The sequence below is a fragment of the Thermobia domestica genome, chromosome 13, assembly GCF_964235325.1.
Source record: "Thermobia domestica chromosome 13, izTheDome1.hap1.1, whole genome shotgun sequence".
Classification (NCBI taxonomy): Eukaryota; Metazoa; Arthropoda; class Insecta; order Zygentoma; family Lepismatidae; genus Thermobia; species Thermobia domestica.
Window position 1 is genome coordinate 198,612,917 of NC_137466.1, and position 72,089 is coordinate 198,685,005.

Consider the following 72,089-nt stretch of genomic DNA (forward strand, 5'->3'; position numbering starts at 1 on the left):
GTTTTACTATTATTCATTTAAAAAAAATAATATTATTTTCCACAACGAAATGCAAACGATGAGTCATGTAATTTTATCACTTACGCTGTCAATAAAAGTGCAAGATTCCCAAAGTTATTGCCATTACGAAGAATTAAATCTTAAAGGAATGCTAGGCAAGGAAAGCTTAAGTCAATACATGTGTGACATTTACTTTAATGCAGGTTGTTTCATTGTTTTATATTTGATTCATTTAATCTTCTTTCGAAAATTGCCGGTACTACAATTGTTTCATTATAATGGTTATAACTTTGTCGTGTGATGCTCCAAGAGTAGATCCATGATTGGGTTGTCCAGTTTGACACATTTAGATACGAAAATTTTAAAAAGAAATCACAGCCCTTCTGACAGGTATGATGAACTCATACTTCTCGTTTTGATGAGGAAATGCCACTGGCCACTACGGAGATTATCATGAGACTTGACCCATCTGTAGATGATTTCTTTGAAAGCCAACGGAAACAACTGACGCCGGAAGTACGTCACGTTTAACAGATCCATTGGTAACAAATGAACAGCGCTTCATGCTGGCAGATAAATGACTTAAAACATGTTAATAGTTGTTTCAGTGCAGTATGAATAGGGTTGCCACCCGTCCGGGTTTTGGAGGAAATGTCCCGCGTCCCAACATGGCTTTGTTGGGACATTCAAATGTCCCGTCTTTCAGATTTATTGATGAAGTTGGTTTACTATTATTATTATTGGGACTTGCTTTCCGCCTTATTATGCACAGCCTTCAAAATAAGAGGAAAATTCACAACAGAGAGAGGCAGTAGCAATGTGCCTTGAAAAAACGAATCTAAGTTCTCTTTGTAATTGGTTAAAAAAAAATTTGAAGACAGCAACAAATAGCCAGAAATATACATTTAAATGAGAACGGCAGCAGCTGCAACAATAAAAACATCACACGGCACTTCTCCAGTAGAAAAATTATATTCAATTATTGGGATAGTTAACTTTTTTTTTTTTTTACTTTTCATGTATTTACATGTGTAACGTACAGGCCCACACAATATTCTACATACTAATCAAATTGGCCCCAAATTTTTATTTTATATTGTGCATTTCATAGGATTTATATGATTTAAATTCTCTCTCCTATTACCAATTATATACGATTTGTTCTTCATTGTAGAGACTTCTTTACTTTTTATTTTTTAAAAAAGAAAAATACTTGATATATCTCCCAAAATAGCTGCACGAAGTGTCCCTACATTTTGTTTTGGAAAGGAGAGAAACCATATGAAGCGCCCCGATATTTGCTTTGAAAAGGTTTCAACCCTAAACATGAAGTTATCGCACTTTGGCATTTTTTTGTTTTGAATTTAAATAAAATTATAGTAGAACTGCCGTCGTATTGCTATTCCAATAAGGATGGTAATATTTGACGATGTTGTATTCTCTTTATTTGTAGACACTAACTTCGATTTCCAGAGATGAAAAAGAACTTCTAAATTAGTTCTAGACACTCAAAAGAAATTTATGAATAATTAGTTTTAACAGAATAACGAACCCAGAACTTCATTGCATATGTATTTGTTTATTGCAAAATATGAAATATACATTGGTCCTGTACATAAGACAAAATTTCAGTTGTTATCTTAATTGCGTACATACAACAAAGAAATACACAGAGCAGATATTGGGGTCAAACTCCTCTTCTGAAATTAAGTTTACACTGAATACAATATCATTCTCTAGTTTAGTACTTTTCATTTAGAAAATACTTCCTTCTTTTTCTTTGGATACAGTCTCGCATACATCATTCAGAATAAAACACACACACCTTACATTATCTTATTCTACTGAAGTAAAGAATTAATGACTAGGTGAAGCACTAATACAAATAAATTACGCTGTATGGTAAATCTACAGTCGCGAACATTTTATTTTCTTGCGTGAAATAACTGAATTGTTACTGGTAAAACGCTGACTGAATGGAAACTATCGATATTAGGTTATACGTGACTTAAAATAGTACACACTAGTAAGTGTTATTACGGCTCTATTAACACACAATGTATTTCAAACATGTTACTAAAAGTTACTTACATCATCATATTTTGTGGAATTGAGAATTAACAATAGATGTAACTATTTCATTAACTGTATCAAGAACATCTTTTGTATTTAGCACAATATGTGATATCCAAAATGAGAAGTACTATATAGTAATATGAAAACAAAGAAAATTTTACCTTCAGAAAAGAACAAATAATAAATCATTAATAAAAGAAATTCATTTCAAATATCGTGTACAACAATACTCCTGAGTCTTTCTGATCACATATATAATAAAGTTTGCTTCATAGTTTTGTACTATCTTTGATTTTATTATTATTATTATTATTATTATTATTATAATCTTCTGTTGCATCAGAACAACGAATGTTTGTTGTCACTCTTGAATAATATAGATAGATCAAGTACTGTTGTTAAGATGTTAAAATGCAACACTGCTCTCTAACATAAAAATCTCACACGTCATGAAGATTTTTTTTCTCCCGCAAATGTATGCCAAGATTTCAAGGAACTATTTAGTGACTTGGAATTTACGCTCATGTGCCTTTTGATTTTTTCTTTCCATATTTGAATCCTCCATCTAATCTCTTATTCCTTACGAATACGTGTACGTATATTATATAATTGCAGTATGAATTTAATTTTCATATTTTTAATTTTCCAAGTAAATTCATTATCTTTACGTAGAAAGACAAGGACTTAAATAGCTGCAATAAACAATTCAGAGTATATTGAAGAATGGTGTGAAGTTCTAAATCAATGGCTACATTGTTTTTCTGATTATAGGCGAGGTACGTCATTATATTTGTTAAATTAATGCAATATGAATGATGACTCACACAACATATTACTCAAGCCTATCAGCAAAATTACTTTTATATGTATTGTGTGGACTATTTATGCAATAGTCTTTTTTTTAATAAGAGGTAAGCAAAATATGATGCCGTTTTTCTTCGATAGTTATTTATATGAATCTGGAGATTTTATTGGATTAAGATCCTCTTTTTTATTATCTGATTGAGTGGAGCTAATCAAACACCAGTCTTCATAAACAATTCTCTTTCCAAAGCCCTCCAGAAATTAATTCTGAACAAAACTAAGCGTAATAACTATAATAAAATTTGAATTTGGGACTGAGAACTTTAAAAAAAATAAAAATAAAAATAAAATAAAAAATCTTACAGAAAATTATAGTAGATAAGACAATCTTACCCTAAATTATTAATTTCCCATATATTCCCGCACCCCTTTAATGAAAACCAACTTTTATAGATACTGAATATCTTTATTGTTCAAGAGTGACCGCAGTCTCCAAAATACGTGTACATTACATTTATTATAAAACAAGGAATTATTATTACATAGATAATATGAAATCTTAAGAAATTCCTGACGTTATGCACATTTTGTTCAATGTGAACACTGAACTATTAATATCAGTCTTGTTATTGTGAGTAACATGGTAACTTACTTTAACATATATTCAGTAATCACATCTTAATAATACCTGGTACCTTGGTTTGTTTACAAGTAGCGCTGTCTCAAATTTAACTACATCCTTTTTGACACCGCTGTAAGTTCCCTTTAACAGAATACAAAATAACACCCAATGAATAATTCAATCAGATATGAAAACTTCTTTTTATAGTAGAATCTTATAGTGACAGTAGCATTTTCAGACATGTTCTCTCCGTACAGTGTTCGTAATCAAAAATTATAAATTAATTAAATCAATTGCAAATGTTTTCACTCAGAATTACAACCATACGTATGAAAATTACGATAATAATATTTCTCATCATAATTAAATAATTCGCTTATTAAATATTCGCATTTTTTTATTTCTTTAAATAAAACGAAGGCACAACAGTTAATTAAAAAAAAAAAAAAAAAAGGATTTAAGATGGAATTTTCATATTTTTGTCTATATAGTTCTTGACTCTAACAAAACTTTTCTCTTCTGGAACAGTAAGGAAGGTAATGGAACTTCACAAAAAATAGAACGTACTTAATGCGAGAATACCTAGAAAGAAGTGGTAGTTCATATTGGTGGAATCGATCAACTAGTTCTCTGTCGGTCGACTTGGAGTTTAGCGTTCCTTTCAGCAACGAGGCTATATGAGACGTGGACCTACAGCTGAACGTGCGATCCGAACTATATTAGTTCCCACCGGGAATCGAACCTGGGTCAATAAGTGGCATTATATTTTACTATAATGAAGTCTATTTTAAGATTTTTTTTTTTAAGGTTTCCATGACCAATATTAGTTTTCTTTCTTTACTATTATTATTATTTTGAAATCGAACATCATTGGTTAACACATTAAGATAACGCAATCACAACAGTAATTCTTCAATATTTAAAAGTAACTTTTTTGTGATAAAACACGGTATATTACCAACATACCTTTTTTTTATTATTTATTTATTTAATCGCTTGCTAAGAATTAATTCGAAAATTTTCCTTACATGCGTACTTCCAGCATGTGATTACATAAAATTTCAAACATTCTCTTATATTTTTCCTTTTCTAACAAACCTCTTATTTCCTAGAAATCGTCCACTGATTAAAAAAAAAAAAAGAAAAAAAATATTATTTATCTACTAGTACAACGTTTACTGTTATATGTGGTACAGATTCACGATAAAGTTATGTAACATCTAACTCCCGGTCTAGAGATGACAAGGTAAGTGTCTTGTAACAATGATATGTTGTATTTGGCACGTGACAATTTTAAAACACTAGTTACTATCTGTTGCAAGTGCACGTATTATGTTTGTAAATTCTTTAATAATGTGAACATCAATAATACGGAAAAAGCCTTTCCTTACATAAGTTTCTACAAACACAGTAATTTATTCCATGTACTAAAAAAAAAAAAAATCTGAAGTTAATCTTTATTAGAAATCTCTTGTCAAATACAATAATCAAAAATTGTAGTAGGAAGTGCATACAATATCATATACCAACATTACACCAAAAAAAGTATGGTATTAAAGTACATATCGTAGTCTGAGATTCAATACTGCGTAAGTAATGTTTCACCAATTTTACAGGAGAGAGAAAAAAAAAAAAACAAACAAACAAACAAACAAACAAACAAAAAACTTGTTTAAGACTAGCTTCAGCCTCAATATACGGGGTATTAGTTTGAGGGAATAACAGAGCCATTTGTAGAGATATAGGTATACTACTTAACCAGATTGTGCGCCATCCTATACTGATTCTAATGGTATCAAAAACTAAAAATCTCCAAAATTGGATATACGTGGTGTTGACTCTCAGATGACGATATGTAAGAGTAGAATAAAGGAAGGAAGATAACGTACATGTAAAATGAAATAGTATACGATCTTACATGATTTTATTGAGGATTGCAGACACAAAAGTAATTAAAACAGTCTGATTAGGTGATCGTTTCTATAAACAAATCAGAAAAATGGAATTAAATAATGCAATCCAATATGGCGTGTAGCCTAAGTGATGATTTGGTATCAGGCGATCGTTTTTACATACTTTGTCCTTTTCCTTTCCTCTCCTTTCACTGGCAATTTTACGGCTTCAGATTTATTTATTTATTTATTTTTTTTTTAACTGTTTTTGAACTTAGTCTTCATGGGCCAAAAATTAGATATTTATCAATGGAATGATTTCTGATTACTTATGAAGTTCTATATAATTTTCTCAAAAATTGAGTCAGCATTTGAGTTCAGTACTTTCACATTCATGGGTGGATTAGTACATGGTATACTAATATTTACTAACAAAACGTGTACATTTTTACGCATTAAAAGATAATGATTTTAAAAACAAGAATAAATTTCAAAAGAATATTGTCTATTTTTCCAGAGAAGTAATTAAGTTATTTATAAAAAAAAAGATATTTTAATTATGAATGATACACATAAATAATTATTTCAGTTACTTTACTATTCTAAAACCTCTCAGATAATAAATAATGACCATAAAAAAGAAAAATCAGATCTAGAAAAAAATGCTGGTTGAGATATTTATTTTCAGTGACCTATTACACCAATCAACAATAAAATTATTACGTTTATTAAATATTACACTAAAATTAGAAGTTTTACACAAGCAGGATAAATTAATAGGAAAATTCAGATTTAAATGAATCTCTTCAACTCCAAAGAAAAGAATATTAATGTATGTTTAATAAGACTGACGTATGAATCGATTGAACACGTGTCTGAGAACACCTTTGACAAAATTCAATATTTCAAAAATATTTTTGAAGTTGGTTTGCAATTTTATCAATAATCATACATTGTACAATTTTTGACAATTCTAACGCTGAAACGCTTAACAAACTTGCACAAAATTATCACGTAAAACTGAGGATAATAATTACATAGGAAAAGATCATTTAAACTATTACCATAACATTTAAGCATGGAAGGAACCAACAAATGTGATACTTTTCACCTGCCAGAAACGGATGGGAAAAAACTTAATACTCAAAATGATCGTACGGAAAGTATAATCTCAATGCATAATATTCTAGTTTTTAATTACAGATAAATCTGAATATGGTATAAATAATAATATACTACGAAAACCTGTTACCTAAATTATTTCTTTTTTGTTGTACTTCTTTTAAATGTTTTGAAATTATATATTTTTCTTACTTTTTTGATCTTAAACTTTAGTTTTGAAAAAAAAAAAAAAAACTATGACTTGTTTGACTAGGAAACTATGACTGACAATACTATTATAATTCAATCACACACAGAGAAGGTTTCTACTCCATTAGGTGGAAATCCTTTGCAAAATATGAACATTAACCAAACAAATTTAACTACAATTACAGTGATAATAAACACAGAAAGAATTTATATATGAAACAAAATATAGCAAAAGACGTATATATAGTAATACAAAATGTATATATCAATCTGCATTCGACGAACACTGGAAGGAAGGGTGATTTTACTTGACTTTGAGAAAACTGAAAACCTAAAAATTAAAATTAAAAAAAAAAAAAAAAAAAAAAAAAAAAAAAAAAAAAACACTTCAACTTAATGACAAACTTACAGTACTTTTATGATAAAAAAAATACATATTGTATTCAGACTCACACTGACTTAATTGAAAAGAATAACATGTCACAGACCAGATCAAATAGTATATAAGCAATAGCTCTGCTTACATACTGTATACATTGGCACCTTCAAAGTTATTGGACATTAATTTATTTGTGCAAAGTAAGACACACGATAATAAAATATTAAAGAATATAAATAAAACATTCGCGTCAAGACATTTTTCTCGATGAAGCCGCAATTTAGGCATCAAACTTACACAATCATAGTACACACTATAAACGAAAAAAAAAAAACAAAAAACTTGATTAGCTGTTCATAACTTACCTCTGAACGATTTTAGACAGGGGTTCAATCGCAAACTACATAAATACTATTTAATTCTACATTTTTTTAAAAATATAATTTTAGAAAAATATTTTCTTATCAGGAATGGACATAATAATAACAATGTATATAGTATTTAATGCGAACATAGTTTGTACGTCAAGTTCAAAAATAATTTCAATCTATGATTATTTTACAAATTTTGTACCCTAGCTTGGAAGTATTATATATGATGTACAAAGATAGAATTAAATGAAAGACAATGAGAAAATGCCTTTAGATTTTAATTCAGCTTGAAGTTACCAGAATAAAAATTACGAAATAAGTGAAATTTGTATTATTTGGAACAAGAGAGTTTATCATCATCGCCATCAACCGAGCGATTCGTTCATTACCTGATGCTGAGTGTGTATGACTCAACAGTGAACAACATTTTATGTCTCATATATTGTATACATTTATTCAGGACACAATACAAGGTAACCTAGAAGTAAGTATACAATCGCAGTTGTTTGTAACATCTTTTCTGCTTTTCTTTTCAAATATCTTGATTCCTTGAATCATGGCTGGTAACTTGAATGAAGAGCAAAGAAAGTGAATACTTCAAATCTATTGGAGAAGTGAAAATCCTGAGCCTGTTCATATTATGAAGAAACAAATTCAACACTCCAACACGCTTAACAATTTATCGCATCAGGGACAAATTTTACAGAACGGTTTCAATGGTTAATGCACTACAATCTGTACCCCGTCAAGAGCGCAATGACAAAAGATACTGAAGTGAATGTTGCACTGATATTTGTCAACAGTCCAAACAAAGTCAACGCGGCGAGCGTGCCGTAGCTTTTCATATCTAAAGCATCGTTACAACGTTTAATGCATAGATTGAACTTGAAGTATCGTCCAAAACTATTACATGGCCTTTTAGAGGACGGTCCTGATCGTCAGTTGCAATTTTGTAACATTTGCTCAACTGAAAATTGTGATTAAAATTTAGGCGCCACTGTATACTTTCTTTTAGGCCACCCTGTATTTTTAGTTACAGGTAACATTCATTCTGCTTAACCTTTCTCCTACGTAGCAGCAGCTGTATGCTGTGGATTAATACACATGCTACAATTACTCTCCTAATAAGGCTGATCTACAGAGGGTAGTGTGAAATAAGAACTTTATGTTTTTAGAAGTCTATTTGCTCTGAATTACAACACTATTTTTCACGATTTATCTCTATAAAAGGAAATCTTCCGTTAAATATTATCACAATTCCTTAACAATGAAGTCACGTATATACCAATCTAAGAACAATAAATTAAACTAATGACAATAATAGTAAAATCACAGCATGGTATCTATTCGTACTATCAGTCAACTTTAGAACAACTACTCTCTTCCTGAGTTTCTTCAGAGGAAAGCTCCTCTTGGTCTGCAATACCATTGGCTTTGAGTGACGTGTCAACACCATTGGGCACCACGATACATTTCTGTTTCTCGTTCATCTCTCTCTGTTCAAACATGGCGTCCAATAAACTCCATAAGCACGTGTCCTTGGGGAAATCGTTGTCCACTAAGTTCACAAGATAATAGCTTGACGCTATACGTTCAATTATTTCACGTGATTCTGATCCCTCTGGGTATAGTTTACCCCATTGTTCATGCCATAATGCGAAAGCTTCGTCCTGGAAAATGTCAAAATACAAGAAAATTTTTCAAGTTTTGTTTGGTAATAAGTGTTATTGTTCATTCTTTTATTTATTTATTTTTTTTTCGAGTTGTAAAAAAAGATTACACTTAATGAATATGAAACTCATTAGCTACATTTATAAATTTAGAACGTCAACAAATGAGATATTTTAGTGAGTAGACAAATTATAAGAATTTGGGATAGAAATTATCCATACTAAATTTAATTATTTTGTAATTCTTAACATGCTAACCGACACTACTGGATGTGCATTACATTAAAAATCTCTTCCCTAGTTTTAAGATATGCTCAACTCATCATTCCAAGACAATATTTAATTTATAACCCCATAAATTAGTACAACACTTAGCTATCAAAAGAATTGTGTGGCCAGGTGGACCAATTTATGTAAAATTCTCATCAAAGAAAACGGTGGACAAGATTTGACTTCGACACAATTTTACCATACAAAATAAGAAGAGTGAAAAATATCGCACAAATTACTAATAGTTATATTTTACTTTTAATGTTCAGGATTCATACAATGACAAATCCCCATAATATGCAATACGAAATCAGTGTAGCAGTGAAACTTATCAGTCACATTAAACGTTGTGAAATTAATTTTTATGGTGGTTGTAGGTAAGAGTTTTTTTCTTTGTTTCTTCCTTATTTGAATATCTTGTTCTTTGTTTATTATTTATTTACATGCAATCTATAGAGCCGAAGTAGAAATGTTGGTAAAGCCGGATGGCACGACTCTTCCATCGTACTCTCGTCTAACTGCAGCCTAGGAGTTTCTTCAGCCTTCTCGTCTAACTGCAATTTAAGGGTTTCTCCAGCCTATCAGATGGGTACTTGGGAGGAGGGAGGGTTGTGCTGAACCAATCACGTCCTCTTAATACCGATGCCACGGACGTATGAAAGTAAGTCTTACTTTCATACCGCCCGTTCATGATATTAACCTGCCCGAATGGAAGGCGTACCTTCATCTTTTTACCATTATACACGAACTATTTGTTGCTTATGAATTTTATTTCTTCTAAAGAAAATTCCATTCATAGAAACTTAATTTTGTGAATTTATTTTTAAATTCTTTAGTCATTTATTAACCCTTGATACTTAACAATAACTAAAACTACAGATACTTATTTACTTTTTTCAATACATAACCTTATTTCATATTAAAATTTTCATCTAGTTATATAATACTCAATATTCTATTTTATTTTATTTTATTTTATTTTCGAGTAAAACGTGCTGTTACTCAGCATGAATCTGTCATTACAGCAACTTCCAAACCTTTAACACATCCTGCGATATACCCTCGCCTTCTCTAGATCGCTTTTCGCTTTGACGACCTAGAAGCAGCCGTGAGTCTACATATTTGCAAAGGTTAAATTGTGTGAGTGGCGCTCCTCTTTCCCTCATGAACAACAATTTATACGTTGTCCGTACCAGCAGAGATGACGTAGCCCTATAAGTTACTGTAGAATTCATGTGAAAGAACCCCCTTTCACACTCACTGGAAGATACTATAATTAAGCCCAAAGTGTGATTTAAAGGGTATAGTATGTCTGGGACCTTATTTTCTTAAAGATCTAAAAAAACAGCAAAATAATTATATTCCATTTAAGCAGATTATTTCTAATTTTGTCTTCACCAAATGTCAGTCCAGGATTTTCTGGCCAAACTTGAAATCTAAAATCTTAGCATATGTCAAACCGATACCATATCTTTCAAGCAGATACTTTCCAGTAGCTTTCTTCAGACCTGTATGACAAAAGCAAGACTAGAGAAATCACAAAAAAAAATCTACTGAAGAAAGATTGCGAAATCTGAGTACTGCTGCGTACCACCAGCAAAAAAAATGGTAATACTAACTAGGTATACAATAATTTCAAATTTGGAGCGAAGCGATTGATCTTGATTGATTACTCTCGTTTTCCGATTATTATTCCTCAATGGTATGCCCAATCGGAACATGCGACCTCTAACGACACTCAACGCGCGCTCTCGAATCACAATGTCAAATTTAGTCCTCAGGCATTTCGGAGGAGTATCCAGTCAAACGAATACCTAAGGCGATTAAAAGAGGTGCTTCGATTTGAAAAATTGTGTTCGCAGAACAAAAGGAAAAAGGTTTCACCCTATCTTTAATGCTGAAAATTTTATTTTCCGTTGTTTACAATGAAAATTCGCGCGCCAAATGCTTTTCCAATGTTAAGTCTATGGGCATCCCGTTTTTCGGCGATTATTCCTAAATGGTATGTCCGACCGGGACATATGATCCCTTACAACACTCAGCGCGCACTCACGAACACAATGTCAAATTTAAGAATGTTTCAGGCATCTCAGTGTAGCAGCCACATAACCGAACGCGTAAACAGAGTAAAGAGAAGCTTCGCTCCAATACATACATTTAGCCAAAATAAATTCCAGATGAATACAACTCAACTAAAATAAAAATTAAACATTAATTCAGCTATTTACAGGATTGTCACTTTTACAACTTCTGTTCTAAGCCTGAGCTCGGTTGGTTCAGAAAATGACTTGAAACAACTAAAATAAGTGTAAATGCTTACCTTCCAAACTTTAAAACTAACTGGGTCCACAACGGTTGGCTGGATTATTTCACGGCCTGGAAATACGCCCCAAGTCACTGCATTTGAAGCATGTTTATGGCTGTTTGTGTAGTTACGTTTCCCCTACAAATAGAAAAAAATAAATAAAACAAAAGCTGATTTAAATAAGGAAAGCAACTTTACACTCCTTACAACACAAAAAAATTCAAAAGGAAAGAAATTTTACATTTCTTACAAAATTAATAAAGATTATATTTCAAGATTTCAAAAGTTAACAAAGAACATCTTGACTAATTAATTCCTTGTGATTAACTATTTTTATGTAGGGCCATTCCATATGAAAAGGTGGCTCATATGTTTTAGCTTTTCTTCAAATTTTGTACAAATGTTGTGGTGCCCAAACATAACACACTTGCAAAATTTTACAGCTCTAGCTCAAAGAGGACTTGTGTAGGAGCTATTCAGAATTTGGCAATTTTGTGCAAGAAACACCTAAGTCCGCCCTCGACTTAAAGTACTGAAACCGCTAGATCTCCGGAGATATTGAAGCTATTTCAAAATGGTTTTTACTAAAACAATCTTAGAATTTGTAGCATTTAAAGCATTGTAGTAATGAACTTCCCAAGTGCGGTTAAGTATATGAATTTCACCATCAAAGAGAAAAAAGAAGAAAAAATAATGTCAAAATTTGGCAATTCTTTCTGAAAATGGCCTACGTAACATCAACCTCAAATTTCCAAAATAAGTAGCTCAGATGTTCCTTTTTAACATATTAAAATTAGGAGGGTGATTGTTGGTATGTTCAAGAAAAACAAATTATAACACAATGTAAGTTGAGGGCAGATTTAGGCACTTTTTGCACAAAACCCCTACATTTCCAATGACTTTCGAGTTTTCCACGCTGAAAATGTTTATAATTGTCAAGACTCAAGTGAATTAATAAATGAATTGTGCCGGAAATTTGAAACTTCAAGTACCATTGCTGAAAGGACTCAGATTCTGTCATTAGTTCCAAATTTATGGACTAATATGAAAACTGTTGAAATATTTCAAACAACCGAGTATCTTGTACGTAAAGCCCTCATGATCAGAAAGGAGCATCAGTTACATACAGTTACATTTTATGCTTTCCAAGTTATTCTTTTGAAGTACGTTAACGATACCCTTCCTGAGATTAAACAAGTTATCTACTTTAGAGATGGATCAGCAGCCCGACATGAAAGCTATAAAGAAAACTTTGTCAACTTATGCCTCCATGAGTAATTTTGGACTCACATTTTCCCCACAAGGCACGACAAAAGTGTTTGCGATGGCATACGTAGGATGCTAAAATGTCTAGCGAGACATGCTAGTTCACAGAAGCCAGTGGATAACCGGATTGTTACTGTTGCCGATTTCTTCGAATTTTATCAAACTATAACCAATGTCAAACTCTTTTGTGTAATCTTATGTGTGACAGAAGACGCTGAAAACGTTCGTCCAATGCTTCAAAAGAGACTGGAAAAGTCATCACGTTGCAAGGGACGAGTGAAAATCATCATTATAAACACATCAGTCAGTCGTATATCTTCTTTAAAGAGAACATTCACTCTAAATACTGGAGCAGAATCGAAAGATATTAACCTTTCTATTACTACTACTACTTGGCGTAACAGCCCGATTTGTGGGCCTGAGCGCCATCTGTTAGCGATTGGTGGAACTACGTCCAACCTAGCGACGATGCGTGGTCAGCGCTTTCTGGACCTAGTGGCCGTCACGTCTTTTATTCACGACGCCTTCCCAGTTTGCCTCACGACCCTGGGTGGACACCTAAAATTGGGGAAGCACCGGCCGGGAATCGAACCCGGGACCACGTGGACATGAATCCAATGCTGTAACCACTAGGCTACAGTGTCCCCTATATTAACCTTTCATGGAGAATTTTATTGCGTGCATTTATGAAAAGAAATGGTGGATTGGAAAAATAGTTGAGAATTCACAGGAACATTCGTGACTAATGTGAATCTCCTCCATCCCCATGGACACAAGAAAATGTTTTTCTAACCCAAAACACCTGATCATGGAAACTGCATCATTAACATTGAAATACCCAGTATTTCAACTGGTACTGGCACAAATTACAGCATTTCTGAGGAAGAAATTCAAGCTATTGAGAAGAGCTTCTCTGAAATTGGTGATAAGAGACCTTAGACTTAATATTTTAAATTGCTTAAAATCAAAGATGTAAATGTTATTTGTGTATTGTATGACGATAGTTCATTATTGTTCAGTGTTTCTTTCGTTAAATCAAACAGCACTATATACGCTGCGTAATAGGCACATATTGTCTTAAAATAACTTTATAAATTACATTTAAGGTAAGAGTTTCCACTTTTGTTTTTCATAAGTATCATCAACCACTGTAAAGGAACATACTTAGCCATGCAAGTCGTATTTCTAGAAAATTAAATAATGAGACCTGACGATTTTTTCCTTCAACATACCCAAAAACATCCTCCTATTTTATATATATATATATATATATATATATATATATATATAAATATGATAAACAGGAATACCAGAGCTACTTATTTAAAAACTTTGAGGTTGATGTTAAGTGGGTCTTTTTATTTAAAAAATGCCCAATTTTGACATTATTTTTTCTTCTTTTTTTTTTTCACTTTGATGGTGAAATTCACTGACACTGAATCCAACATTTCAGGGCACTTCGTCACTGTTGTAAAATTCTGTGACTAAATTAAAGTTGTTTGCAGGAATACTATATCCTTTTTTAGAACCAGGTTTGGTTAAAATACCATGCTCCTTTCTGATCATCTGGGCTTTACGAACGAGATACTCGGTTGTTTGAAATGTTTTAACAGTTTTCATATTATAGACCATGATTTTGGAACTAATGACAGAATCTGAGTCCTTTCAGCAATGGTACTTGAAGTTTCAAATTTCTGGCACAATTCATTTACAGTGGACTCTTTTTAATTCGAAGTCCAAGGGGACACGAAAAAACTTCGAATTATCCAAAATTCGAATTATCCAACAACATGCATTTTCACATATATAACAACAAACAAACCAAAGTACTGTGCATCAAAAACATATTCATATGGTGTAGACTTTACCTTTAAAGCATCTTATTATTTGCGTGATCGAATACCGCAAACTAACAAACGACATTGACTCCACATAATTCAAACTACGTATATAATAGAAAATATATTTACGTACAACACTACAACATACATTGAATAGCCCAAACAATTAAACACCAATAACAATTTGAATATTCTGTTCTCACTTTTAGGAAGTCTTAAACCTCATTTGCTTAAATTTGATTGTTTTTGTACGGTCAATAAATCTTGAATTTCATGTATTGCGTGGAATACGATATTAATAACATTTGGTTGACTTTATCAATAATGCATCTTAAATTTTCAACCAATTCTGAAACAAGATGAGATTGGCACACGTTCTCTATCTTTACTTCTTCCCCAACTCACCTTCATCTTTATCACTACATAGATTTTCTATTTATCTTTTGTATTACTCTTCCCTATGCCTGCATCTGGATAACTGTAAACACGTTAAAACTGTCTTTCTCTGTTTACATCTGTCAAACATTAAAAATTTTCAACTGTATTTAGTTCGAATTATCCAAAACATAGGTTCAAAAGTTCGATTTATCCACGATTTTTTACTATTGTTTTCAATACAGTTTTCAAGGGGAATGGACTTCTGTTCGAATTATCCAATATTTCGAATTATCCAAGTTCGAATTAACGAGACTCCACTGTATTAAATCATCTCAGTCTTGACAATTATAAACATTTTCAGCATGGAAAACTGGAAACAGCCATTGGAAATTTGGGGGTTTTGTGCAAAAAGTGCCTAAATCCGCCCTCAACTTACAGTGTCATAATTTCTTTTTCTTGAATATACCAAAAAACACCCTCCTAATTTTTAAATGTTAAAGAGGAACATCTAACCTACTTATTTTGAAAATTTGATGTTGATGATAGGTGGGCTTTTCTTAAAAAATAATTGCCAAATTTTGACTATTTTTTCTTCTTTTTTCTCTTTGATGGTGAAATTCATATGCTTAACCGCACTTGGGAAGTTCATTGCTACAATGTCTTAAATGCCACAAATTCCAAGATTGTTTTAGTGAAAACCATTTTCAAATAGCTTCAATATCTCCGGAGATCTAGCGGTTTCAGTACTTTAAGTCGAGGGCGGACTTAGGTGTTTTTTGCACAAAATCCCCAAATTTCGAATGGTTCATACTGGAATCCCCTTTGAAGTAGAGCTGTAAAATTTTACAGATGCGTTATTTTTGAGTATCGTAACACATGTACAAATTTTGAGGAAAGCCACATTTCAGCTTCAAATTTGGTGCTTTCATATGGAATGACCCTGTAGTTGATTTCCCATAATTTATAGAAGTTTCATCTCAAAATCATCTATTGGTAAGGATTTTTTGTTTCGGATTCAATTCCCGGTTGAGACTCATGTGGCTCAAATTCCATCTTAAACTATTGTCAATACCTCCAGTACTGCTAATAGAGTGTAACATAGCAAACAAATAAAATACAGATACTTAATCATTTATTTTAAAGTAAATATTATTTCTAACAGTTTTAGGAGAAATTTTTAAATGCTAAACAAAAACCTTGCAAAAGCTGTACATATTACTTACTGAGCTGTTTATGATGTGGTAATTCACAGACGGAAACTTGGGCAAGACCATTCTTAAAGCATCTACATTTTCTTTGCATGTAAAAAATTCTAGGTAGGCCTTTTGATATACATAACCTCCAGGGGAACCCCAACCAAGAACTGGATCTGTACTGGACACACCATTAGCATTTGGCTGAGGAAAGTAAGTGAACGAAGAACAATTAATAGTGATAGCTGCTTCGCAGATAAGACTTTGTAATATTAAAATATACAATGAAATAACATAAAAATAAAAATAAATAAATTAAAAATAACTAATATGTTTCCACAACTTTAAATGTAAATACTACATTCATTATTTTGCTCAACAAGTGAAACATTATCGAATTTACAGGTTCTGACTTGCTGTTGCATAATGCCAGACATCTAGCTTATCTCTTCTTCGATAATATTCTACGTATCGGAACAAAAAATTTAATATGTTTTGGGATGCATAACAAAGTAAGATTCTAAACATATTAGACCTATCTTTGTACCTAGAGGATCCTTGTTTCTAATTTATAATTTGATCAGTGCTGTGATCTTGATCCACTATCACATTTGTCTGTTTCATTGGATACCTGGTCACCTCGCATCAGTTTATATAACTTGATGTTAAATTAATTATTTCGACGGGGAATTCAAAACTGAAAGCCTTGAAGAAAATATTCGGAGCAAAACACGATGAAACGGAAAAATAATATGATCACACAGTGCGGAACTCTTATAGGATGTACTCGTCACCAAAATATAATAAGAGTAATTCGATCTAGATGTTCAAAATGGACGGGGCACATACCTCATATGAGAAATAGGCGCAGGATGCATAGCAATAGCCTCTAGAAGAAAGATCTTTGGGCAAGCTGCGAAATGGAAAGTTAATAATATAAGGCACGATGTGAGGGAAATTAATACAGTAACATCAATCTAACTGGACTGGATTACTCATTATGAGATCCAGTGACGGCTTTTGGTTTCTGTAAGATTGAACCTGCGGATTACTAAGACACACAGTTCCCTAAATTAAACTGTATGTGACACTTGCAAACTCTTTGCGTAATTGAGGGAACGATCACAATTACAAAAACATTCTACGCCCCTATTTCTTCTGGTTTCATATACCACTTAATTTGTATTGTGTCGTATTTTCGAATTTTACGTCCCAAAGATCTTCCTTTGGCTAAGATGAGGATAATAAAAATGAATGGTAAAAGAACATAAAACATTCATACTCTAAGAGGGAATTGAACCCGCGACAGAGACCGGTCTTGAGATCGTCAGCCTAGCCTAATGCCTCAGACCGCTCAGCTAATCAGATGTCAGCCGGCTAATCTTTTAATTTCTGCTACACTAATGACTAGAAACTTCTCCAGAAAATACACTTTTGTGAAACAGGCACAAAGACAGGATAGAAAACTAAAGACTCACACAGTGTAGTTCTTTCGATACAATGTTATAAGCTTCGATTTAAAAATTATAATGTAACACATACCTGTGAATTAATTGTAAGAACACCTTTCTTGTTAATCTCAGCCAACTTAGAAGTAAGGCAAGAAGTCTCCGGCCTTAGCTCTTCATCGTTCCACGCCGTTCTCGTTACCTACAAATTACACATTCACATTTTAGATCTTTGAGTTTAGAGGTCAAAATCAAAATATAGTATCGCTCCAATTTAATGAACTGCTTGAGGATTCCTGCCCCCTTAAATTGGGGTTTTCATTAAATAGGGGTTTGGTATATATATAAAAAAGTTTCACTAAAATATGTATCAGGAGATTTTAATATTTTAACACATTTTGCGATTATATAATATATCTGAAAATTTTGATTTCCACTTTTAAGAATTGATCATTTAAAAAAGACTGCAAAAATAACATATTTAAATAAACACAGAAAACATCTTGCTTTAAACGGATGTTAGATAACAAACCATTTAATCTAACCTACTGGTTTTAGAAATACGTACACTATCAGTCTCTTCACTTTCCAAAGACTGAAAAGTATCGTACTGAAAATTATCAAACATATAAAAAGGAATACTAACAAAATATGCAAAAAAAGGACTGAGCTAATATTAATGTTCTTCAGGTCAGAAGAATAATACTGGTCCTAATGTCAATCGATACGGATGGAAATTTTGACACTAGTTTTTATAGATATTTATCAAAATATCCATATACCAGTGGATTTATCGATTCTAGTAAATATGTAGCATCCTGCGAGTGATGTATATCAATGCTTTCAATTTACTGATGAAGTGATGATGCTTCTTATGCATTATTTTCCGTTAAATGCGGGTGTAAATGCATTTTGTATGTAAAATGCGTCACGTATTTAAATGTGTTCTTTTCCGGGACCAAACTAATCTTTCGTTAAATGCAGGAATTCGCTTAATATGGAAATGCAAAATTTGGGGTTATATTGCAGTTTAATCAAACTGCAAGTCTTCGGCTTCTTTCTTTCTCTTATAAGTAGTGGTTTTTCTCTCACAATTTCAAAATCAACATGAAAAGTGTTAAACTTTTGAACTGATTAGAATTTAACCTCCGTTTTCAGCATCGAGACTATGTGAATAGGATCTATTGCTTAAAGTGGCATCTGAACCGATCCTCGGGTTTTGTATCAGAAGCTTCATAACCCCATCGGGGATTGAGCCCGGGACAACATACATAGAAGCATGCGAGTTATCCATTATACAATTAAAGAGCACCTGAAGATACTATGGTTGTACCGTATGCTAATCTAAAGTTATGGAAAAATGTCTACATATAATGCTTTATTGTAATTAGTGTATTTTTACCTTGACGCCTTTCGGATTTTCTTTCTCTGTAACATAGTAATAGAAGACATCCCATACGTCTTGTTCAGACTTTAGCTCCTCTCCCCACATTTTCATCAGATCTTTTTTCGAGGTCTGATTCTGTAAGAATAATAAAACAGAATGTAATTAACATGAATATTTAAACACTTGAACTTGTAGAACAACAACTAACCATACAGGAACTACACTAACTATATAATTGTACGAACTCAAGAATCTTGCTTACTCCCTGTTTACTATTTCACTCAAAACTAGGAAGGCTTTTTTTCACTGGAAGCATGTATTCTCCCATTGCTCGGAACTGGTCCCTTAATACATCTCGTACTTCCATCAAAGAAGTGTCCGAAAGCCAAATCTGAAACTTCCCTACAAACGGTATCACTTTAAATTCTAAGCATCCGATTAAAGCCATAATACATATTCCACCTTTCCAGTAGGGGAGACTCTTCGAGTCTCATTTATACCCTACCCTCTGTCCAGCTTTCTATGTCTTCTTTGATCACCATCAACAATTTCAAATACTTCTACAGCGCTCAGATTTCCCTTTTAGTTGCCACAGAACAAAATCTAGCATAACAGCATATTCGATCACACTTTTCGCGATACAAGTTCCGTTCTCCAGAAATAGCTTTTGTTTGTTTGTTCATTAGGATTTAGCGTCCCTGCCAGAAGTGAGGACATATGACACATGGATCTACAGCTTAACATGGGATCCGAACCATGAGCTCCCACCGGGAATCGAACCCTAGTCTCCCGCGCCGAAGGTGTGTCACTAACCTTATAGCCATGACGAAACTCTACCAGAAAAAGGTGGGAACATATTTACAGTATTATACGACCGCATCCTTGGTCTTATGCTATACTGTCTGTAAAAATAATTTTACGAATTCAGTTCCCTCGTTCATGTGATCCTATTTTATGAGAAGTAACCAAACCGACCTCTAACAAAATGTCTTCGAACATAAATATGTTTCTGAAGTGGAGGCTCTCATTATCGGCCAAATGTCGGTATGTACACTTATGTCCAAAATTATGGTCGCATGTCTATAAATATGTTGTTCTAGGAATATAATTTAATAACGAATTCGTCCGGTACTTCTTATAATGTTAGTATGTGTATAATCGGAAAAGACATATATGTGGCAAATTTCATGTCAAAAGAGCAGTAAATAAGAACAATAAAACGAAAATAGAACTCTCTTGTCCATTTAGCAATATTCTGTTTTACTCATTCTAATTTTCGTTTTTATAAGTTTTTTCCTATGAAATTTACCACAAATATACATTTCCCGATTATACACATAGTATCAGTATTAAAAGTATCCTGCAAAATCATTATCAAATTATATTCTTACAAGAAGACAGTTATAGATATGCGACAATAATTTTGGACATGAGTGTACATAAAATGTACGAGTTGGGAAAGAGAATTCGAACACAAGCTTTAGGTTAATGTGGCTTGAATGTGATCAAGAATTCTTCTTGATCTAATTCTTAAGTACACTGAAAGATCCACATGACAAACTGTAGCACTGACCTGATTGCACGCTGCAACTAGTGTCTAAATTATTGTAAGCTTGAGTTCTGACAAGGTCGATTGGACGAAATTTTCCTCCTATAGGCTTGTTATTGTGTAGGCTAGCTACAAGTCTACTATAATGGTTAGCGTAGACTAACGTAGACTGAACTGGAAATTACTCAATGACAATATGAGCCAAGTTGGATATTGACTTACGGTCCTTCAGTTTGTAAGATATTAATGACGTGAATTCATTACTTACTCACGTCTCTGCGTTCTCTGATTTCTCTGTCTCTTCTTTTCTGTTTCTGTGCCCTGCCATTTTGAATTTGACAGATAGTTTTATACGAAAATTAATGCTACGATGTGGAACCTGATTCAACAACCTGTTTACTCAATTCTGCACGTGTGAAATGAAGAAAGTGGGAGGAAACTGGAGAGCCCCGACAAAACCCACGAACACGGTGTTTGTCCACCACAAAGCTCACTTGACGCGAGCTGGGATCGAACGAAGGACACATGCACCAGAGGTGAACGCTCTATTACTGAGCCACCGCGGCCTCTTTTACAGGATTTAGTGTTATACAATTTAGATCATGGGAACTAAAGCGTTCCACATACTTACGTAAAGAAGAATTTTTGTTACATAAATGTGTTTTTCTCAGTGACTAAGAAATCATCCATACATATGTTACATAAAATAACATACTACGGATTTTAAACCAAATTTCTAGGCAGAAAAGCATTGTTCCCTTTTCTCACAAAATTAAAATAAAAACTATAATAAACTTATGAATAAGAATTATCAATCTATGACAGTAATAAAACAATTATTGTAGCCGACATATACAATTATGACACAAGAAAACTACGAAAATACGGTAAGTTGAAAAATACGAAAATATTTAAAATAATCTTTTATGGAACCTATTTACTACTTTATTGTCAGATCTACAATTAGCAAATATTTCATTACTACCTCCTTTCTAAATTAAATTTGACTTTACACATTCGACATTCAACTTAAACAATACGATCAGAAAATATTATCAAAAAATTACTAACCGTCAGATAGAACAAATAGTAGTCTTTGAGTTCACCGAACGCAGGTGATTCAGAGCTTCCCCATCGTCCATTTGGAAATTCATCCCAGTGCTGAGTTCTGTAGATGTAGGCTTTCGGTCTGGAAGCCCAAAATATTGGTCGCACATCTTCCGTACATCTTTTGTAGTTAGCAGCTAGTTTCCATGGCAGTGGACGACGAGGTTCTGCAAGCCACAAGCCCAACTTCTTACAGATCTCTGTTGTTGCGTATTCTCTGAAAATAAATAAAAACAGGACACTGAATATAATGCAATGTACTTTTGTCCCCACTTATCCAGTTTTACAATCATGTTTCCCTACAACCTCTTGAAACCAAACGAAAAAGAAGAAGTTGTCATTGATAATATTAACGAAATGTTTCGGTAAACATTATACAGAGGTTGCTTCCGATCTATAGTGATGACATTCAAAATCTGTAGCAGCACCACTAAGCGGAAAGAGAACGATGCTGCCGGTCATGTGGGTTACTTGAACCGATGAGTGTGCATGACAGGCATGGTAATTGAGTATCGTAAGGAATGCCATCGAAATTCAGTGCAAATTGGAAAGGATGCATAATAGCATTTCCGACAAAAACTATGGTTATAATGTCACAAAAAATTGTCCAAGAAACGTGAATTCACTGTCCAAATATGGTATCTTACGGGTGGTGAAAGAGGCAGATAAGACGCAGCGTGGGGTAATCCCTGTAGAGAAGAAACAGGTCAATTTCCGGGCTGCTCTGAGCCGCACACAAGCCACGATTTGGGAAGTCGAGGAAGTCTTGTCACTGGCGAGAATCCTGTCTATACAAACAAGTACTGCGAATCTCTACAAACATAACTCAAAACAGTGCACACCATAATTCAATGCGATTTGGGTTTGGAACAAAGACCCAAGGGGTGTGTCCATAAGCTCTTGTAACATACATTCAGGAACATCGAACAAACTGTCGAAAACTTCATGAGCGGCACCCGTCGGATAAAAAGTGGAAGCTTGTTGTTAGAATGAACGAAGCACATGTTTGTCTTCATGAGTGTCACAAGCCACGTACATTTTTTTTTTTTTTTTTATCAATGTAAAAGTGCAAGGGAGTTTCAAAGATGTTCACTGAATGTAAAGGAAGTTTTGGCATACGTTTCATGATAATTGCTGGATACTCATACAATGGCAAGCTCACCGTACATCGCTCTGCTAAAAATACAAAGTTAAATTTAGAATATTATTAGATTAACATCCTCACACCTGTTTATCGCCATCAAATTCTCAAATCTCTACAGGAGGCACAGAGTCGTATATGCCTGCATCAAGACAAAGCATCCAATCACACTTCTCGTTCAACCCGCCTCTTCCTCCAGCACACGGCAGAAGAAATTGGCATCCGTGCCACTCCGTAACGAGCCTGGTCTCACAAGAAACCCTGCATCATTGAAGGACTCTAGAAAATCTCTGAAGGTGTGGTTACGAATAGACATATCTACTCTTCGTGCCAGTCTCCTACAGTGGAAACTTAGCTGTTGGGCAATTGCCAAGATGCAGGGCTACGTAACAGACCACCTTCGATGGTGGCAACATGACTTTTCTTAAAGTAGGTGCTGTTTGACATTATCATAGATCGAAAACAACCTCTGTACAATGCATTTTGATTTTTATTTATTTATTTTAATATTAGTCTCCAAATCAATGAATTAAACACGAAGTAAGCTATAAACTCATGTCGCACAACCCCTGAGAAAAGTGGTTCACCTGGTACTGTTTTACTATTAAGCTTACGCGGCGCGAGCTAACCCTAGCTAAGGAAGCTATCATAGGACATAGTGTGGCATTAATTTTTCATCTTCACACACATGGAAGAAGGAAAATGAAATCTTTAGTTTCAGTAATAAAATTTTTCCTGGATCATAGATGTATTAGTAGCAGACTGTACAGAATTTCTTTCAAAAGTTAACCTCCTGTAGTTAATACTGAAATCTGACGAATAAAAGGAGTTACACTACAAACTGATATTAGTTTAGCTTGTATAACTGATCTAGGATGATCTAGGATCAATCATCAATTGAATTAAGGATAAGTCAAGTATTTTCGTCACTTCCGCTCTCAATCTAAGTACAAGGTTCGAAAAGCCATAGTTTCGGTTTCAAACAATACGTCTGATACGTAAACAAAGCATAGGCCAGTGTGTGCTTCATTTTGTTTTCTTGTACACATATTTCCTTACCTTCCATATATTTGATTTATTTGCACTTTGAAATCATCTTTCAGAAATTTAAACGAAAATTGCAATTCTCTCTTTCATTATAGTGTGAATCGGTCAATACAAAATATAAACCATTTTAAGTTCCATCTGTAGCATTGGAACACACCGGAATCATCTGATGCTGGAAAGACTGGCGGAAATAAGTCGTGCTTAAGTCATTCACTCTAAAGTTTTATTCGAATACTGAATTTTAATCTGACATGTGACACCTATGAATTTTAAAATAATGGCAACGAGACACAGGGAAAAAGGAAATGAGATCTAGCGTTACTGTATTGTTGAATGGATTTTAATGATAACACCCAGAGTGAAAAAGTGACTCACTGGACGAGGACTCGAACCCGGAATCTCCGGTATAGTATGCGTTAACCACTATGCCACCCAGTCCTCTTCATGGAACGGCCAAACACTCTCTTAATCCTGAACTCTGTGGTCTCCACTCAGACCACATCGCTTGTACCACAGCCTAGCTGCTCTGCTTCGACAATCAACTGTCCACATATTGAGAATACCTTTTGACGATTGTAATTTCATATACTGTATATTAACGAAAGGAGGAAACAACCGATTTAAACTTCTTCTTACACATACCAGATCCTCTGTAGGTGCGAATTTAGCAACACACAGAGTAAAAAATGATGGGCCGGGACTCAAACCCGGGATTTCCGGCAAACCGTGCCGATGCACGCTACCCATTCAGCTTCCCAGTACGGCCAAACACTCTTAATCCCGAACTCTGTGGTCTCCACTCAGATCACATGGCTTGTACCACAGCCTAGCTGCTCTGCTTGGACAATCCAATGTCCACATATTGAAAACACCTTTTGATGATTGTAATTTCATATATATTAATGAAAGGAGTAAACAACCAATTTAAACTTATTTAAGGATTTTCTTGCTGTTCACTGTAAATTAAAGCTATGTCCATGATCGGATCTAGAGATCAGTACACCATTTAGTTGACTTAAAAGTAGGCATGGCTTTTGTTAAGAGAAATGAGTACTTGCGCATACATTATAAAGATACGATATTAAGCAACCCTCCTACATAACGATTTCAAAGAAGAAAAAAAAATAATATTGGTGAAAACTGAATAATAATATTTTTCTTACCTGTTGAGAGTGTAGAAATGGATCCCAGGAGCAGCTCCATGTGAAAACAGTTCCTTAATCATATCTACTGCCTGCACAATCCCGTAATTTCTAATAGCTTCGTCATTGTCCTTCAGAGGCATTAAAATATCTTGAATTTCTTGTGGAACATCAAGCTTTGACAGCTTTACCATATGCCTCATGGAATCATAGCTCTATAAAGAATAAACGACCATAATTATTTTTAACAATTATCGCCTTGTATTTAAAAAAAAAAAAAAAAAAAAAAAGCATACTATAACGAAAGAGATATTTCGGTAGGCCACCAAGAGAAACATGTGAGGACAGCACAAAGATGGATTTTAAGTAGATCGAAAATAACAATACTGATTGGATTGGATTGTCTAGGATAGGCTCCAAAGACGGAGTTTTTTCTGCGGCGATAAACATTTGGGATTCTTATGACTCAGAATTTCTTAGTAATACATTAGTCATGGTCTTTTTAGCGCAAATGAATGCTTCGTCATTAAAATTTTCATATTATGCATATATTGTATAATAAAAGAGTGAGTTTAAAATGATTTTTCCTGATCGTCGGAACTGCATGAAGAGAAAAGCACAGACATAGAGAGAAATACAAAAGAAAGCCAAATTGATGTTTGTTGTTGTGTTTGTATGCCAGCGACAAAAGTTTTTTCCATTTGCTAAAATTTATTTTGGGAATAACGGTGGTATGGCACGAACGTACAAAAAATTACATTCTTTTTAATTTTTTAAAAGTGTACTCAAATTGTCCTTCCATTCTGAAGTTATTTACAAAACTAATTTCATCAAACGGAAAGAACTTTTGTCGCTGACTGTACATTGTATGTGATTGAATAAATTTAAGAAAATTATCCCCACAGAAATCAGAGAAAAGTTATTTGCTTTAGTCGATGTGATATTTATGTGAGACTAAATTATGTTCCGACGAATCAGTTATTGAATGAAGTGCAGTATGCTATTGTATGTATATGTTGATGAATAAAGTAAATCTTGCGAGTGATTTATTCGGAACTAAGTAGTTTCTTATGTTTATCGTATAAACGATTCAATTTATTAGGTACTTCTGAGAAGGCATATATGTGTATCTAACTGCGATTAACAGTATCTTTTGAGATTCTTTTATTACTTTCAAACCCCTAGGAAAAGTTTAGTCGATTTTGAGTCTAACGTCCCTTTCAGCAGCGAGGCCATACGAGACGGGACTTACCGATTAACGTGGAATCCGAACCACATGAGTTCCCTCTGGAATCGAACCCAGGTCTCCCACGCCAAAGACGCGTACGCTAACCGCTTAGCCACGAAGGTGCTTCCCCCTAGGAAAAAATCTGGCTTCCTGATAACGTCACAGTGCCTTAATGTCAGAGAACTATTGATTTACGAGCGCAAGTGAATACGAGGGTATTTGGGGAATTTAATCATTATTACTCTATTTTTCTATATGTAGTAATCTTAACCGTAATTTTGAAAAATGAAATGAAATCTTTGAGTTTTACGTCCCACGGTTATGCCAGCTAGGATAAAGGAGACGGTGATGAGAACTGAATGAAATGGTGGAATGAAGAAAGTAGGAGGAAACGGGAGAACCACGAGGAAACCCACGCACACGGTGTTCGTCCACCACAAAGTTCACTTGGCGGGGGCTGGGATCGAACCCGGAACCCCATGCACCAGAGGTCCATAATTTTGAGCTTTTTTGTGGTTAAGCGGTTAACGTACGCGCCTTTGGCATGGGAGATCCGGACTCGATTCCCGGCAGAAGCCCACATGGTTCGGATTTCACGTGAATCAGTAGGTTCCGTCTCATATAGTTTCGCTGCTGAAAAAGGAGTTAAACTCAAAATAAACTGAATTAACCGTAATTTTCAATATATCTCTTCATTCCAGTCACTAAATTCCAATTTTTCACATTCTTAGCTTTTATCTTAATGAAACTGATTTCACACACACACGCCTTGCTACTGCGCCAATTAGTACTAAAATACAGCTAGTTATTTTCCATCAGTTGTACATCAGACGAATTCAGAATATGTACAATAACTTACGAAGAGTGAGAAGTGATTTGATATGAAAGTTCTTAAAATCATGAAATTACAACTCTCACGTTTACAACAACAACAAACAAACAAACAAAAAAAAGAGAGCTTACAAATGACGAACAAATTCGCTACACAACGTAAGCAAATTCGCTACACACCTTACCTTTTTTGGCATTGGTCGATTATGTCAGACCTGCAAAGCGCTTAATTCCAACACTTTTTAGTTATTTATTTTTCGTGCTGCGCTTTCTGGTTTTTCATCCTTCTCTATATCCTTCCACCTACGTCATCGCAGAATGCACATGACACACAGGATTGAAAGAAAGACGTATTTTTAATTACAAACTAATTTTTTCTCGTTATTAAAGAAACTATGCTCAAATAATGTTCAGTTAAAAGAGCAATCAATTCGACAAAGAAAGCCATTTTCCGTCATCACAATCGTACGATTTTATTTCAAATAGAGAGAACGTGTAACAACTTATATATTGACATCCATACATTAAAATAAAAACTAGAATTATTTAACAGTGCAAAAAAATGTAAAATATAACGCCAATGCGTGTATATTGTATAGGATAAGCTAGAGGTAAACCACAGAAAATAAGAACTCGTCATTTATTCCTGCTCCTCGGCCTAGCGGTTACGTCTAACTCTGCTAGGTAGATGGGTTAAAACCCGCTTTCGGGTAGAACACACACGACACTGATTATACTATTTTATACTACGTACTTAGCACATTACTCTTAAGAACTACAGTTCATTAAACAAAAGTAGCAATTATAAATACTACTATTAGTTTTATTAAATATTAAGAATAATAACAATAACAAAAACACACCTGAATTGGCATAACTCCAGGAATAATAGGAACTGTAATGCCAATATTTCTGCAGTCTTTCACAAAATTGATGAAAGTTTCAGGTTTGAAAAACAGTTGGGTGATGACAAAATCTGCACCTGCATCTACCTGCAAGAAAATAATATTGCAATATATTTGATAAGCAAATAAGAATAATTGTCAAATCTAAGTTGGAGCTTTTTACAGATAACTGGAAATTACACGTATTCACCACTCGGTAGATTTGTACGAAGTTTCTCTCGATATTTACGGGTCAAAGGTTGTCCTCATCGAAAAGAAAAAGTGGTGAACTAAAATATAGGCTATAAGGTAGTGCATAAGATCCAATGAATACGCAACAGTAGTGCACCATTAGAATTTGTACAAATATCCTTCTCCAAGTAACTATGTTTCTACTACATACTCATCCAATGTAGCATTTAGAGGGTTTTGCTACATATATGGGACATCTGTTCTTTTTCTAAATTTGCATTTTTAATTGGTAAAATTGGACTATGGAAGAACTGTTTTCAATTTGATTTGATTTTAAGTTTAGCGTTCCCTTTCAGTAGCGAAGCTATATGAAACGTGGACTATTGATTAACATGGAGTCCGAACCACATGAGCTCCCGCCGGGAATCAAAGCCGGGTCTCCAACGCCAAAGGCACGTACGCTAACAGCTTAGCCACGAGGGAGCTCAGAAGTGTTTTCAGATGAGCTTTCTATCAGTATTCCAATAGGAAAGCGTTGATGGACACAAACTTGAGAGACGCCGGCAAGAACAATGGGTATACGGAGTAAATATTATTAACGTGGTTGAACACTATCCAATAAAAAACAAAGGAAAAGTGAAAAAAATAACAAGAAACCATGGATATGTTATTATAATGTGGCCAAGGAAGAACTTCAAGAAACATTAAAGGGGTTTAAAATAATATTGTATCGATGGTACATAGAGCAGTGAGCTATAGGAAGTCTCATCCACTTGCAAAAATGTTTACATTGGAAGCATAAAAAATGGTGTCTAATTTTACGTTCCACGATTATACCCTGCAGGCTAAGGGAGATAAATGATTAATGAAAGTGAATGACTGAGAAATAATTGATGGGATGAAAATGTGGAAAGAAATGGAACAACTCGAGAAAACCCACGGACACGAAGTCCCCACAAAATCACTTGGCCTGGGATCAAACCAGGGACACTTCCACCAGAAATGAGGGATCTACCACTGAGCCACCGTGCCCCTATATGCATTGGAAATACAAACAGAATATTACGTTGTAAGAGAATACTAGGAACGCTAAAAGTGAAAAGTCATTTCACAAGTCTGTTTAAACACTTTGCAAAAAGAGAAACAAATTACTGAAGTCTGAAATATTAAAATAAAAATAAATCAACAATAACAATAGTAAATAATTAAAATAAGTCCCGATTGTGGTCATATAAACAAGTGATAGGATAATTACCATGGAATTTGGATACTATGATCAATCGGTTAATAATTATGAACTGCTATTTATTGTTAAGCAATTTATCCATAATGTGTATATTACACGCGTAAACATTCTCTAAATATTACTCTTTAAGCACTACAACATACAGGGCTCATAGTGGTCTGGTCTCTTGTAAATAGTTGAAAAGTGACCAAAATCTCATCATGCCCCATTTTTCCTTTGTCAATTTCTCCATCGCCTCTCTCTTTGTTTGTTGTTTTGTTTCATCTTTTCTTCTTTACTTCTTTTTGAGCTTCCTCCTTTCTTAGGTTTTCTAAGTATGCTTTGTAGTTACGGTAAGTAGACTTAGCAGATGTAGGAAGCTTCTGAGTAAATGGAACCAGTTCTGGCCTATTTCCAAATTTCTTCATCTCAAACATTATATTTAACTTAGCATTGAGAGTTCTCGAAGCCATAAATATTCAAATTCATCACCTACTCTTAAGAAGAAATACAAGAAGCATAACACAAGACGAACATGATAAACCACACAAACACACACACCCAACGCTGAGCAGAGCGTTAACTATTACGAGAGAAAACTAAAAGACTATTATGACAGAAGAAAGAATAGACACAGAAGGGTTCTCAACCCCACCTTGAGAGCTTAAGCATCCGCCAACCACCCACTGTGCTTTAGAAAGAATAAAAGCTGACTGTTTCACATGTGGCAGCAAGTACTAAAGAGTAATGACTAATAAGTTTCTGTCTTTTTCCATTTATTTTTATATTTTTCTTAGAAAACTGCCAATGCAAAACATAAATCACACGAAAAAGTCACTTTACCTCCCAAAAAAGTATTCACCTCCCAAAAAAGTAACTTTTAGTGACAAATTTGAAAAAAAAAAGTAACTTTTAGTTAAAAAAGGTGACACTCTGAGCCCTGAACATAGAGAAAAGATCTCGAAATCTTCTTATGGAAAATGAGGTTTAGGTTAAATTCATTACGTTGTTGTTTCCAAGGTCCTAACTTAGGATTTCTCAACCTGGGGTCGAGAGAGGGTTTCATGGGGGTCGTGAAGATAAGCGGAAGAGATAAATATAATTAGAATCTACAGGAAAATATTTTTAAATATTATTTTGAATTTTGTTCTGATAGGCATATTTTTATACACACTGTTAAGAACAACAAAAAATAAATCTTCTAAACATTTTTAACAGAAACAGAGTTGTTTAAAAATAAATTTAAATGAAAGAGGTACGATATGAAACTAATGAAAACTGCATCCAAATTACTAAAGATATACCACATTGACTTGATACCTACTATTCCCTTCCAAGCGCAGCTATCTTCTGAAGGAATTCCACTCTCTTTCGCTATGGCTCTCTCGCTTAGCAACAACTGAACCCTTATTGACTCAATGAGTGGGCGTGAGCTTTAGTTTGCATTTTTGCCACAGCTCAAGACATTTTGGCAGCACTATAGGTTTACAGGTTGTTTAAAAATATATAAGTAAAACAAATGAGAATTTATTATTTTCTCAGCGCTGTGATGTTGAGGTAATCACAGAGCCAAAACACTAATCCGCAATAGCTGTGTTGCACTTGTTGATAAATCAACAATGGATAAATTACTGTGTCCGAAATAAACGTGATTGCTTTTGTTAAGGATCCTTTGTTGTTCTTTGCAAAATTATACACCTATGTGTATGAGTCTTTTCCAGCAAGTTGGCCACAATGAAGGTATATTTTTGGTGTGGGATTTTTATTTGTTTCCTAAAGTTTGAATGTAAACAAGCTGTTTTAATAGTTTTTGATGATACCGAACACATACACAACAATATAAGGTAACTTAAAGTGGCGACCTCTTGAAAATTAAAATACTCAATAACTTTTTAAACAACTGTTCAAGTTTTTAAATCAAAATTAGAAATCACTTTATTTTTTTTATTATATGACCCAAAATTAAGGGAGTTATGAAGTTTAAAATTTTTGAAACGGTCTCCGTTTTGAAACAGTATGACGGATCGGATTCGATATTTGCAATATGAATGAACTGACCAAGTTTGGTTTTAATTCATTCGCTTTTAGGGAACTTTCTGAATCCACTATATACAAGAAATGAATTCTACTGTTATAGAAATAGATGGATATCGTGAGATCTCCGCAATAGTTATATTAAAAATCCCACACTGGCTTATTACAAACCAGAAAATATAAGGAGGTCGCTGGAAAGAGGATGTGATAAAATGGGGGTCGTGATACGAATTAGGTTGAGAACCACTGTCCTACCTGATAGTCCCAATAGGCACAAAGCCTATCGTTTCGTTTCTAGCTATGGGCTGACAAACTGTGATACTGGGCGTACTCAAAAATGGCATAAGTCACAGAGTTTGACAACCCGTAACTCAAACAACAATACGTTTCTGAGCTTTGACCTCTTCTAATCAGGGTTTAGACATATATTAATTATGTTAATATGTTATGTTAACTACATGTTAACTATAACATTATATGTTAACTATAACATATATTAATTTTAACGAATTTGATCTTCAAAAATATCGGAAGGCGTATCAAATTAAGAACATCAACGGACACGTAGAACTCCACTGAAGATTGGCGAGTTTGTTGCTATCGAATAAACTTAGTTCAACGATGAAATATAGCTAGATGGTACTATTTACGGTCACGCTTATGACAAATTACCCTATACACACTTTCCTCATATATTCACTATATTTTCTCATTTCACTGCTTGAATGAAATATTCCGTCAATTATTCCTCAATTCTTACGAGGGTGATTCAGAAAGTAATGCCTTTAAGGTGATACCTTTATTTGTGTTTGACAGATAACACCGATACAAGTATCACTGAAAAGCTTGCAATATCAGCAACAAATGGTAGCATCATGTTTCAACATAGTCCCCATTACGGGCAACACACTTGCGCCAACGCGAAACAAGGTTTTTCATGCTGTCGAAAAAGAATTGTGGTGGCTGCTGGCCAAACCATTGCCGAACTGCTTCTTCCATAGCGTTGGCCCTGAAGGTGATCCTTAAGTTGGGGAAGAACCAAAAGTCGCTGGGTGCTAGATCCGGACTATAGGCAGGATGAGGCAATGTCAACAAATACTATGACAGCAGATGGGACAACTTTGAATTTTTTGGAGGAGGAGAGGATCCATCGACTGAGATTCGTTTCCGGGTCGTAATGGTGTATCTACAACTCGTCGCCGGCGATGAATGTTTCTGGGCATACAACCTTCCGCAGTCAGAAATTCAATGACAGTCCGCTGTTTCAACTGGACGTTACCTCTGGATGCCACGGATTACTCCATTACTCTGGACAGAGACGAGATAGGGAGGGAAACAAGTAACATTCTATATCTTAAACATCAGTGTATTAATGATAAACAGTTCAGAATGTCTGCAGTACTATTGGTCAAGTAGTGGCTTTGGAGGCATTACTTTCTGAATTACCCTAGTATTAAAACACAGTTTCTATGTTTTTCTACTTCCTTTCTTTCTTCTTTCTCAAACTCTTAACATAGGCCTAACCTAAACAACTTATAAAACTTCCATATTACAACCTAATTTAAACGAACTGCTAACAACTAAGGCTATTACTATTATTCAAACCATTATCGGCCCTATTATCATTTTTTATATTTCAAATATATCATCACAACGAACTAAAATTCATTTTCTGTAAAGTAACTGCGAGCTTCTTCGTTAAGATAAAATGAAGAGTAAAGGAGAGAATAAGTTTATAGATTTTTCTCCTAGCAATGAAGCATCAACTGTTAAGTTTTATTTTACCTTTTCTTTTAAGAAGAACAAATCCTCTTCATACGACGAAGCTTCTGGATGACCAGTAGGGTATCCAGCCACACATACTGTGAAATAGGAACCAAAATTTTCTCTAATCAGCCGAACTAGATCAACTGCATGCTTCAATTCATGGTCATCCACGCTTCCTTCCATATCAAGAGGAATATCTGAAATTATGACGAGATTTTCTCATCAGCAAGCGTCTCTTCAAAAGTATACAACATATATATTCCACGAAGGCCAATAAAATAAATAACTAATAAAATCAAACTACAGAAATTAATGTAAGTATTTCACTTGACTTCAGAAGATGAAGATATATGGATACTCGATATCGACAATACACAAAGTGACTTATAGTATTTAATTAATATATGTTGCTAATTTTCCATGCATCTACACTAAATCATGGGAATAAATCTTTAACAACACTTTAATCTGGCATTGTAGAAGTGCTATTGGAAGCAAAATACACGCCACTGTACATCTGACATTTTTAAAAATCTACAACAAAAGATATTATATGATAATTTCTTTTTAACATAATTATTATTTATTTCCAACTTTAGAAAATATAGGGACACGGTGGCTCAGTGGTAAAGCGTTCACCTCTGGTACGTGGGGTAACTGGTTCGATCCCAGCTCCCGCCAAGTGGGCTTTGTAGTGGACAAATACCGTGTTTGTGGGTTTTCTCGGAGTTCTCCCGTTTCTTCCTACTTGATTCATTCCATCGTTGCCTTCATTTCTCATCATCAGAGTCTTTAGCCTAGCCAGCATAATCGTGGGACGTAAAACTGAAATGTTTTAAATTTAGAAAATGTTTTAAAAAAACAAACTATTTTCATAATATTTCATAGTACTTCCTGTGCAATAAGGCGCTGCTCCCCAAATTTTAATATTGGTTTTTGTTTAAGCAACATTATATATATATATATATATATATACCCAACTGGGAGTTCTTGCATGTTGCACAGCTGCCTCAATATGCTGATATTATATCGCTGCTATAAATGGTCTTCCATGCAGGAATTTGCTCGCTACTAATTAAAGTAGCTTCCTAGTAGTTTAAAGATGCTGAGTTAACATCAACAATTATAGTCCCTCAACTGAGAATCAAACCCTATTTTACTATATGAGTTAGTAAGACTTACAGATAACAGCTAACTAACTTTCATTGACCTTTGGATAAAATACACGTATTTTGATAGAACAACGCACAGTATTCAATTTTATCTTAAAAGTATCTTTCTAGTTTGAGCTATAGGAAGAAATTTATTATAACTAATCTTATTTGTTAACGAAGTTCTACACACAGCTGCTGTAGGCAATTTTATGCTAATCCCTTAACAATGGAAGTTGAAACAGATTCTGAAAAAAAAAAAAAAAAAAAAAAATCAGCTAAGACTTTCTTCTGAATTTTTTCGAGAAGAATTACCCAAAAAATAAAACGAAGAAAACGAGTAACAAAACTAGAGAAGGAAGAGAAGAAATAGACTTCTGAAATGGAACGACGAAGTAGAAGAATCTCCAAACAGTGAAGGTACAATTGGCACAAAAATTAAATAAATAAATCAAAGTGCCGTTGACTTTAATATGGTCACCTGAAGCAAGAATTGCTGATCTATAATGTCTCAAAACAATAAGTTATATTAGTAACACAGCATATAGAAAAGTGTAAATATACATAACACCACTCACCTCCACGCAATGCAAGTATGTTCCTTATTCCTAGTTCTTTGGCACGATGAAGATGTCGAAGGGCCTCTTCCCTCGTTAGATTACAACAAGCGATGTGTAACATGGTTTCCAAACCACAATAATTCAAGGCTGCGCTAGCTATCATCATAGAGGACGTTTCTGTATCTCCACCTGGATTGCCAGCAGCATGCCATGTCACATCACAAAAGAGAGGACCACCCAGGCGCATGCGATCAAATCTGCAGTAATGAATATACAATAGAACAGCTATTTTCTAGAGACAAACTACAATTTTATTAAAGGAATACTTTTATTTTCTTTTGTCTTCAAACACTACTTTTACTGTAAATTTTAATAGACGTGTCAAATAATTTCATAACTCCCACTTTCGATCTAAGTGCAAGGATCTAGAACTCTCACATTCTGTCCCAAACAATAAGTCTGCTACGTAAAGAAAGCAGAGGTTGGTGTGTATTTCACTGTATTTTTAAGTAAATAAGTTTCCCTTCCTTACTTATCTTCGACTTATTTGCTCTTTAAAGCATCCTCGTTCATAAACTTAAAAACTGCAATTCTCTCTTTCATTATAATATTTATAACTAAGTAAATACAAAGCATAATTATTGTACGTTCCATATGCAGCTCATGACTTGGAAAAGCAGCGGAAAGAAATGAACGACGAATATGTCATGCTAAGCCTGGCAGCTCCTAATTTTTTTTTGTACCCGTTTGTCTTGAGTTTCTCTTGCATTTCTGATTTTCACTTATTCATGTACAAACAACGGATCAGCTTTTTTCAAAAATAATATTTTGACCTTTTACCACTTGTTAATACCTTACCCTTAATTCACTCAGTGATACAGGCAATATACTGAACGAAATTAATTTTAAAAAAAGACGAAAAAGAAAAAGAAAAGGATATTTTAGCTAACAGTTTAAGGTTTCTAGCCTTTTCCCTAAAGACTTTCAATCGTTCTGTCTTAAACAAAATTGTAGCTTGATAGAAACTTCTAACTGAATATTAGGTCATACGTAACTTTGGTAAATTGTTATATATAATATTTAAATCACTTGCTAAAATCTTTAATTACAATATTAATAAATAATAACTGTAACTGTGCAAAATCAAATGTTCTAAACCAATTGTTCCGGTTTTTTTTTTTTTTTTTTTTTTTTTTTTTTTTTTTTTTTTTTTTTTTGGACATGACACATTTTACTGAATGCCTACGATACCGCGACAATCTTGTTCGATTTTTATTAATTACAATAGAAATTATAATAGCGTGAGTCTATGCAGTACTGAATATCGTTGCTGTCGCTGGAGGCGTTGACTGGTTGCATCTGTTTCAAAAATGATTATAAACTAATTATTAAATGCTTCGTGATTTTTAAATTCTAAAATTTCGCGACACTCTATGGGACTGGGCTACACATCGGTTGGGAACCACTGCTCTATACCACACCTCTTCAATGAACCATCAGAAACACCACAGACAGACTTCATGAGATTTCGAATCCGTTTGTTTTTTGATTCTTGTACACGTATTCTTTATTTTAAAAACAACTTAATAATATTGATATGTATGCCATATTAGCCTCAAGTTTATGAAGCTAAATTCCATAGCATCGTAGCTCACGATGGGTTATGGGCAGCCAGATTAAACACATTCCATTGGGTGATGCGTGATCACTGCATCGACTTGCAAGGTCACTGGCACACCGAAGGAGGGAGAGTTGTAACCCCTCACATTGGTTTTATCGAAAATATTAAAATAGGAAGAATTACAGTTTTCTTAAATTTCGGAACTGAAATAATCTCTGTGTGTAAAGGAGGATTAATTTATATATTTGACGATACATCACTTCCAAATGTTCAGAAGTATGAATCATGTCTGGGTACACTAAACGCTTATTCAAAAAAGGAAGGAGACGAAAGTGTTTTTTTTTTTTTTTTTTTTTTTTTTTTTTTTTTTTTTTTTTTACAATTAAAATTTAAACCCTAGTCATATGTTATTTCTAGCGATTTTAGTATTCATCTAATCGTGGAAAGATAATCGATGCTGGAAGAAAATAAATAAACGATTGCTTGAAGCACTGGACCATAATTGTATTGGACGGGAGACCACTCGACTGTAATACACATATTTCCAAGGCTTCCCAGAGGGGTAGCAGGATTTTACAATACAAATACTACTACTTTTATGTAAAGAAGGGAAACTACAATCAAACTGACGCTTTCCAGTGAAATGGACAAATAACGGACAGAAGGAATATCCATATATTGTATTTGGAATCTATGCATGAAGGAAAACGGGAGAGAGAGGTTTATGTAAAGAGGGCAGTGTCAGACATGTACTCTACGAAACACAATAACATAATGATAATTATTTTACTGGAGACATATTCCCTCCCATCAAATACTTCTAGCTACAACTATGTGCAAGGCCATTATTTATGAACTTCCACACTGGAATTTACTATTTCTTAATTCATGTAATCCTTCAATCGTCTCATTTCGTATTTATTATTACGTTAATGTAAAAATAAGAGACATGTGCCAATTCAGACTATCACAATTATTTCATTCTAAAACAATATTATAAAATCAAATACACGCCAGAAACTAAAGTACCCCACGTCTCTAAATGTTCATCACTGAGTGATTGAAACATTTGTTAACTGTAGTTATAGGATACATATTTGAATAACTTATAAAGAATACTCTGAAGATAAGCAAACACTAAAGTATTTTTTTTTTCAATTGCTCCTTACTTCCATTTGCTACTTCCTATATTTTAACATTATGCCCACAACCAAAGCTTTTTTTTTTCTTTCTTTTCTTTTATGAAATTGATCAATTACATTTAAGAGGAAGCATAGAAATCATTTATTCGGGAAGCAAAAAATTCTCCAAACTTTTTCATTTCCTTTTGGTATCTTTTCCAATGCACTGCTAGACTGGTAACATGTGGAACACCGTTGAAGACATTGAAAAAGATGCCAGAAAGGAATGAAACAGTTTAAGAAATTGTTGCTCCCCGCATACGTTTTTTTTTTTTTTTTTTTTAAATCTCTGTGTAATTACAATAGATTTTACATCTTTCCTATTATGACCTAATTTAAGTATTTAGAAGTTTTAGATACAAAACATAACAAATATAAGCATTGTCCCATCACTAGGTAAACCTAACATGAAGTATTGTATGTTCTTTCTTTCTTAAAATTTATTCCATAACGAATAACAGAAATATATGGAATAACTCATACATGTCAAAATCTTGAGAGGGAAAAAAAAAAAGACTTATTTACTCAGGCAGAGTTTCTCAAACTTTTTTCAAGTGAGGAGCACTTTTATTAGTCCGGATGTTCTACGGTCTACCATTGTCTTGTCCCGTAAATTTATTAGGATCACGCAAGTTGAATTTCGACGCTACTTTAAAGCTACCTCGTATCTCAAAAACAAAACACAGCTTTACATAAGAACAAGAAGTTTGAAATTAGTTGAAAGTCAGGGACTTCTCTGACGGAGAAGTCAATTACGATAACAAATTGACTTCTCTATCAGAAAAGTCGTTGACTAATATCCAACTTTTTCAATTTTTGTTTCTTCTCCTGTAAATTTTTATTTTTTTTATTTTTTCAGATATGAGGTAGCTCCAAAGTAGCGTCGATTTATAATATTGTGATGTTAGTCCGTCCGTCCGAACGTCCGTTACTAGACACGGTAACTTTTGAACGAAAGAGTTTTTCTTTTTTTTTTTTTGCAATACACAGCTAGACCGATTATCTCGGCCGAGTCCGTTAATGGAGACAATCCATTAACATGTTAACGGATAACGATGATTTACGTCCATTCTTTACTCCATACAATAACTCTTAAACAAAAGTTTTTCTTTTTACTAGATAGCTCTTGAATAAAAACAAATTCAAGAATATTTTTGGGGAGTAAATAGCTAGACTGATTATCACAGTCGAATTCGTTTATGAAGACAATTTGTTAATATCTTACCGATAACGGCGACTAACATCCGTCCGTTACTCCACAATATAACTTAAACAAGAGTAAATTTTTGAATTGTTTTTTTTTTCAATAGAGTGAAAGTCTCGGTCGAGTTCGTTAATTGAGTCAATCCATTAACATCTTAACGGATAACGGCGACTTACGTACGTTCGTTGCTTCTCACGGTAACTCGTGAACAAAGTATTTTTTTTTCAATAGCTAGAGTAAATGTGTTGGTCGAGTTCGTTAATTGAGTCAATCCGTTAACATTTTTAACCAATAACGGTGACTTACGTCCGTTCGTTAGCTCTCAAGGTAACTCTTGATCAAAAATGAATTTTTGAATTCTGTTTATTGCAATACAGTCAATCCGTTAGCATCTTCACGGGAAACGGTGGCTATCTACCTCCCATTTTCTAGAACTGAAACAAAGATAATTGTAGAATGCTAGTTGCACATGGTGCAGTTAGATGACAGAATATTGTTCAGTGGTTGACATATTACCGGACGAAATTGAAATTTCTAGGTGTGATCCTCTTTACTGTTTTATAGAAAATTTATTATTATTATTATTATTATTATTTATAAAACATTAGCTACTGCCAGTATACTTATAGTTTCATGATAGTATTAATTAAAATTTCCTTAATTTTTTTTATTGACAGTAATAGCGAATTTACACATTAAAAAAAAAATACTTGAAAGCTAAGAAGAATATTTTATAATTACACCAATATAAGCTATTCCAATTTGTGTGATTTTTACCTTATTAAACTGTATAATATACACCGTGTTTCGAATAGAATCATCCGATTTCAACAAATCACAATTATGCGGCTTATAAATCCGTTTTGAATCAACAATAAACCGTCAAAAAGAATGCATTCTTAAGTTTCACACAGTTCCAGTAGGTTGTAGCAACGCGCTTCCTTCACCGGTGACCTCAATGTTTGTCAGGATGGTGATTGTACAGCAGAAATCATTTTGGGTTCTACGCTTGGCGAGAAGTTTGTCGACAATACCATGGTGTTATAGCTCCTACTACTTAGAGCATTAGGCGATGGTATAAACAATTCCAAGACAAGGGTTGTTTGGTAAAGGAAAATCCAGTGGTCCTTTTCGCGTGCCAGAAGATAATGAGGGGTGCATCCGGTAGAGTTTCGCACATAGTCCATTGCCGTGCATCCCAAGGAGACCATATTAGGATTATGATTATAAGGGACCATATGACCACTTATGATTTGATATGTAAGAAAAAAAATCTTCATGACTATCTTTGTAACATAAAATTTATCTGAAGTGTCTATATTCTATACTATGAATACTATTTACATTTTTAATTGGATGATCATTTCTGAAACACCCTGTATTTCTATTTGAGATTCTCAACTATAATGTGTGATGCGCAAGTCACTTGAATTTTATTTTAATGTCATTCTATACACATGTTCGATGTAAGAGAACTACAAGGGTAGACAAGGACCGTAGTTTGCGAAACACTAATCTATACTAACGAGCTTCCTTGTGATTAAATGGCTTACAATTCTCGCCTTTAGTGCGGAAAGCACGCGCTTGATCTCCGACGGGAGTATATATGTGATTTGGATGTTGACGTCATGTGCATACAAAAATCTACACTAGCATTGCAATCCCTTATATTGTGTACGTATACATAATACTAACTGCGCATTTCATAAAAGCAAATGTCCACCTTGCCAAAAGATTCACTGCTCCAGTCTTTGTCCTTGGTGGAAAGAACTCCAAAGAAAAAAATATATCTTTCGAAGCAATGCGATCCTGAATTTTGTCCGTTAGCGAACGATACTGCGCGAAACAGTTTGGGGAACAACATCGTTCATTGCTTGGTGTGTTTTGTCCACTGCTATCACTATGGTGGTTCGTCTCCAAACCATTTTCAACCATTATTTCGGTCCGAGATATATTTTTACTATTCTCCACCACCATGGTTATTTATTTCAGAAGCACCTGAAAAACAAAAAGAAAAAAACAAAATGTAAAATAAAACATATTGTCTTATTACAAACACATCATTTTCACTTATAGTACTATTCGTATCCTTAATTACAATTAAATACAATTAAATAATCAAACTCCCTTAAACCTTAACACTCAAAAGTCACAGATTGATTAAAAACAACGTTAAAACATATATTATTTTACTAACAACAACTCTGTAAATGAGGTGTTTCGGAAACAAATTTTAAAGTCAGCTAGTTAAGTAAACAGATGAGATCTTACCACAAACAAAGACCAAAAGAGTTCTAAAAAATAACTGAAAAAGACTTTTCCTTGTTCTTATTAACTGCCCCTATACAGAAGTACAACTGAATTAAGAGGATTCGGATCGAAAGGGGAGAGGGGAAATTCAAAGTTGAATTTAGCCAACAAATAAGATAGAAACAAAAGAACATTAGTTCTTTCTACAATATTTAAGAGAACTAGACATAAGGGATGGGGAACTTTGCCAACTACTACGAACAGTTCGGGAAGTTAATGTGATAACAGACTTGGAACGAAGTTCAACATAGAAGTTCAAAATGCAGTGAAAAAAGAAAGAAAAAAGAGGGCAAAATAAATCTGCCCCTTTCCCCGCCACATGCAAAGAACTGAGATTAAAAATGGTTTCTAAAACAACCACATTAGTAGTTAAGTATAAAAATAAATGTTGAACAGTAATATTTCTCAGGAGTAAATACTCCCAAGACAATAACGTTATTTCAGCTATTGTCTTAAAACGAACATATGAAAGCGTGAAGATAAGATAAGCGAACACTAAAATAAAAGGTCTTTTAATCTCTTCCTGTTCTCATTTATTACTCCCTATATTTTAAGATTACTCTCACTATCAAAGATCTTTTCTTCTTTTCCTTTTTCACTAATGAAATTGATCAATTACATTCAAAACGAAACGTAGATATCAATCTGAACAACTGCTGACGTTAAAACTACCTCAAACTCATCCCACACAAAAATTGCTAATATTAAGAAAACAAAATCTGCAATGATTCTTTACAATAATTCTACTCTTTCCTTTAATAATATCATCAGAAAACTACTCACTTCTGAGCAGGGTTGGCAATAACCATAGTTTTTATTGAAAAAAAATTGGGGGGTGTTGAACCTTTTTTTTGGGGGGGGGGTTTAAGCCAGGTTTTTTTTGGTTTAAATAATTTGCTCTATGTATTTATATCACATATTGACAGAAATAAGTTTACTTCGCCTTGGTGTTATTATGCAACAATCGGGTTATGCTGAAAGAGGTCACATAAGCTTAAAGCAGAATCCAAACCGCTTCTCGGCTTACATCCGAGAGAAATTGTCCTCCATTTGAACTCGAAAAAGGGACTAGTTGGCCACAAATGCAATACATATGTATGTCATTTCCATGTATTTTATCAATAGTAAACATTATTAAAAGGAAACAATATTTAGAATTTGTTTTTGATTGTAGTTGAATAACATAATAACAAATTATAAAATATCACAAAAGAAACTTCATAAACTTATTTTTTTAAAAAAAAGTTGTTTTTGTAGTATAATCTCTTTGAGTAATGAATGGGGAATTTAGGTCTGAATATAATACGAATAATATACGCGATAGAAACGTGATAACCCACAAATGTGTGTTCATTACGATTTTACGAACACTTACACTCTTACGAACATTTTTTTGTTTTTTGGTTTAAACCATTTTTTTTAATAGCTGGTTTAAACTACCTTGGCTTAAACCAGCCAACCCTGTTTCTGAATAATTACGTAAACATTTGAGAGTTAAAAAATTTTCTTACGACGAAGAAACCATTCAAATGTAATCACTAAAACCCAAGAACTTTTAATTAAAAAAAGAAAAAAAATCACAACTTTCGATTTGTATTCATGAGTATTATTCTTTCAAAATAATAACATTAATTTTTTAATTCTTTCTTAATTATATGAAACAATTACTAACACGAAACAAGACAAATAAGGGTCAACTATGTAATATATATTAAAGTACAGAGCACGTGTATTGTACGTGAAACTAGTTAGAATTGTTTACCAAATAGTAAGATTTATCTAGTTTGTTTCTTGCAAAACAATTCAATTCAATACAATAAATTTACTTCTCTGTATCTTAAAACAATAATATATTTTATAAAATAGGCAGAATACTAAAATCGTTAGTAAACATGTAAAAACAATAACAACAGTAATCAACTGAAGTGGATTTTGAGTTTTCATTTGTGGTTTATTTTACTTTATACCCATGTAGAATATTAGAACGAACTTTAAAATAATTAATTTTTCTTATTAACTTCTACAAGCTCTATACTAATTGTTCTATGTACTTTATTATTATACTCATTAAACAATTCTTGTAATATATCTATTCATTTATAACTTTCATGAGTACTAAATTTTTTCCACATGTTTTGTGAGTTTTGTTAAAACGTCCTACGATATGTTGTTTTACGAAGAGCTGCTCAAAATTGAAAAATTCGCAAAATATCATCTCTCTATGGCTTATGGTTCCCGAGATATGGCTCCTTAAATCTCCCGAAACCCAAACTTTTTTGGCCAATATCTGGGAAACGGTGGCCAGTTGGCCAGTGGACACAGGTTTTCATTTGGTACCAAAATGTTCACCATTCTCTTAAGTATTGATCAACACCAATATGATCTCTCTATGACATACGGTTCCCGAGATATGGCTCCTTAAATCTCCCGAAATCGGAACTTTTTTGGCCAACATTTCGGGAACGGTAAGAGTGATGCGAAAAATTCCATCACTTCCTTTAGATGGTTTTTAAAGCTCTATCGAATGGAGGACTCAAAATTGAAAAATTCGCAAATAACAGGCTCTCCCTCACACACACAGACAGAGAATTCAGTAACGTACTTTTTAAGTTTGTTGAAACAAACTATCTCAATTGATTAATGTTTATCTCCGAACAAACTTCAAAGTATATGCCATGGCATTAGTTCCTTAACGTTGTAACTATGTGACAGTATGATACGAGAATACAAGTAAATAACTTAAGAGTTATTGCTGAAATAATTTATCCTTTGATAAGTTGTGTCTGAATTTTTATATAATTTTTAGTGAAAACTCAGTGGTTTCTATTTTCGTTCTTACAACAACACTTATTCTATTGATAAAACAGACCTGTTACAGTATTCATAATTAACACAATAATACACTTATATTTATACACTGTATATGATAAATAATATACACAAAATATTTACTTTACTTTAAAAACAGAAAGAAGAAAAAATCACAACACTAACCTATGTCTGTAGAAAAGATTTAATGCCACTTCGCAGAAGATACCCTAGTTTCCCTACTCACTAGAAAAGTAGTTTTACATTAAAAAAGACCACCAAGCAGAACTTTCTCACCCACCCACGGAATTTGGAATGATTTCAAACAACACTGATAGCCTATGACCTTGACACAAATTAAGACCAGCGCCAGACTAGTTTAATGAGTTTATGTATCATATCATGATGGGTGTAAGTCAAATACAACAGTAAAGTCAATGAGAAAAAAAGTGATGAATCACTGGATATTAATGACTTCTTTATGGAGAGAAATTTAATTTTCCTGAAAAAAAAAAACTGGAAACAACCAAGGAATTAAAAGCCTATTGTTCGGACAGTAAATTAATCATCAACTTTTACATTTGGTATTTACACTTTCCATGAAATACAGGGTGAGTCAAAAGTCCTTGGACACCTGCGTCAGTTTGAAAATCGACGGGAAAAGTAAAAAGTGATGATGTGAACAGAAGTTTGATTAGGGGCCGCATCTTTTGGAGTGTATGTCATTCATGGCCGCCATCTTGAAATCCGCCATTTTGGATTCAAGTCATTTTTTTAATGGGAAGGGGGGTGTATGACACATCAAATAACACTAGCTTGAGCTCAGGAATTTAGTGGTGTAATCTGTTTTTTTTTTTTCTATCTTGTACAGTTTAGAAGTTATTAATGTTCAAAGGTGGGAAATTACCTTGATACTGACCCAGTTCTCTCTTTGTTCTAGGTGATCTAAAATGGGTCTGACACGTGAACAGAAGATCGAAATCATCCTTATATCAGGGGAACGCAGCTACCGAACAATAGCAACTGACTACAACAGACGGCACACAGACAGAGAACCGGTATCGCAAAGCACGGTGGCTCACGTAATCACCAAGTTCCGGGAAACGGGCTCTATTCAAGATAGGGCACGTAGTGGGAGACCAAAAACTGACACCAATGAGGAAACTGCAACGGCGGTTGTTGCGTCGTTTGTAAAAAGTCCTAAACGAAGTACCCGTCGTGTGTTCCTAGCATGTGCAATAAGCCAATCCTCCGTTATCCGGATATTGCACGCCAATCAGTGGCATCCTTACAAGCTGCACATACAACAAACTGAACGACGATGACCCTGATCGCCGGTTGGAGTCGTGCATGTGGGCATGTGGGCTACTGAACAACACGAACTGGATCCTGCGTTTGCCAAGGGCATACTGTTCAGCGACGAGGCGTATTTCACTTTGAACGGGGAGGTTAATCAACATAATTGTCGGTATTGGTGTGACACAAATCCGAACTGGGTTGACCCGAGTTGAGAACATAGTCCAGCGAAGGTGATGGTGTGGTCTGGCATGTGGAACACCCGCATCATTGGGCCATTTTTCATTTATAACACCTTAACTGCACCACAGTATCTGATGCTGCTGCAGGACCTTGTGTTCCCTGCCACACTGAAAGCTGACGGCATTTTCCCATCTTATTTTCAGCACGATGGAGCCCCTCCACACTATGGACTTGGTGTCCGTGAATGGTTGGATGAACAACTGCCAGGGAAGTGGATTGATCGCCGAGGTCCCGTGGAGTGGCGGCCCAGATCCCCTGACTTAACGCCCTTTGATTTTTATCTATGGGGACATCTTAAGCAGATAGTGTATGCTAAGACAATCCGTGATTTGAGACACCTGGAGGAACGCATCCAACAAGCCTGTGACCAAATTTCAGGAGACATTCTCCTCCGTGTGCAGTCAGAGTGGTTGCGGCGACTACAGTTGTGCATTGCACGGGATGGACAATACGTAGAACATGTGTTGTAGCATTCAGTATCAAGGTAATTTCCCACCTTTGAACATTAATAACTTCTAAACTGTACAAGATAGAAAAAAAATTACACCACTAAATTCCTGAGCTCAAGCTAGTGTTATTTGATGTCATACACCCCCTTCCCATTTTAAAAAAATTGACTTGAATCCAAAATGGCGGATTTCAAGATGGCGGCCATGAATGACATACACTCTAAAAGTTGCGGCCCCTCATCAAACCTCTATTAACATCATCACTTTTTACTTTTCCCGTCGATTTTCAAACTTATGCAGGTGTCCAAGGACTTTTGACTCACCCTGTACTTTAATACTGGAAGTGAAATACATTTGCTTGGCGTGTTCCACAAATTAACTGTAAATCAAATGGGCGTGTTTCAGATTACATAAACATGAAGTGTAAGACAATGAATGATATTGCAAATATATTCTTTAATACAACTTCTCTGGTTCTGAGATTGTCCCCTCGATTCTAAATCGATTGTCTGTATGTTTATTGAATTTTAGCGTCCCTTATCAGCACCAAAGCTTTTTATTTTAGTTTAACATTCCACGTTTATGCATTGAAGCTAAGACATATGTTGGTAATGAGATAGATGAAAATGGTGGAATGAAGAAAATGGAACGAAACGAGAGAACTCTTAAAAAAAAAAGACTCACGCACACGGTGTTTATACACCATAAAGCCAACTTGATGAGAACTGGGATTGAACCCGGACCTCTCGCACCAGAGGTGGGCGCTTTATCACTGAGTGATCGCGGCCTCACTAAGATCATGCGAGACAAGATTTACAGTTAGTCTACGGCAGGGCCGGATTAACCGATCTGGAGGCCCAGGGCTAGAAAAAATATGTGGCCCCTGCTGAATTCGCCCAACACATTTCTGTGCAAGTACAGTTGGAACATTATGGGACTATGTTTCATGTTTTTGGTGTATTTTATCTTATGATCATGGTTGTTATCTTCTATGATTCTTTTTAGACAGCAAGCTGAGATTTTGATCAGAGTGGAGGCCCCCATCCACCTGGAGGCCCTAAACCCCTCCCTTAATCCGGCTCTGGTCTACGGCTTCTCAATGCGTCCGCAGCGCGTTTTTTTTATAGCTCATGCGTACACTTGGAATACGCTGGCCATGTATTTAAATGTGGATGACTAACCACAATGCACTGCAAACGCGAAAGCAATAAAAACGCGCAGAATACGTAGACTCGGGCGTATTTGGTGCGTTTCGGAACAATAGACCGCCTGCTCTTTCGGAATCAGTAAAGTGGGGGGGGGGAGGAAAGACGTGTTGCCAGGCAAGCGGATTTTAGCAAGAAACAGCTGCTTGCAAGATGCACTGTGCAGAGTATTGGAACTCTGTTATTATAAAATATGTGTGTGTGTAACAAAAGAAAATTCACAAAAATTACAAAGAAATTCCCGAAAAATTAGCTAATCACGGAAAAATCTATGTAACACACTAGGGTTACATAGAAAAAAGACCTGGAAACCCTGACTGGCTCACAGTATGATTTATAACTATAACTAAAGTAAAATTACCGAGTAGTCACCTAGATCGCGTTCGCTGCGGGGAGTAATGCATGGGAAACGCATCCTCGTATAGCCATAGCCTTAAGGTAGAATCAGAAACTCCGCAAGCCCTTTAATGCACTCCCCACCGGGAATCGAACCCACAATCTTATGCCTTAAAGGCACGCGCGCTAACCACTACGCTAGCGGAGAGAGCTTGTTTTCAAATGAAAAAGAAAGAAATCTTTAAGTCTTACGTCCCACGGTTATGCCGGTTAGGCTAAAGGAGACGGTGATGATGAGTAATGAATGAAATGGTGGAATGAAGAAACTGGGAGTAAACGGGAGAACCCCGAGGAAACCCACGCACACGATGTTTGTCCACCACAAAGTTCACTTGGCGGGGGCTGGGATCGAACCTGGGACCCCAATATTTTCAAATGAATCGAACCCGAAACCACATATACAAAAAAAAAAAAAAAAAAAAAACAACAAGTGTAAGAAAAAGATGGGTATACCGCGAACACACATGAAAATAAAGTTCAAAGTTTTTCTTACTTTATTTATTTATTTTAAATGTATAAGAATTACAGAAAAGAACTTGATTTGCACATACTGTATTCAAGAACAGGCTCTTTAATATGAACACTACCGTTCTCGCTAACCTTGTTCAGACAACCTGCGTAGCTCTTTGCATAACATTTACAGTTATACAGCGATTGCGCTTCGAGTATGACCTTCAGACAGGAGAAAGTTGCGATATCAAGGTATTGTCTCACCTCTAAAGAAAAGGCGTTAAAAAAGACATTAATCTTAGGTACGTCGTAAATAACAGGAACATTTTTCTACAACAACTAAAAAATGAATGAAACTTCCTTATTACTCATAATAATAAACTGATAGATATGTCTGATAAGAACCATTTCTGAGTTACAATAGCTTATTATTCAAACAAGGAGATATGAAGCTACAATACTTGAAATAATTCCCCCAATATATTATAGCAAAGATGTTTCCAAATCAACGGAGCAAACACTAGTTTAAAAAGTAAAATACATCCGTTGCAACCAGAAATTAAAATTGCCTATTTGCGAATCTTTTAAATAATGACAAGACTATAATATTCTACAGGACTTGTATCTCAATCATAATGTACGAGGTGCACACCAGAAGTACGTGCCATTTCCAAGAATAAAGGTAGTTTGGATATGTATTACAACGCCAGTCGGGGCCGCGGAAACTCAGTGGTAGAGCATTCACCTTTGGTGCATGGAATTCTTGATTCGATCCGAGCCCGTCTAAAGGGAGATTTGTGATTTAGAAACAACGTGTGCGTGGGTTTCCTCGGGGTTCTCCCGTCTCTTCTTTTTCTTCATTCCACCATTTCATTCATTTCTCAACATCACCGTCTCCTTTAGCCTAGCCGGTATAACCGTGGGACCTAAAACTTAAAGATTTCATTCCATTTTCATTTTTGCAACGTCTGTCTTCAACTGCGCTATTGATTGCTGTTCAGATCTTCGAAGTTTGGACGTGTAAGTTTCCGTTTAATATGTAGATTTCAGATACATAAGAATGTGACATACTGGCATTTGAAAAAGTATAACCTTTATATTTAGTTGGCAACACTGTTGATCTATGAATTTGGACGGCTGCAAACACCTTTCGGCCTAGAGGCGGCAAAATATTAAATCCGGCCCCAGCGATACCGGGAGAAAGTAAGTGGCAAGCAGTATTGTGTTTTGGAACCGAATATGGTACCGCAGCTCACGTACCCAGATTAAAAAAAAATAATAATAAATAAATAAAAAGCCTCAAAGTTGAAACTATGAGATTAGCAGTACCTGAAACAGCACGAACGAAAATATGAAATAAGATATACTGCTACGCCATAAAGAGGAAAAAATAATTTTTAAAAAACGAACAGATGGATACATCTTGATTGTGAAAAATATACAACAGAAATATAAGAAACAGTAACTTAATATAAGATCATATTTTTCTTCCTTTTAATGATCATAGACGACGAATCAATCGTCTAGCCGATCGATATACTTTTTTGTGTACAGTCATGTCCAAAATGATTATCGCATGTCAATAAATATGTTGTTGTAGGAATATAATTTGATAACGAATTCGTCCGGTATTTCTTATATTGTTAGTATGTGTATAATCGACAAAGACATGTATGTGGTAAATTTCATATAAAGAACAGAAAATAAAAACAATAAAACAAAAACAAAACTTTTTTTTGTCCATTTAGCAACATTTTGTTTTACTCATTCTAATTTTCGTATTTATATTTTTTTCCTGTGAAATTTACCACAAATATACATTTCCCAATCATACATATAGTATTAGTATTAAAAGTACCCTGCAAAATCATTATCAAATTATAGTCTTACAAGAAGGTAGTTATAGATATGCGGCAATCATTTTGGGCATGAGTGTAAGTACTAATTTTATGCAGAAGATATTGTATAATTGCGTACAAAGCAGATAGAGAGATTATAATTGGAACATTCTTTTGATTGTGGATTGTAGCCTAGGCCCTTTTTCTTTAATGGATTAAGTACTTATTTGTTAGTGAAGATAAATCGAGACGTAATCTTATCTTTATATATTGTATATACGAAAGTTATTTAGTATTGATAATGAACGCAGTCACATAATGATATTACTACGAATCGAAGGCGATAAATTGAATGAATAAATGATAAATGTGCAAATTTAAAACTTGCCTTGCCTGTGCACTGACCTAACGAACTTGCAAAGTGACGCAGCTAAAAATAGTATGTTGACTTAACATATGTGACGCTAGCACCTTCATAAATAGATTATCAGAGTTATATTCAGAACACGTTTAACTTTCACGGAATTCTTTTGGGTGTTCGTGATAAGAATTTAACATGGTTGGTAGGATGATATGAAATGGAATGCACAGAATTGCGTATTCGTGGATCAAGCAGAGAACTCCGAAGTAACGAAGTTAAGGATGAGGGTCTGAAGCGTCCAGGGCCTAACTTCTGCAGCTAGTATCCCAGCAATCTCTTGGTCTCAATGAGAGAAAACCCTTGGAAAACTCATTAAATTAGCAGCATTCTTACCTTTTGCGTGAAAGACCTGGACTTGGATCCCACCTTGAACTGGAGGTCTATTCCACAAATCCCACGACTTACACGGAAGTACTCGGCTCGGAATGCTAATAGAGGAATATTTCGGCACGGACTGCTGTTTGTGGTTTCGTGCATACGTGTACCAAATATAAGAGTTTGCAAGTCTGCTTTCGGGAGAAAGGGGTTCAGAATTGATCCCTGTTAGGGGTACAAGTAGTTCAAACTTCAGACCTGAAGAGACGTGAAACTCCACACAGACAGATTAATGTCATCCTTAAATGAAACGTAAAAGCCCAAATCGTCAGTGTATGTTCGATTTCTAGTGGAGGGAAATATTTTTCAGTGTTGACGCAAAATCATGATACAAACACAGGACCATTCGAATTACAAGGTAGCGAACTCAAGTCTAAAAAGCCAAAAGTAACTGCACAAAGGGTGCTGCTCCATGTCTTCTTATTAAAATCCGCCTGGCCGATCACAGCCCTTCTCCAACAGCAACTCCGGAAATTATTATTATTAAAGATAATTGACCTTTGAATATTATTAAATGAATACTTATCAGAGACAATTAAACTAACACACAGTTTATCTCAAATTTGATAAGATTAGCTCTATGTCAATGGCTCAGGCCTGCTTGATGCAAGATATCCGGGTTCGACATTGTCGGGTGTACAAGCAGTTTCTATTAACCTTCAGGCTCTCGTCTTATGTATATTTGCACTGAAACGGGATATGAAACCTTAGAAAAACAAATACAATAAAATTTGAAGTTTTTGCTTTGATAAAAGTTGGAATTTAATACCTTTGTCTGATAACATATAAAGGCTGTAAAGGCTTAAATACTGTTCTGACCTTCGTGGCACTTTACGAGTATATCAAGTAACTGCCAATAAAAACTTTAATAATATGTAACGTTTCACGGAGACAGTTACTTTCTTTCCTCGAGAATTGATCGATTTACATGGTGGATGACTTTTTTTTCAAATCAGTAATTTAAATAAAGTTATGTTTTTATTTGAATTTCAAGTAAAACGTATAAAGTTATTTCCACGATAACAGATCGAGTTGTAAACACAAACCGAGTAGTATACGTCCAGCTGCCGCACGCATCATATGTTCAAACGTCTGGATCGTTTACCCGACGAACAGATTTCTTGCGATATACCATTTTGCTTTGCTTAAGCAGTAGCATACGCAAAGAAACTAGCCAGTTCAGGGTTGTAAATCCACTCCTTCAACAACGTATGAAAAAAAAAAAAAAAATGCATTTACCACATAAAGATAATATTTAATCCGCCCCTCCTCCTTTATGAATTTCTGTGTACCCCACTGATCCAAAATGTTTTATCAGAAAATGCTTTTTTCTCCCCTACCATTTTCAACACCCTCTCATTCGTTTTCCGCTCGATCCAGTTAATTCTCTCCATTGTTCCCCACACCATTTCGAAACTGCCGTTTCTTTCATCGTTTCTGCGTAATGTACATGTTTCTGTCCCATACAGTACAACAGCCTCAATAGTTGAACTAAAATCCAATAGAACACTTTTATTTAGTTGGTGAGCAATAAAATTCCATTCGTTTTTCTCTTAAAAATACACAGCAACATCCACAAATCAGCACTTCTCAAGTTTGGATGTTTCTGGATTCTTGAATACCACTCTTCATAAAAAATTGAATAATAACGCTTTCAAACACAGGGTCAAGAAACTGCTCCAGAAGAACCTATTTTTCCAGTGTTGATGGATATTTTAAAATTACTTCTTCAATTAAGAGTAACCCACTGTAACAGTTTGTTGTCTCAGAATTTGTGTATATGTACACTCATGTCCAAAATTATTGTCGCATGTCTATAAATATGTTGTTGTACGAATATAATTTGATAACGAATTCGCCCGGTATTTCTTATAATGTTAGTATGTGTATAATCGGCAAAGACATGGATGTGGCAAATTTCATGTCAAAAGAGCAGTAAATAAGAACAATAAAACGAAAATAAATCTTTCTTGTCCATTTAGCAACATTTTGTTTTACTCATTCTAATTTCCGTATTTATAATTTTTTCCTATGAAATTTACAACAAATATACATTTTCCAATTACACACATAGTATCAGTATTAAAAGTACCCTGCAAAATCATTATCAAATTATATTCTTACAATAAGACAATTATAGATGTGCGACAATCATTTTGGACATGAGTGTACTTCATATGTATACTTTTACTGTTTACTACTGCACTGAAATGTATGACGAAACCATTATTTATTTATTTATTTATTTATTTATTTAAGAAGAAGAACACAACAGGTTATTCTACCCAATTACAGTGTTCATATCAGAGTTACATAGAATATCTATAATATATTTGCGAAATCTATTCTGACTCATACTGTGTATATCCAGAACTTTTTTACATTTACTCAGTTTGTTGTAGACTGCACCCATCCTCCACGTTGGTGACTGTTTTGTTGCATTTGTTCGAGATTTCTTAGAATAAAAGAAATTTCCATTGCTCACACGTATGTTTCCATTGGGTACCCTGAGATGAAAGGCAGAGACCAAATCCTTACTATTTAATTTGTTATTTAATATTTTGTACAAGAATATCATGTCATTTAACACTCTTCTGTGATTGAGAGACATTGTGTTAAAATTTTCATTAAGAGAAGTACTATTTTCATATGTGGGGAAGATGCCTGTTCTCTTGTACACCAGAAACCGCAGAAATTTATTTTGAACTCTTTCTATTCTAATAGAGTCTTTCTTCGTGTGGGGGTTCCATATAATAGACGCATATTCTAATTTTGATCTAACAAATGAAAAATATAATTTCAGTAAAACATTCGACTTATTAAATTCCCTTCCCATTCTCAAAATAAATCCAAGATTTTTGTTTGCGTCATTTACAATTTGATTTATATGATGCTCAAACGATAGTTTGTTATCATATATTACACCCAAATCTTTGATAGTTTGTTCCCCCTTTAATTCTTTACCACCTATCTTATATTGAAATTTAACAACATATGAATAACATACCTTAAGGTGAATAAAATTAATTATCAATTACCCTATAGCTACCAACCAAATAAGGAAATATGGGGACAATACCAACGTCTTAACTACCGTACTGTAAGTGGGTCCAGTCTGAGGGCCCTTTCAGATTTCTAGAGCCAAAAAGCCTGAAATATCCACCAGGAAATACTTGGCAGCCTAGATCGAATCAGGAACCCGTAAGGATGCATCGACCACCATGACTATGTAGAGAGAGAGAGAGAGAGAGAGAGAGAGAGAGAGAGAAAGAAATGAAATCTTCAAGTTTTATGTCCCACGGATATGCCGGCGAGGTTAAAGGAGATGGTGATGATGAGAAGTGAATGAAATGGTGGAATGGAGAAAGTGGGAGGAAACGGAAGAACCCAAGAAAACCCACGCACACGGTGTTTGTCCACCACAAAGCTCACTTGGTGCGAGCTGGGATCGAACCAGGGACCCCACGCACAAGAGATGACCGCTCTACCACTGAGCCACCGCACCTCCAACAAACACGATTGAAAAAAATAATTATAATTAACCATAATAAGGTTATTTCATTTCATTTCATTTTTCAATCCAACTTCTGAAGTCAAGTTTTGGAGGTTTTTTTTTTGGGGGGGGGGGGCTGTATGTGGGTTATTTAATATTAAATATGTGGGTTGTTTAACGTTAAAAAAAAAAAAAAAAACGCTCGGCATTATTCGGGTAGACAAAATTTCAACAACGCTGACCGAAACCTGGGTAACACATTCAACGCTCTTCCGTCGCGAATCAAACCTAAGATCTTATTCCCTAATTTATATTTTCTTTTTTCTTAAACTCTACAATGAGGATATAAGTAAAGTTAACCCGTAGAAGTTAAGAATTTGGAGAAATTTTGTAATACAGTGAAACTAAAATTTCTTCTCTTATTGATACATGGCCATATTACAGCTGCAAGTAAAACTGAGGGACGCCACCAGAAATAATAGTTTAAAAAGTATCGTTTTCTCACTCCTAATGCCTTCCAAAAGGCTCGCGTGGGTATGTGTTAGTATAGACCAAGTGCGTTAGTGAAGCAGGCGTTGGAGCACAAACGAGAAAAACACGCTCCAACCCAGGGGTGGATTCAGGACCGACTTCTGGGGCGGGGGGGGGGGCGGTGAGTTGTCATACTGCTACTTTTAAGGGTTCCAAACTTTGGGATGGGTTTTATTTATATAAATAAAACAAGAAAGTTTCCTCTTCTCGGGGGGGGGGGGGAATCGGAACGCCTCCCTGGATCCGCCCCTGCACCAACATAAACTAGGTGCAGATGATCATTATAAGCTTCTCATACATTTCTATTGCATAGTAATGATCCTAACGCTATTTCTGTGTTCACAGATGATTCACATTTTGTGAGTTCACCTCTACACAATTAAGTCTCTTGAACATCACCCTTCCTTTTCTGGGGTAAACTTTGCAATGCACGCTCCAGCTGTGCATCAATAAACAGGACCGCTTTAAAAGGACATAGTATAGTAGGATAAGCTAGACCAGAGTAAGACACGGATAAGAAAGGTAGGGTAGGATCGAATTAACTTAGGAAAATTCGAAATCATTTTCTTAAAATTAAGAGTGCAATTCTGGTCTCTGCGTAAGAATAGCAACTGGAGCGGGCATGGTCAAGTTAACCCCTTTTCTGAATTAACAGATTTTTGCCTGTAAATTTCAATAAAAAGAGCTTATTGTCTTCTTAATCTGTACCTTGATTGCTACATAAGCGTTTTGACAAGATTTCTGTTCGCAAACCGCTTTTCACTCTCGAATTCTGGTTCTCCCTTTACTGGGTATGTTCTTTAACCCTTTGAATAGCATTTAGTATTTCCCCCAGCTCTTTAGTTTGCTATATTATGTTGAGAACAGAACTCAACCAACCCCTGCGGGGTTTCTAACCCATACCTACTACTACTATAATACTCCTACTAGTTAGATTGAGGGAGTTACTATTAACAAAATCCACAACACTGATTTAATACGCAAAATATAGGCATAAAATAACCATGCAGTCAAAGATGTATAATCCTCTTGTCTTAATAATATATATATGATAAAGTTCTAGAACACTGGGTCGCATTCTTACACTTTGCTTGCAATTTAACATTCATATACTAAACATTACCTTAAGTTGTAAAAATAACATGTCTGTGGGTAATCCCATACCTTCCCACATTCTCATTCCACTATTTCTTTTCCAATCATACAATTTCATTAATAATTCGTCTTTTTTAACCTAGAGAGCCAACAGGTGGGTCGTTAAATTAAATACTCCAAATCTTCTTCTAACGTCCAATATTTAGCAAGAACTTAGTTTTAGTTCTTGATTTACAAGTGTCAATATTCTGAATAGGAGTCTTGACTTCTTTAGCGGCTTAGAAATAGCTCTTCTAAACCTGATTATTTGTATCACAAATCTAAGTATTTCAAGTGTATCTGAGGATAAGCGTAAGGCTTCATCCTACACATTTCATAAAAAATTGAATATATTTGTGAAACGAAACCTTTTAACTCACCTGTCTCTCAATAACACGTACGAACTTCACACTTTGCTCCTGCTGCAAATTAGTTTGTCACACTTTCATTGAATGGACTCTTCCTACCTTTTGTTTACAGCCACACCATTCCACGCAGCAAAGCAGACGAAAGATAGACGCTCTTTCAGTGTTGCCAATAAGTTGATACAAAAAGTCGCTAAATAGATGAAATGACTCCAATTTTGGATGAAAAGTCACTAAAAAAAATTATTCGTGGGATTCCGTCTTACTCTCTCTTATATATATAACTAACAATAATTTTACTTTTAATAAAATATATATTCTTAACTTTATGACCAATTTCACTTCAACGAAATCAAAAATGTGTTTTGAAAAATGAACAAAAGCAAAAGTCTACAAAGAAAAAAATCTCACTTCACTTATACTCACGATTCTACAGATAATCAGTTTGCTATTGGTAATATATTATTTGCGTCTCTAAACGGAAGCTCTACAAACTAATGGATATTAGAGGCACGGGCGTCTCTGACGGGGGCAGGAGGGACGCGTCCCCCTCCAATATTTTTAATACGAGATAAAATGGATCAATGCAGAATATATTTAGATCTATATTGAAGAAGTAAAAACATAGATAGAAGAAATGTATGTTGTCTCTTGTTAAGCAAGAGGGGACAATTAAAATATTCGCCTGACATGTGCCACTTTCAAAGAAAGATTTTTTTAAAGCTACACATCTTGGTTAGACGAACTAGTCTCGGCTGCAGGTACACACTTATTTCAGTGCTTAACAACCTACAATTGGATTCCATGACGTAGAAAGAGTACAGAAGAGAAGGGAAGAATGTATAGAAATTTGCTCTGAGAATTAAGAAGGGAAACATACCATAGAAGCCAAGATAACAAGAGAATTCTTTTTTTAAAAAATAGAGAAATTTGAATATTATATATGAGATTAAATTTCAGAAGATTCCTGTACAAGAGTAGCACGGGAGAACTACTATGACAGTATAGAAAGTAAAGATGGAAATGAGTCTTTGAGCGAATTGCAGTTTGAGGAAGATGGAAAGAACACATTGAGGAGCCGGATGACAGCAAGAATAAACTGTACATTTTAGACATTATAACGGAAAACAAAGTAAACGAGGATAGATGATCGAACAAGTTCAAAAAGTATAACGAAATGAAGAACGAAAAGTTAGATATACAGATGGTGATCAGAAAAATGGAAACACCTGTAGTTGGCAACACGTCAGATGTATGGGTTGGCAGTGGTGTCGTGGCGCCCGCAGCGCCGGACCGCTGGTGGTGATGTGTTACGTCGGTCTCCATATTACGTCAGGCGCAGTGGAACAGCAGTGTCCAGTGGCTGCAGCAGACGGTGGTAGTGTAAAATGGGAGACCTCTCAGATTTTCAAAGAGGGCAAATTGTTGATGCGCAGTTATGTGGAGTGAGTGTGACGGCAGTGGCTACTGTGTTAGGTGTGTCGCGTGGGACAGTGTCGAAGGTGATGACGGCCTGCACAACACATGGGAAAACCACATCGGGGAAGCGGAACAGTGGGCGGAAGAAAATCATGAGTGACAGGTCACGCCGGGTATTAAAGCGCATTGTCACGCAGAACCGTCGTGCCACTGCGGAGCAAGTGACGGAGAAACTCAATCAGCACCTCCCCCACCCTGTTTCGACAATCACAGTCCGCCGCGAATTACATGACATGGACTTACGGGGTCGTGTTGCACGGGCCAAACCGCTTATCAGGGACCATAACGCTTTCGCACGCCGCAAATGGTGCTGCGACCATGCAACTTGGACCGTTGAGAACTGGAAACGTGTGATATGGTCGGATGAGTCATCCTTCACCCTATTCCCAACCACGGGCCGTGTTTATGTGTGGAGAACGCCCAAAGAAGCTTATGATCTGCAGTGTCTCCACCCAACTGTGAAACATGGCGGCGGCTCGGTGATGCTGTGGGCCGCAATATAATAATTTTCATTGGGTCCTGTGGTCACACTTAGCGGACGAATCACTGCCAACGATTATGTCGCAATTTTAATAGACCACTTGCATCCTATTGTCCGGATGTTGTTCCCGGACAATGACGCCATCTTCCAGGATGATAATGCACCCATTCACACACCTGGCGTTGTTGCAGCGTAGTTTGAGGAACATCGGGATGAAGTTCAACACCTCCCCTGGCCCACCCAATCCCCAGATCCCAACATAATTGAACATCTGTGGTCCGTCTTGGAAACACGACTCCGGCGACGATTTCCACCTAAATCCTCTCTCACAGAACTGGCCGATGCCCTGCACGAGGAATTGTGTAAAATTCCACTTGCTACCATTCACGACCTCTACGCCTCCATCCCACGTCGCATCAAGGCTGTTCTGAAGGCGAAAGGTGGTCCGACAGGTAATGTATATTAATCTGGTAAGTTGCAGTTTCGTTCAGGTGTTTCCATTTTTCTGATCACCATCTGTACATCTTTGTTTTAAAAAATAAACACACTGTTGAACAACACTGCACTTATTTAATATAAAAACACATTTGCACGTAACGTTTCGATCTTCTAGCCAAGATTCTCATCAGACTTACACTGAGAGATCACTTAGTGTACGTCTGATGAGGATCTTGGCTAGAAGATCGAAACGTCACGTGTAAATGTGTTTTTATATTAAATAAGTACAGTCTTGTTCAGCAGTGTGTTTATTTTTCTGATTTTAATTGCAAGACGTATGACTATGATTCTGTGTCACACATCTTTTAAGTTTATTAAGAATACAGAAGCAGAATGAAAAACAAATATTCGAAATTCGCAATCAAATCAAGAGTGTCATCATAAGATTTCTTTTAAAGAGTTACGATTTTGTTAGCTAAAAAAATAGAAATATATGAGGACTATAAAACTACACTGCTGCAAATGTGTTTACAAACATTAAGTAGGAATTCATGGGTTTGGCCCAAAGTTGTACACAAGAAGAAAGTGATTGCATTAACGTGTTCCCTTGTAACAAGATGGATTGGCTTGGATTTTTGATTCAACCCTCGTATTTCCCCAGCGTCAATTCTTAGAAATGATACGCAACCAGCTAACAGTTGAAGGAGAATAATGCTCAGGAATTTGTCACCCAAAAGGTACCTCACATTTCCAGACAGTCCTGTTTCCTCCCGTCAGCCCTTATTTGGAGGAAAAATTTAGCTACTCTCGAGAGAAACGCCCACGCAGTGAACTCTCATGATGATGATAGAGTTTTACGTGACAATGTGAAAATTATTAATAATCGCCAATTCTACAACTTATTGGAATTATCAGTGTTTTAATGTGATTTCTATTAACCTATGGACCATTCATTATATATTATTAACATTATAATAATACAAAAACTCAATGCTCTCTACGAACTATATTGTAGTTTTGTCAGTGTATTCTTGCGCTGTGAACTGGCAATTGTGCGACGCATGAAGAGAAGCGTGTGTGTGTTCTCCAAGACGTTATACGAGTTGAATGTACTAACTTTCTGTCTTCAGGAAGCCAGTAAAGTCTGAATAATGAAAGCCATATAATCAAACAACTGTAATACACACACCGCAATGTCAAGCTAGTGCAACATACTAAAATTTGGAACAGTACTACGTGTACAAATTATGTTTCAACAGCAATGGAAGTCTACTATTTGTTAATGCATTAGTGAATTTTATTTCGTACAGGCGCCGGAACCGTCGTGCGCGCTTACGCGTCGTGCCGAAATCTTTGGGCCAATTTCTTTTCGAGTGAAATGTTAAAAGTGATGTGAAAATATTAGTATTGTTCTAAATCATATGTAGTGTAACCCACATAGTGCATATTAATACAAAGATATTTACAATTCTTGTTATCATTTCTAACATTGATGATAGTGCTAACCAGATGTGTTTAATACGTTATACATTTCTTTTAGCGATTGAAATGTGCACCAATTAAAACGTGCACGATGTGAAGTGTATCAGAAGGTAAGGTATCTATCAATAGAGAAGTTCAAACATTTACTTTCGCCTCCCACTACTTATCTGGTGTTAATCACGCATGGCTATCCTACCTTGCACTTTTTTACAGGTATTGATCGATGTATCTTGGAGCTGACGTAACAGCGATGGTGGGTATATGGCTTAGACCTCTGATACATATAACGCCCGAATCTTAGGACCGTGGAGGAGTGAAGATACTTGTTTATTGCCAGTCTCTTACGTCAATTTACTAATTTGTGTATTTGAATGAAGTTGTAAAGGAGACTTTGAGAGATCCAAGGTTCGAATCCCAATATTATTATTATTAGTCGGTCTTCTCGCACTGGAACAAACGAGTATCGAACCCCATTTCCCTTATATCTGGCGCCCGAACAGGGACATACGGTTTTCGAACCCAGAACTCTTATATCTGACGCACCGATCAAAGACAGATGTTTTAGTGGGGAGAAACCGAATATTTGAACTTCACTATTTTGTATTCAATGCCACTAATTTGCATGTTTTATTTTTAAGTATAATATTTTACAATGTCAGCGCTTAGTGAAACGGAAACACTGCTTGAAGCGGTGAAACAATTGTCTGCAGATTTGGCTGCAACTAACCAAATATTAAAATCAAATCAAAAAGAGTTGACCAAACAATTTGAGAATCTAAAAATACAACTGGCTGAATTACGTGAGAAGTATGAAACGCACAAAAAGGTTGAAAATTCTCAGGAGCTGTTAAATCAGCCAAACGCTGCTGTACAAAAGCAGGTAGGTCCTAGTTTACGCATACCAGAATGCGAAACAATCACTGAAATTTAAAATGTGAACTTAGCAATTAATGTTCTGCGAAAGAAATATATCCTTGCATTCTTTCACATGTAGTGTTACTTACATTTTTATATTTTTGTGTTCATTTTAGAGTATATGATTCATAAATCCACGTACAAAATGCTAGCGCTGAATTTAATGAATGTAAGAGCACAGATAGAATTAGAGTACGCTAACGTAATAAATGAATATAAGTATAGTATTGTTCCATTTTGTTTAGAAGAGTTTCAAAATGTTTTAGGTCTCAATGTAGAAACTCACAGTCTCAATAGAGTAGCGAAACTCGCAATTTGCGAATATGTGTTTAATTTTAATTGTGAATATAGGAAAAACGTAGAAAAGGAGGTTAATCTCCGTGTACGTGGTATCAGAAAAACTGCTCAGTACCAAAAATTGAAAGAGAAATGTGCTCGCGGCAAAATTGTATATTTTCAGTATGTAGCAAAAAAGTTGAAACTTCAATGTGATGACGTTAATGTCAAGAATAAAGTCATTGAAATAATAGTTGAACGGCTACAGAAAAAGTATTCTAATGATGTTAGTTCTTTTAGCGATCAGGATAGTATGTTCAATGAAAAGGAGAAAGAATTATTTTCAAGTAATGTCGAAAGTTCTCCTCAAACTAGTTCCAATGGTATCAAATCTATCCTCAAAAAACGTAACAAGGATGTCAGTTTACATACTATGTCAGGTAATGTGGATCAAACCGAAAAGGAAAATAAAATCTCTAAAAAGGTTAGATTTACTGATGAATTTAATGTTGACCTGTTAGCACATGTTCGCCATAGTTGTCCTTCTGAGGTTAGAACTAAAAGTTGTAAGAGGAAATTGGAAAATGTTGCCGATGATATTGATTTATATTCAAATCCTGATAAAAAAGGTAGGTTATCTGAAGTCGAAGAGTCGCATCTTCAAATTAATGAAAGTGAAAATGCGAAATGGAATGAGTTGTTTCAGTTGTTGGATAATAACACTGTACAATTACAAAGCGTTACAACCAAGCTGGAAAGTATTTCTATTTTACAGAGTAATAATGTCTTTACTCAGGGAAATGAAGTAAGTAATGAAAATGTCAGTGTAAACGTAAACACCGTGCAGGTTGACTTCATGGAGGCTACCTCCAATAGTAGTACGAGTGTGCTCAACGTAACCACCACTAGGGAAATAAAAAGTGATACTGTTGTAGTATTTTTAGACGAGAATAAAGTCTGCACTTGTCCCTTATGTGAAAGGAAGTGGGCGGATCAGCTGTTTCCCCCTTCCGGCTCAATGCTACTTGTTCATAAGAAATGTTTGTCTACAAGTCCTGTATTTTTTGTGGTGTATACACGGCATGTTACGAATTACCCTAAAGTAAGCTGCATTAGGCAACCAATTCAGATTGGTGAGTTGCATTATTTTTTCAGTGGTAATATATCTTTAGTGTTGCTAAAAGGTACAGTATGTACATTCGTAATCGTATGTTTTAATAGAAATGAAACCATTCCATGTTCGCTTGGCATACATCGTGCAACTAGTAAATCTATGAAATTGAGATTCAGAAGAGGTAAGAAAAAGTGTATTGAATTAAGTCAAAACGTTCAGATTGATTATCCACCAACCAATATTCTGTACTCAACTCGAAATGTTACTAAGAAATTTAAAAACAGAAATTTTTGCTTGGAAAGTAAACAAGGTAAGCAACGGTTTTTCCACCGTGCGAAAATGAAAAATAACTTGAAGATTCGCAAAAGTGTGCGTAAAGTAAGTAAGATATTACACCTACGTAGAAAGTGTAAATTCTTTACTGTCAACATTTGCAATGACACTCAAATAGTAAATGTCCCGAGTGTACAAACCATTCGTAAGGTAACTGCTAGTTCTCTTAGTAAGGTAGTACAAAAATCTAGTGCTTACAGAATATTGCGTTTTTGTATTAACAAAATACCATGGATGCCTACTATGAAAGTTAAACTCAAAATTTTTGAATGCATGATAATTTTACTTTACGATGTTGTAATAAATCCAATACGAAAAGGAATTGGGTAAACGACATTAACACATAGCCGGATTGCCCATTTTCCATATTTTGACCTTGCAATGAAAAATAAATTTTGGTCATATCCATTGCAAAAGTTCTTTTATACAAAATTCTCAGGTGTTAGTAATTATTTTTCATGCTATAAATATTTTTCAACACTGTTAGTGTTTTACAAAATTTTGCATGTTTAAATAAAAGCAATAATATTTTATTGTATGTATCATGTGAATGGCTATAGCCGATAGATTCAGGAAAAAATTTTCAATATTAATTTTTTTCACTTCATACATTGTTGCACCTTATAATATATTGAAAATGTTGAATTAGAGATACCCTTTAAAAAATGATATTTTAAATACGTATTACGAAATTACTTGTAATAGCATATTTTTTTCGTTAATGCTGTCACAACGAAATGTAATTTTCGAATCATAGAAAAGATAGTGTTTCTTTTCGAAGTGCAAGAGTGAATTTGCGCAGTGAAAATTTTCAAATATAGTGAAACCAAATAAAATTTAAATTGTGAAGATGTGGAAAATCTATACAAAATATTCCATTACAGTGTTGCAATTTTACAAAATTAAAAATGTTTTGAATCACAAATTTAAATACTCTGGTGAGAAACCGTTCGGTAACAAACCTGAATAAGCACATTTTAAATTAATGAGTTAAATCTCTCGATTTCCAAAAAAACAACCATGCGTCAATTAATAGTAATGTATATTTACGATGTGTTATGTCAAGTTATTTGTTTTAACCAACCAGTATGCCTCTGGGATTAGCAATCAGCTGAGGATACTTGAAGTTTGGTGTGGTAAGTTATGGTAGTTACCTGTACCCACCTTCATGGCGCGTTGTTTAGTAAAAAAAATCATAGAATCAATGTTCGAATGCAAATGTGAGATTAGGAAAATGAATACTTACATGATAATTGTTAGCAACTATTGTTGCATTTACTTTGTATTAATCTTTTCGTTGAATACGAAAACATTTCAAGTAGTACTTGAAGACATTGAAGCAAAGGTCCCTCCAATATTATGGGTTATCCATATTATGTAATGCCCGGAGTAGGCAATTTTCTTATTAGTCCCCTCTATATTATTTTTGAATTTTAACCAAACGTTCTATCTTTTCACTTTGCTTCGGGGATGAAAACATATTAATAAATAAATGGGGTAGGGTCTTGCATACTTTATGCAGGCAGTATATTTTTATATACTTTGAGCGTGACGAGCTCACATGTGCCTAGTCTTTCATTTCATAGTAAATGAAATATTTTTAGTGTTATATTTACACATGTGTTTTTAATATGTAATCTTAATAAAAATAAACTAATTGCGTGAATTATATCATATGTTTTAGTTGTGTTGAGTTATTTCGAATATTCTTGATAAATGTCTTGTGTTAACATGTCAATGAACATACACTTTTGAATTTTATGAATAATATTGGTGTTTCAAATACAATAAATTTTTGTGCATCTAGCCGTAAGGAATATTTTATCTTTATGAAAAGTAAAATAATGACAAGTTGAACTACTTAGTGATATATGCTATTCTTAAGTGATAGTATGTGTTTTATCTGAGAATTAAGAAGTACTATTGCAGAATTTTAAGTAATTTTACTATTTCAAATTTACTGGTATATAGTTAGTTTGTACTATTTATATTTTACTGTGCATTCTTAAATATGGCATTGAATACAATACCTCATTAATTACGATACCTTACCAATATGCTTTATTGAAAATAGTATTGCATTGCATATATTAATATGTTTGTGTAATTTAGTTTGAATTTTGAAAAACATTATGAAGTATAATGTTGAATAGTATTTTGAATTACAAATAACTATTGATTTATATTCAAATATCGAAATTATTTTGTGTTTATATTTCAAGGAATAATTGAAATAAATAGAAAATATAAACAAATAATAAAAATAAAAAGGACTCAAAAGACATTTACGAAATGGTCCTCGCGTTATCGTAAATGGCCCTCGCGTTCGTTATTCTTCGAATTTCGCGATTATGTGCGTTCGAGTGAAGTTACAAACTGCTATTCACCAGTGTGAACGAACTACAAATGACATTAACCCTCTATGGACTAATGGAATGTTGTGATTGCTGTTGTGTTGGAATATGGTTATGAAGACTTGGATTCCAGGGTTCTTGCCCACTTCTGTGGTACCTTCAGTGGACAATCCGTTGGCCACCATATGTAACAAGATGGATTGGCTAGGATTTTTGATTCAACCCTCGTATTTCCCCAGCGTCAATTCTTAGAAATGATACGCAACCAGCTAACAGTTGAAGGAGAATAATGCTCAGGAATTTGTCACCCAAAAGGTACCTCACATTTCCAGACAGTCCTGTTTCCTCCCGTCAGCCCTTATTTGGAGGAAAAATTTAGCTACTCTCGAGAGAAACGCCCACGCAGTGAACTCTCATGATGATGATAGAGTTTTACGTGACAATGTGAAAATTATTAATAATCGCCAATTCTACAACTTATTGGAATTATCAGTGTTTTAATGTGATTTCTATTAACCTATGGACCATTCATTATATATTATTAACATTATAATAATACAAAAACTCAATGCTCTCTACGAACTATATTGTAGTTTTGTCAGTGTATTCTTGCGCTGTGAACTGGCAATTGTGCGACGCATGAAGAGAAGCGTGTGTGTGTTCTCCAAGACGTTATACGAGTTGAATGTACTAACTTTCTGTCTTCAGGAAGCCAGTAAAGTCTGAATAATGAAAGCCATATAATCAAACAACTGTAATACACACACCGCAATGTCAAGCTAGTGCAACATACTAAAATTTGGAACAGTACTACATGTACAAATTATGTTTCAACAGCAATGGAAGTCTACTATTTGTTAATGCATTAGTGAATTTTATTTCGTACAGGCGCCGGAACCGTCGTGCGCGCTTACGCGTCGTGCCGAAATCTTTGGGCCAATTTCTTTTCGAGTGAAATGTTAAAAGTGATGTGAAAATATTAGTATTGTTCTAAATCATATGTAGTGTAACCCACATAGTGCATATTAATACAAAGATATTTACAATTCTTGTTATCATTTCTAACATTGATGATAGTGCTAACCAGATGTGTTTAATACGTTATACATTTCTTTTAGCGATTGAAATGTGCACCAATTAAAACGTACACGATGTGAAGTGTATCAGAAGGTAAGGTATCTATCAATAGAGAAGTTCAAACATTTACTTTCGCCTCCCACTACTTATCTGGTGTTAATCACGCATGGCTATCCTACCTTGCACTTTTTTACAGGTATTGATCGATGTATCTTGGAGCTGACGTAACAGCGATGGTGGGTATATGGCTTAGACCTCTGATACATATAACGCCCGAATCTTAGGACCGTGGAGGAGTGAAGATACTTGTTTATTGCCAGTCTCTTACGTCAATTTACTAATTTGTGTATTTGAATGAAGTTGTAAAGGAGACTTTGAGAGATCCAAGGTTCGAATCCCAATATTATTATTATTATTAGTCGGTCTTCTCGCACTGGAACAAACGAGTATCGAACCCCATTCCCCTTATACCCTGTGCTATTAAAGCGAGTGCTGTACGGTCTTGAACACTTTTTAACATGTTCAGGATGTCCCATGGATGCTATGTCGGGAATAGCATCCATGGGACATCCTGAACATGTTAAAAAGTGTTCAAGACCGTACAGCACTCGCTTTAATAGTACAGGGAACACGTTAATTGTAAGAGATTAAAGGACTAATAAAATTACTTTCAGATGAAATGGTTCTTAATGCAGAATCTAAAATTACCATGATGTCAAAGAACATAAGGAAAGGCTCTGAAAATAATGTGAGATGATACTAAATATGAAAAAGATTAAATCAATGGTGGTTAGATTATTAAGGCTATATAGTACGAAATATAGTACGGTAATAATTTGCGATCATACTAACATTGACTGGCTGGTTCAATCAAGAGAAAAAACAAAATGTCAAAATATATTGGATATGTTTGGGTTGCAGCCTCTTATCAGAGAACCAACTAGAGGGAAAACTGCGTTAGATCAAATAATAATAAGTCAACAATACACAGAGTCAGTTACCTCTTTGAATATCTTTAACCCAGGTTTTTCTGACCATGATGCATTAATAGGGCAAATACACACATCTCAAATATTCGTACCTACTCAATCAGAAGTTACAACAAAAAGATGTTTCTCAAAAACTAATATTAATTACTTTCTACACTTGCTAGCACAAGAAACCTGGCACAAAATATATGAAATTGGCGATACGGATGGTAAATTTAACTGTTTTCTAGATACATTTCTCTTTCACTTCAATATTGCGTTTCGCAGAAAGAAATACAGTAAGGTTAGGATGGCGAAACCACGGGTCACTATAGGAATTAGGATTTCTAAACTCAAACTCCTTGAGTTTTTTATATTAAAAAAAACTAAAAATGTGTAAAGATGTAACACCTCAATTTATTGAATATGTAAAATACTATTGAAAGACGTACAAAAGAGTCATAAAAACGGCAAAGCTTTTATACAGTACAAATCACATCTTAGCAGCGAGAAATAAAGTTAATCAATGGTAAGATGAATAAGGTAAAAACAGCAGGAATTGATGCAATAAAAATAAACTCTCAAGTAGTATGTAACCCAAATAAGATTGCAAATCATTTTAATAAATATTTCTTAACTTTAGAAACATTTAAACCAATCAAAATAGCTCATCAAGAAAATAACTGGAAGCTAAGGAGCGGAATACCTAAGTCGCTTTTTCTGAAACCAGCTACACCAAAGGAAATCTTACAAATAATAAAAAGCTTAAAAAGTTCAAGCTCTCCAGGTTGAGATTAAGTGCCATCCATGGTTGTAAAGGAAAGTTCTCTTCTTATTGCACATCAACTCTGTCATACAATAAATCATTCATTTCTATATACGGAATTTTTCCTACGCGGCTTAAGTTACCTAGAGTTACACCTGTATATAAAAAGGGAAGTAAATTGGAGTTAAATAATTATCGTCTTATTTCAGTTTTGTCGTGCTTTTTAAAAATATTTGAGTTAGCAATGAGAGTGCGACTAAATAACTTTTTCCTTTTAAATAATGTAATATCCACAAGTCAACACGGGTTTCAAAGCCAGAAGTCAACCAACACTGCAATCTTTAATTTCATCTCTGATGTAGCAATGGATATAAATAAAGCATCTAATTGGTATTTTTGTTGATTTATCTGAGGCGTTCGATTCTATAGACCATGGTATTTTGCTAGAAAAATTGTATTCTTATGGCATCAGAGGTGTACAAACAATTCGATAAAGTCGTATCTATTTGAACGTAGTCAAACTGTTGGCATCTGTAAAGAGGTAAATGGCAGAAGAAAAATGTTTAAATCATCTATAATGAAAGTAACAAAAGGAGTACCACAAGGATCAATATTGGATCCTCTTTTGTTTGTTGTATATATTAATGATTTGGTTAACAGTCTAGCCTGTGTGAAGTCAACATTGTATGCCGATGACATAAATATTCTTGTCAGTGAAGACTCAGTGAATGAAGCAGAAAGGCTCACTATAAAGGCACTTATAAAAATTATTAGTTGGTTAAACATAAATAAATTAACTATGAATTTAGGAAAAACTAACATTGTCAAATTTCGATTAACGGGCCAAAGAAATGAACGTGTACCAATAACTGTAGACACTGTAGAATTATGTCAAACAACATCTATTAAATCTCTAGGAGTATATGTTAATGAAGATTTAACATGGAATACTCATGTTGAATACATTAATACTAAACTCAGTTCACTCTGCTTTGCATTCCGTAGGTTGCAAGGTAGTTTGTACAAGGAAGCTGTTATGTCCTTATATTATAGCAAGGTTTTTCAATAATAAACTATGGTGTTATATTCTGGGGGAATTCGAGAATAAGTGCTAGTACATTCCGAAGACAGAAAAAAATATTGGAATAATGTTTAGTATGCCTGAACGATCCTCATGTAAAAATGTTTTTAAAATATATAAATTATTGACATTACCTAGTTTATATATGTATCACACAATTATGTATGAAATCGAACACAAGAATCTATTGACATTAGCTAATACGATTCATTCATACAATACTAGGCAGAATTGTAATATGTATATTATCCAGGAGAACTATGCAAATTTTAGCAAAACTGTATATATGAATTGTATAAAATTATATAACAAATTACCAACAAAGTATAAGGACATTAACGAAAAACGGATATTCAGAAATACTCTGTTAGAATTGTTGTTAGAAAAAAGCTATTACTCTATGGAAACTTATCTTACTGATAACATATAGAGAATGTAAACCATTTCTGACAACTATAATGCTTAATTGGGGATTGTCCTCAAATTGTAAGCTATGAACCAGCTAACTAACTAACTAACTAACTCTATGGCCTATGAAACCCGGAGGTTCAATGCCGCGTTCACAAAAGCTCTCCACTGACTTCTATCCTTAGCTAACTGCATCCAGTTTCTACTTTGTATTCCAATCTCTGCGAGATCCATCTTAATATTGTCCTCCCATCTGCGCCTAGGTCTTCCTAATAGTCGTTTTCCGATTAGTCTTCCACTCATGACTTTGAAAGCGTTTCTACTTTCTTCCATTCTAGCTACATGACCCGCCCACCTAAGCCTTCTAGACTTGACACCCTAACAATGTTGGGTAAACCATATAAATTATGTAGTTCCTCGTTATGAAGTTTTCGCCATTCCCCATTCCCGTTCCTTTTGGGTCCGAATATTCGTCTCAGGATCTTGTTCTCAAATCCTTTCAGTCTATGTTCTTCCCTCAGAGTAAGTGACCATGTTTCGCAGCCATACAGAATAGCAGGCATGATTATCGTTTTGTATATTTTAAGCTTCAAATTCCTCGACAGAATTCGCGACGACAAGAGATTTTGAACCGAATAGTAACACGAATTCCCTGCTTTTAATCGACATTTAATTTCTCCGTGAATATGATTTTCCTCTGTTAATATTGATCTTAGATATTTGAAATTATCCACTTTATCAAAAGTATTATTTAATATTTTAACGCATCCATAATTTGCTGTATTCCGGTCCCGACGCACTTCCATGTATTTAGTTTTCTCTGCATTTACTTCTAAACCCATGTCCCTGCAAGCGTTTAATAAGGCCTCTGCATTTCTTTCTATTGTTCTCATATCATCCCCTATTAAATTTACATCATCAGCATATGCCATAACCTGGTGAATACCGTTCAACTCTAGGCCCTGGTTGCTATCTTTGATTTTTCTTATAGCGTATTCCAGAACGAAGTTAAATAATAATGGCGATAACGCATCTCCTTGTTTCAGACCATTTTCGAAGTGAAAGCTCGTGGACAAAAATTTTCCTACCCGGATTTTACTTTGGGATTCATTTAAACATATCTTAATTAATCTAATTAGCTTTCTCGGTATTCCAAGTTCTGTAAGAACGTTGTATAACGTTTCTCTCCTAACCGAGTCGTACGCCTTTCTAAAGTCAATAAATAGTTGATGTACCGGGGTATTGTATTCCCACTTTTTTTTCGAGTATTTGGCGAATGGTAAATATTTGGTCGATAGTTGATCGATTTCGTCTAAATCCGCACTGATAATCTCCAATAATTTCATCTGCGTATGGGGTCAGTCTTGCTAATAGAATATTTGAAAGGATTTTATAGGATCTTGACAGAAGAGCAATGCCTCGATAATTATTACAGTCGGTTTTGTCGCCTTTCTTGTGAATTGGAACAATGATTGATTCTTTCCAGTCTTGTGGCAATTCTTCCTTGTTCCAGATAAGGAGAATGAGTTAGTGTATCTTGTTCCACAATTTTTCGCCTCCAGCTAAAATTAACTCAGCCGGAATTTCATCTACACCCGGAGATTTATGTTTCTTTAATTTCTTTATAGCGGTTTCTACTTTTATTCGGTTGGGTTCTGGAATATACGGTTCTGCGGTGTGTATCTCCTTTTCTCCACGCACTCTAGTTTTTGGTTGCGTGTTAAGCAAATCGTGAAAGAAATCTTTCCATCTATTTAAGATGCTATCCGTGTCAGTGAGAACTGTACCGTCAGATTTCTTTAATATATATGCACGAGGTTGATAGCCTTTCTTAAATTCGTAGATTCCCTTATACATGTCCCGAATATTTTTATTTTTACTATTATCTTCAAGTTCCTTAATTTTAGCTTTCAGAAAATCGCGTTTCTTTGTTCTAAAAGTTTTGGAAGTTTCCCGCCTGATATCTGCGAAATTTTGTGTAGTTATTTCATTCGGATTTTGTAGCCAGCGTAATTTTGCCTGTTTTCTCTTCCCTGCTAGTTTTATGCATTTTTGCTCGAACCATAGTTTGTTCCTACGTATTTCCGCGTGTCCCAATTTTTCTTTTGCTGAAATTTTAATGCTATCTCTAATTTCAATCCAGGTATCCTCAACACTAGTGCACTCCGAATCTTCCAAAGCCGAGAATCTATTCGGAACTTCAATCTGGTATTTCTCTTTTCCCTGGCTCTCTTCTAATTTCTTTAAATTGAATCTCTCCGTTTTCGGACAATAAATATTACCTTTATTCAACGATAATCTCTCTCGTATTATCGCTGCTACCAGGTAGCGATCAGTGTCACAATCAGCCCCTCTAAACGACCGTACATCAATTATGCTAGATTGCCTTCTTCTATCTACTAAAACGTGATCAATTTGATTATGAGTGTTCCCGTCTGGTGATGTCCAAGTGTATTTATGAACGTCGCGATGTGGGAATTTTGTACTCTTCACGATTAGGTTTTTGGATGTTGCAAAGCTCACACA

The 72,089-nt window shown here is 34.7% G+C and overlaps 1 protein-coding gene across 4 annotated transcripts; it reads right to left on the bottom strand.

The window, feature by feature from the left end:
* Nucleotides 1-7,066: 7,066 nt before the first annotated feature.
* Nucleotides 7,067-56,558, bottom strand: LOC145668933 (methylenetetrahydrofolate reductase (NADPH)). 4 transcript variants are annotated; one of them, XM_081737216.1, is made up of 12 exons: nucleotides 48,385-48,405; nucleotides 40,801-41,075; nucleotides 35,090-35,328; nucleotides 33,379-33,557; nucleotides 28,122-28,250; nucleotides 25,221-25,414; nucleotides 21,834-22,086; nucleotides 19,229-19,348; nucleotides 17,921-18,028; nucleotides 16,409-16,582; nucleotides 11,716-11,838; nucleotides 7,067-9,125 (listed from the first exon to the last, which is right to left on the bottom strand). In XM_081737216.1, exons 2-12 carry the CDS (start codon nucleotides 41,052-41,054, stop codon nucleotides 8,811-8,813), a joined length of 2,088 nt encoding a protein of 695 aa, XP_081593342.1. In that variant the 5' UTR covers nucleotides 41,055-41,075; nucleotides 48,385-48,405; the 3' UTR covers nucleotides 7,067-8,810. The 4 variants fall into 4 exon arrangements, with proteins under 4 accessions (XP_081593342.1, XP_081593341.1, XP_081593343.1 ...); XM_081737215.1 differs by lacking the exon at nucleotides 48,385-48,405 and adding an exon at nucleotides 44,382-44,403; XM_081737214.1 differs by lacking the exon at nucleotides 48,385-48,405 and adding an exon at nucleotides 56,407-56,558 and having other exon boundaries at nucleotides 7,068-9,125.
* Nucleotides 56,559-72,089: the final 15,531 nt, after the last annotated feature.

Bases quoted from the DNA above. Each gene is read 5' to 3' on its own strand.
- LOC145668933 (XM_081737216.1), bottom strand. From the start codon at position 41,054: ATGGTGGTGGAGAATAGTAAAAATATATCTCGGACCGAAATAATGGTT. The intron at 33,558-35,089 runs GTGAGTGGTGTT...TCATAATTTCAG, and splicing joins CATACTTGCATTGCGTGGAG to ATATTCCTCTTGATATGGAA. The intron at 18,029-19,228 runs GTAAAAATACAC...TGTAATTTGTAG, and splicing joins AAAATCCGAAAGGCGTCAAG to GTAACGAGAACGGCGTGGAA.